Source organism: Muntiacus reevesi, chromosome 11, assembly GCF_963930625.1.
Source record: "Muntiacus reevesi chromosome 11, mMunRee1.1, whole genome shotgun sequence".
Taxonomy (NCBI): Eukaryota; Metazoa; Chordata; class Mammalia; order Artiodactyla; family Cervidae; genus Muntiacus; species Muntiacus reevesi.
The window spans coordinates 28,621,488-28,693,576 of NC_089259.1; the positions used below are offsets into that span (position 1 = coordinate 28,621,488).

The 72,089-nt window shown below is 39.6% G+C and overlaps 1 protein-coding gene across 6 annotated transcripts; it reads left to right on the forward strand.

The window, feature by feature from the left end:
- The first annotated feature begins 4,669 nt into the window (after positions 1 to 4,669).
- KATNAL1 (katanin catalytic subunit A1 like 1) lies at positions 4,670 to 60,156 on the forward strand. 6 transcript variants are annotated; one of them, XM_065901903.1, is made up of 11 exons: positions 4,670 to 4,990; positions 20,690 to 20,862; positions 22,750 to 22,910; positions 37,022 to 37,190; positions 43,456 to 43,583; positions 43,973 to 44,078; positions 48,098 to 48,256; positions 48,981 to 49,107; positions 51,144 to 51,278; positions 56,961 to 57,087; positions 58,270 to 60,156. In XM_065901903.1, the coding sequence occupies exons 2-11, from the start codon at positions 20,701 to 20,703 to the stop codon at positions 58,466 to 58,468; spliced, it is 1,473 nt and encodes a 490-aa protein (XP_065757975.1). In that variant the 5' UTR covers positions 4,670 to 4,990; positions 20,690 to 20,700; the 3' UTR covers positions 58,469 to 60,156. The 6 variants fall into 6 exon arrangements, with proteins under 6 accessions (XP_065757975.1, XP_065757979.1, XP_065757977.1 ...); XM_065901907.1 differs by lacking the exon at positions 4,670 to 4,990 and adding an exon at positions 5,285 to 5,317; XM_065901905.1 differs by lacking the exon at positions 4,670 to 4,990 and adding an exon at positions 5,292 to 5,376.
- The last annotated feature ends 11,933 nt before the right edge of the window (positions 60,157 to 72,089 follow it).

Sequence of the window (72,089 nt, forward strand, 5' to 3'; positions counted from 1 at the left end):
TGGTGCGTGGATAAGGCAGAAACTGAGGAGGTACAAGGTGCCTCACTTCCTTCTCTGGGTTATTATCTCCTCCCATTACCTTCAAGAAACATCAGAGAGACAAAATTACCACACTGAAAATCTTTTTAATCCTTTCCCTCCACTTAGTCAAATTCCAGTTCACTTTAGAGGACTCTGGTACCACTTCCTGGCTTTTCTCATCATTAACTTTTCGCCTCCTCCCACTTGCCAATGAGAAATAGGAAGGTTAGTAAGTGAAAAGGCTGAGTTTCCACATTCTAAGGGAGGTGACACTCCAGATGAAGCTTGGGGTTCGGACCAAGCTCTGAGAGAACACTGCAGGCTCGTGGGCAGTGAGACTCAGGGCCAGGTGAGGCCAGGGGCCCCACAGAGACCACTGCTGTTGGGGAGCTGGGTCCTTGCTCTTCACAGACCTGAAACACAGAGCGCCTCTACCTGTCAGGAGTGGCCCCTTGGCACACAGGGCAGCTACATGTTTATTTAAGAACGCTACTCCTCTAAGGCAGTGTTCTTGACCCTTTCTCACTGACATTCACAGTGGGAAATACGTGTTACTTTACCATCTGTGTTGTTCAGGGTCCACCAGTCAGGAAAAAAAGAAACTAAGTATTTTAACAGAGAGAATTTAACATAGGGAACTGGTTGAACAGAAGTTGGAGGGCCTAAAAAACTAAAAAGGAACACTGGAGTAACTCATACATCATAATTGCCTTGGGGACTGGAGATCAGAACAGTGAAGGGCCAGCAACTTTAAGGAGAGGTGCTGAGGAGTTGGACCATCAGAGAGGAGGTTTCACTAAGGAGAAAAGCTAAAGACCCAGCAGTCAAAAACATTCTGTCCTTTTAACGCAAAAGATATTATAAAGGTATTTTGGGGAATATCCAGAAATGCACATCAGAGGAGCTTGAAATTTAATAAGGCGAAAAGACAAAAGCCAATGAGTAATCAATACTTGATCAGCCACTAGGCAGCCTGGTTAGATGTCAAGTGGATGGCATAGGGGAGTAATACTGGGTAGTATAGGATTGTGAGCGGGAATGATCTGGGAAGGTTTCTTGTCAAGGCCTGAGTTATTTTTGATGGAACAGGCAGAGTTTAGGGAAGGAAGGGAGCATCCCAGGTGAAGAGAACACCAGGAGCAACAGGATGAGTCCCTGCATGTCTGGTGTGGTGCTGAAACCTGGGAGTCAGAACCAGCGAGGGAAACCTGCGTGCTGGCCAGGGCCAAGATGAAACCTTGCACGTGGAGAGGGTCTGTGAACTGAACGTTGGAAACTGTGCCCACATTTAAGAAGGAGGTAGAAGACATAGTTAGGAACTCAGTGACAATGCTTTGCAGAGAACCAAGGTCAAGGAGCATGGAGGAGGGAGTTCTGCAAAGTCAAAGGCTGCTGAGCCCAAGGAACTGAGGACTGAGGGAAAACTCTGGTTCGTGTTAGAAGCATGTCATTTCTCTCTTTTTTTTGGGGGGGGGGGGGCGGGGCTGCCGCACAGCTTGTGAGATCTTAGTTCCCAGACCATGGACTGAACCCCAGGCCCCACAGTGAAATCGCCAAGCCCTAACCACTGGACCGCCAGGGAATTCTCATGAAGTCTCTTTGATGAGGGTAATGGCTCTTGACCATATTGTCTATCTCAGTGGATCAATCATTTGAATTTGCTTGGTGTGTTTAACTATCACTTGAACTGGTAGAAAGTACTGAGTGAAAACACCCAGTCCCCATGGTTTCCCAGCTGTCCAGAGCAAGTTAGGTTTTTTTGAGGCTGTGCTTCAGTGGCTCGTGGTCTTCTCGTGTGTAACTGCCCTCCTTCAGCTTCCTGCAAAGCAGCTGTTCCCTTTTGCTGCTGTCATCCACTCTCCTCAAGGGGCCTGTCCTTCTGAACAGAGGCTCTGGGATCCTGACTCAAGAAAACAAGGAGGGGTTACACATGGGACCTTGTGTTTGGAGGCCTGTTCATGGTTGTGGGCTGCACTGAGACCCCAGCCAGCTGCCTTGCAATTGCGAGTAACTGCGAAGGAGGGAAACCAGATGAGGGATCGATGGATTAGGTGAACCTGTCACCCCAACTAAACATGTGTTCAGCTGGGAGCCGAGCAGTATCAGCTTCCCCAGGAGAAAAGGAGAATCTATTTATAGCCTTATTGTATATGCACAGTTGTGACCAAATTGCTAGAGGTGACAGGTCTGGGTGTTGCTTCTGTGCTCGTTACACAATCAGGTTTTGTTCTGGATTTTCTCGTTTGAATGCTGTCATTTCTTCTGCACAATAGAAGCTGTGATCTTATAGACTTTGGTTTCTTTTTTCCCTCCTAGACATCAGATTCAGCTACTGGCAACCCCTTTCTCACTTATACTAAATAGTTTTCATAAAACTAGTTTTGTACTAAATAGTTTTACAGGCTACCACTCTGTCGGTAGCCTAAACACGTCATGTGCATAAGCTGCTTAATACTTACTGAGTAACTATACTGTGGGCTGAATCAAATAGAATATGCAGATATATTCTGGGGTGAAAACTATTATTTTAATAGCTGGCCCTACAGTTTCTCTTGGCAATGTACTTTCTTGATATAGGAACATACTTTGATAAACAGTTTAGGAATAGAAGGTGGCCGTTAAGTATAGACTTGGAGACAAAGATAAGTAAGAGTACTAAGTAAGGAGAGTATATCCTTCATTTAAAACACTTCAGTTGCTCCAAACCTTCAGAAGACTCTGCTATACAAACAACCAAAGAGTCTGCTTTCCACATCATGAGGCAGCAGGAGAGAAAGGCATTGCAGGAGGTGGGATGTGAGGGAGTCTAACTGTTCAGAGAAAACTAAAGTTTGGAACCAGAATTGACCCTGAAACTGTAAACCCCCAGGGAACATGTGACCTTGGAGAGAACCCTGGCCTTCTGCAGGAGTTGGAAAAGGGACTTGAGTCAATTTCCACAAAACCCCTGTGGACAAGGTGACCCCAACTGAAAACTGGATGACATACATGGCAGCTTGCTATTTTTAATCATGATTTCTGGAGAGACATATATTACTAGAAAACAACAGGGCCAGTAATACCTACTTCCTCCTCCATTTACTTCAATCTGTAGGCCTCATTTTCCTCATCTACATTTCTGGAAACTGGAGCTAGAATATGTATATGGTCTTTATTAGCATCTACAGCTCACTGGAAGGACTGATGCTGAAGCTCCAATACTTTGGCCACCTGATAGGAAGAGCTGACCCACTGGAAAATATCCTGATGCTGGGATTGAGGGCAAGAGGAGAAGGTGACAGAGGATGAGATGGTTGGATGGGATCACCAACTTGAAGGACATAAATTCGAGGAAACTCTGGGAGATGGTGGACAGAGGAGGCTGGGGTGCTGTAGTCCATGGGGTCATAAAGAGTCAGATACGACTTAAAAAGACTTAACAACAACAGCTCTAATAACAATCGTAACATTTTTAATGTTCCTTTTTGAGGTAAATTTACTTACAGTGAAACATACAGATCTACAGGTAGCATTTCATGGGTTTTGACAAATGCATATACCCTCCTAAAGTGAAAGTTGCTCAGTCCTGTGGGATTCTTAGGGACCCCATGGACTGTAGCCCACCAGGCGCCTCTGTCCATGGGGATTCTCCAGGCCAGAATACTGGAGTGGGTGACCCTTCTTTTCTCCAGAGTATCTTCCCGACCCAGGAATCTAACCAGGGTCACCTGTATTGCAGGTGGATTCTTTACCAGCTGAGCTACCAGAGAAGCCTCCTAACCCAAACCCTAAGCAAGATACAGAATTTTTCCATCACAGAAAAATTCTCTCTTCAGGCAAACTACACCCTCTCCTCCAGGCTCCCACCCTTCTGGCTCTGATCACCACGGATCAAGAACTAATATTTAAAAATTATGTTTAAATCCCAGCATTGTAGGGTGCTTCATTAGTATCAAAGCTTTTATTTCTCACAAGTCCTGTGAAGCAGCTATTACCTCCATTTTGCATACGAAAACGTTGAGCATCAGTGTGATTCACCTGCCCCTGGTTATCAGTGTTTTAGAAGTTGTTGCTCTTAACCTCACAGCATCTCTGAGGCGGGTCACGAGCAGTCCACACCGATTGCTGTTACTGCTGCTAAGTCGCTCAGTAGTGTCCGACTCTGTGCGACCCCATAGTGGGCAGCCCACCAGGCTCCTCTGTCCCTGGGAATCTTCAGGCAAGAACACTGGAGTGGGTTGTCATTTCCTTCTCCCCTACACCGATTATTCAAGGGTTATTAGAGACCAACTGTCAATTGAAATCAACACCACCTAAGAAATTCTCAAGCCTTCTGAATAATTGTAAAGGCCGTGTGCATTACGTTTTAGTAAATGATTCGTTTTATCCCACTCAGAAAATGGCAGAAAGGAGGTGTGAAAGGTTGCAGATTTGGTTTTTACTGGTGAAGCCCCAATGAGGTGGCTTTTAGGTTCCAAACACGCCAGACGGCCAGGCCAGTGGAGGCTGCCAGGATGGGCGGCGAGGGAGGGGCTGCACCCGCGACCTTTCCAGAGCCGGCGCCGCTCCTTCCTCTGACGCCACTCGCATCTCTCTCAGGAGAGAGCGGACTCGCGTCCTGGCATGGGGGTTGGACGCTGCAGCGCAGGACTCGTCGGCGACCCCGGAGCTCAGCTCGTCAGCCGTCCCCCTCAGTGTCGCGGTCTCCCTCCGCTCTACGGCGCACCCTCGCGCCTCCCTGTTCCCGCAGCCCCGGCAGCTGCCCAGGCTCCTCCCCGAGCCGACTCCGAACCCTCGCGCTACCCCCCAGCCCCACCGCGCGGCCCACGGCTGTCATGGCAACCGGCGGCCGCCGCCGCCGCCGCCGCCGCCGCCGCCGCCTCTTCACGCACGTAGGGAACTAACGGACTCCGCGGCGGCGGCGGCCTGTGTCCCACCCCAACCCCACCTGGACCGCGGCAAAAACTGTCGGCCGACCTGCGCCACCTAGGTAATGAATTCGAGGTGGGGCGGGGGCCAGCGAGAGAGCCGGTGGTGGGGTGCTTGGGTGGACAGCCACACCCCAGCTCCCGCTGCCGGAGACGCTGGGGCCATGCGCGGCGGGGGAGACTGCGTGCTGCGCGAGGGGGTGAGAGAGAGGCCGCGAGCGGTGGTCGCGCGGGGCGTTATGGGGATTGTAGTTCAGCGGCTCCTCGGGCCTGCGGCCTTGGTGGCTCGGCCCGAACGGGCGAACTACAAAGCCCGGCGGCCCCGACAGCTGGGAAAGACTGATAAACTTTGAGCCGGCCTGGGGAGACAGGGAGAGTCTCTCTTTCTGGTGAGGGGATTCTGGGGTGGTCGCTGAATGGGGTTCTGAGAGCTAAAGGGGAAGTGGAGGTGAGACTCGGGCGTTCCGCTCTGCCATTTGTCCCGCCCCGGCTGCAGCGCTGTCTCCACCCCGGCCCGGCCACCGCCCCGCGTAGAGTCGGGGAGGAGTCGCCTCCGGGGCTGCGGGGCCTCGGGCCTTCGGCGCCTCTCACCCTCCCTAGTTGCTGCCTCTTGGTGCAGAACCGTATGTATGGCACACTTTTGATGGGCGACCGAAAAACTATATTTTAACCGATTTTTCTCCTTTCCCTGGTTTCCTCCTTTATTGCTAGGTGCTTGATCAGATTTATTCTGAAGTAGTTCAGAGGTGTTTGCATTAATTAAACCCATTGGTTAATAATTATTCAAAGGGCATTAATGTTTAAAGGTTAAGTGTGGAAGTAGATAAAAGGTACCATGCTGTTGTGTAGTAGTATCTGATATTTTTTCCGTTTTGCATTTTATTTATTGAGGGCCAAGATTACAAAGTGAGCACTCCTTCACCTCAGCCTACTAGCCTGAACACTACCTACACATATTTTTATGCCATTTTATGATTATTTCAACTTTGAATTACTACATTTTTTTTTTTTAAGTACAGGATTGTGTTTTTAATCTAAATTTTTAGCAGTGGGTAGTAATAATTATTTTCTTCTATTATTACAATGTTTTTCAAAATTTCTTAGGACTATTTTTCAGAATGAAAAGTCCCCTGTTCTTTCTTTTTTAATGCTCTGAAATACATTTTAGTCCCTAAAGTTTGCCCAGGCCCTGGAGGTAAGGAAGCTGATACAGATTTAGAAAAACCTCCCTAGTCCACCCTTATAAAATTTTTCAATAGATAGATAACTATCCTAGAAATCTGGTATTTTACAATGGTGTGTTGGAAAATTATTGGTGCAGTATGGGCTTATTTTGTGTGTGTGTGTGTGTGTTTCTAAACAAGAAGACAACTTAAGGTCACTATGAAATTAATTTTTTCTCACTGTAAGATTCATTTTCTCTTTGGTCACTGTAAACTTGATTTAAAGAAGCAGTTTTGTAGGAGGAGATAAAAAGTAACTTTAATAAGACCACTGGGGATAAAATCGAGGCCTTATACATAAGGAATTTGAAATATTTATTCATTTAGGATACATACATTCCTTCATTCATTCATTCAGGATTTGTTAAGGATCTGTTATCACATATCATATTGCACAAGGCAATATGCCAGGTGGTGGGAATGAAGAGCTGATAGAAGGTAATCTGTGTCCTGCATGGGCACACAGTCATGTCATCATAATAGTGTGGAGAGACGGGTGCAAGTTGCTGTGAGCCCAGAGTGGGAATATATTATAGTGATATTGTATCACAATAACATGTATTGAATACGTACTCTATGGGAGGCATATTTTGCATGCAGCCCCTTATTTTATCCTCACAACAATCCTATGAAGTAGCTCCTGTTATTTAGAGATGAGAAAACAGCCTCAGAGACCTTGCCCATAGCTGAATAAGGTCATAGCTGAGTATGATCTCAAGCATTGATGGCATCCTTTGTACCCTTGGGGAGGATTGTGACTCTGTCTAAGGAGATTAAGAGAAATCTCCAGAATGATGTGACATTTGACTTGTGCTAGGAAAGTTTATTAAGCTTTTATTGGAGTGAGGCTGAGGAAAGCCGTTCTAGGCAAATGGCATAACAAAAGCAAAGGAGAGATTTGAGTGTTTTGTGTTTGGGGCATCCTTGACTGTTCTGATGACTGAAACCCAGAATACTTGCAGTGTAATGGAGAGACCAGATATCAGAGTACTTGGTATCATGATAAAGAATTTAGAATTTTTCTTCAACATGGGGTCACCATTGAAGAATTTCCAGTGGAGTAGTGGCCTTACTGGACTTCGCAGGTGGCTCAGTGGTTAAGAACCCGCCTGCAATGCAGGAGACTCAAGTTCGATCCCTGGGTCAGGAAGATGCCCTGAAGGAGGAAAATGGCAATCCACTCCTGTATTCTTGCCTGGGAAATCCCATGGACAGAGGAGCCTGGAGGGCTACAGTCCATGGGGTTGCATAGAGTGTAACATAACTTAGCTACTGAGCACACATGCAGTGGCCTTAACAGGTTTGTATTTTAGAAAGATAAACATAGTTTAAAGTAGAACTTTTTTCTTAAACCTCACATGTAAATATTATAACTGAACTATATAGATTTCCTGATAGCTCAGCTGGTAAAGAATCTGCTCACAATGCAGGAAACCCTGGTTTGACTCCTGGGTGGGGAAGATCCACTGGAAAAGGGATAGGCTACCCACTCCAGTGTTCTTGGGCTTCCCTGGTGTCTCAGCTGGTAAAGAATCCACCTGCAGTGCGGGAGACCTGGGGTTGGAAGATCCTCTGGGGAAGGGAATGGCTACCCAGTCCAGTATTCTGGCCTGGAGAATTCTATGGACTGTATAGTCCATGGGGTTGCAAAGAGTTGGACATGACTGAGCAACTTTCATTCACATTAAAAATTAGTTTGAAAATATTTGCTTTCCTACTTAAAAACCATTACTGTGAAGACAAAAGAATTAACTTAAAAGTTAATATAAAAATTATAGTGACATCTGAAGCAATTTTGGGTTCTGAGAACAAGCTGGTTTTTCAGTTCAGTCCAGTCACTCAGTCATGTCTGACTCTTTGTGACCCCATGGGCTGCAGCACACCAGGCCTCCCTGTCCATCACCAACTCCCAGAGTTTACTCAAAGCTCATGTCCATTGAGTCAGTGATGCCATCCAACCATCTAATCCTCTGTTGTCCCCTTCTCCTCCTGCCTTCAATCTTTCCCAGCATCAGGGTCTTTTCAAATGAGTCAGTTCTTTTCATCAGGTGGCCAAAGTATTGGAGTTTCAGCTTCAACATCAGTCCTTCCAGTGAACACCCAGGACTGATCTCCTTTAGGATGGACTGGTTGGGGCTCCTTGCAGTCCAAGGGACTCTCAGGAGTCTTCTCCAACACCACAGTTCAAACCATCAATTCTTTGGCACTCAGCTTTCTTTATAGTCCAACTCTCACATCCATACATGACTACTGGAAAAACCATAGCCTTGACCAGATGGACCTTTGTTGGCAAAGTGATGTCTCTGCTTTTTAATATGCTGTCTAGGTTGGTCATAACTTTTCTTCCAAGGAGTAAGCGTCTTTTAATTTCATGGCTACAGTCACCATCTGCAATGATTTTGGAACCTGAAAAAATAAAGTCAGCCGCTGTTTTCCCATCTATTTCCCATGAAGTGATGGGACCAGATGCCATGATCTTAGTTTTCTGAATGTTGAGCTTTAAGCCAACTTTTTCACTCTCCTCTTTCACTTTCATCAAGAGGCTCTTTAGTTCTTCTTCACTTTCTGCCATAAGGGTGGTGTCATCTGCATATCTGAGGTAGTGAATTTTCTCCCAGCAATCCTGATTCCAGCTTGTGCTTCATCCAGCCCAGCATTTCTCATGATGTACTCTGCATATGAGTTAAATAAGCAGGGTGACAATATACAGCCTTGATGTATTCCTTTTCCTTTTTGGGACCAGTCTGTTGTACCATGTCAAGTTCTAACTGTTGCTTCCTGACCCGCACACAGATTTCTCAAGAGGCAGGTCAGGTGGTCTGGTATTCCCATCTCTTTCAGAATTTTCCACAGTTTATTGTGATCCACACAGTCAAAGGCTTTGGCATAGTCAATAAAGCAGAAATAGATGTTTTTGTGGAACTCTCTTGCTTTTATGATGATCCAGCGGATGTTGACAATTTGATCTCTGGTTCCTCTGCCTTTTCTAAATCCAGCTTGAACATCTGGAAGTTCACGGTTCACGTATTGCTGAAGCCTGGCTTGGAGAATTTTGAGCATTCCTTGCTAGTGTGTGAGATGAGTGCAATTGTGTGGTAATTTGAGCATTCTTTGGCATTGCCGTTCTTTGGGGTTGGAATGAAAACTGACCTTTTCTAGTCCCATGGCCATTTCTGAGTTTTTCAAATTTGCTGGCATATTGAGTGCAGCACTTTCACAGCATCATCTTTTATGATTTGAAATAGCTCAATTGGAATTCCATCACCTCCACTAGCTTTGTTTGTAGTGATGCTTCCTAAGGCCCACATGACTTCACATTTTAGTCTTCCCAAATGTGTGTCTTAGTCGTGGTATAAGAGAGAAATCCAGTTATGCTGGGGAAAAAGCTTTGTGTGCATGCATTTGTTTTGTGGGTTGATGGTAGACTTAAAGAAGAGAAGGGTGTGGTTGGAGATGCTGCTGAAGAGATAGGTTGGAACCAGGAATTTGTTAGGTTTAGATCTGAGTCATGAAGGAGACAAGTCATAATTATGTAGAACCAAATGAGGCAGCATTTTTTCTTCTTAGTCTGAGCATGAACTTGAACTGAGCTCTTCTTTTTGTTCTGAGACTAAAACTCTCCTTGGAGATATTACTTGGACTGTTGTATATAGGGCAACACTACTGGGTCAGTTCAATTGCAAATATTGTAAGAAGATGCTGATTCATTTTTGAATACATGATAATGCTCAAAATAAGTATTGTCAAGTATGTGGCATTGTTAAAATATCTATGCCTCCCTCAGATGTAACCTGATCATTTAAAAGTCCTAGAAACTCTTCTAATTTAAATTCAAGGAGATTTTTTAAAAAATGCTCTTACGTTTCAAAGAGTTTAAATGGTTAAACCTTTTAAAACCTCTATTCACAGAGGTTATGGTTAAAAGTAATTAAAGTTGTGGTAGAGCTTCTAGGAATTACAATGAAAACTGGGTTAGTTGAAAGCGGCTTCAAACTTATGCATTAATATTGAGTGTGGAGTGAAAATAATAGCTTACATTGGTTCAGTGTTATGTGCTTGGAATGATGCTAATGTATTTCACATTTAATTTTTGCAATAACCTTGTGATGATAAATGTTATTTTCCCTATTTTATAGATGTAGAACTATGTAGAGGCTGAGACAAGTTACATGATTTGCTTGAGGTCACAACTGAAAATTTGTGGTGCCTGGATTCATACCCAGGGTTTTCTGCCTGAAATTTTAATATTGCCTTCACACTTGAATAGTTTAGCTTGGTATACAAGTCTAGATTGGCAGCCTCCAACTAGTAGCACATGAGAGACATTATTCTGCTGCCTCCAGGTTTCCAGTATTCCTTTTGGAAAGTTAGCTGTCAATATATTATTTTTCCTTTGTTGATAATATATCATTTCTCTCTATTGGTTTTAGGTTTTGTAGTTATACTACCTTGTCCTAGATGTGGACTTGTTTTTATTTATTTTGAAACAGAGTTACTGTCTTGTGTAGATTTTGAAAAGTTTTAGCCATTATGTATTGAATATTGCTCTCTCCTTTTTTTTCTCCTAGAATTCGTAATAGACATATATTGGGCCATGTCTTTGTACTCTCTGCACTTCTTATCTTTGTTTACTTATTCGGTGTTTATATGCTGCATTCTGGGCAAGTTCTATAGCCCTGTAGTCTGGTTTCTTGATCCTCCTTTCATCTGTGCCTGATCTGCTATTTCCTCAGTGCACTGAGTTTTTCATTTCAGTGAGCATTTCATTTTAATGCTAAAAGTTGTTGTTGATTCTTTTTCAGACCTGTGTATTCATTTTTAAATGGCTTGCGCCTATGTTTTTAGGTATACTTATTTTGTAGTGACTATTAGGTTATCAAGTGCTTTTGATAATAGCAATAATTCTGCTATATGTTGTAGCATTTGCCTCACTCTTATAATGGATTGTAATTTTTTGTACCTTGAAATTTTAGATATAACCTCAGTGCAAATACTGTGAAGTCTTGGTCAAGGATGTATCCTGTACTTTTGGTTGTTTCTGTGAAGTGCCTTATGGAGAACTGGTGAATGAATAAATGCATTTTAGTATATTCACATAATGAGGTGCTACTCAGCAATAAAAGCATCAAATTACCGATACATACAGCAATATGGTTGAATCTCGGAAGCATTATTCTAAATGAAAGAAGTCAAACACCAGAATATATGCTGTATGATTCTATTTATGTGACAGTCCAGAAAAGACAAATCTGTGGTGATTAATGAATGGAAGAATGCATGCAATTGTACACATTTTTCAAAAGAAATAAAATTGTATTCTTAAAATGTGTGAATTTCATGGTGTAAAAAGTATACTTCAGTAAAGCTGATTAAAAAAAAAAAAGCACGTAGCATTCTATGGCAACGGAAGTGAGAATAGTGGCTGCCCTGGAGGGCAAGTACTAACTGTGAGGAGTCATGGCTTCAGTGAGGTAAGAAAATGTTCCATATCTTGATGTGGGTGTTACCTGGGTGTAATCCGTTTTAAAACTCACTGAAGATATGTTTACTCTGTGTGTGATATACTTCAGTAATAAAGTGCAAAAGGAGAAAAATACTTCATAGAGAGGAGCTAGAATACAAAGTTGAGAAAATCTAGAACAAAGTTGAGCAAAAGAGCAAAGAGAGAAGATAAGTAAATTAGAGGGCTAACCTATAAAGTCCAATAGCTAAGTAAAAGGTGTTCAGAAGAGAGAAAAATGAAAAGAAATCAACGAACTAATTCAGAAGTTTTCCTAAAATTGAAAGACACTAGTTTCTAGTTTGAAAGAATCACATATAGACCCATGTCAAAGCATTTCATCAACAGTTTTAGGAAACTTGTGTCAAAGAGAAGATCCTATAAGTTTGCAGAAAGGGAAAAAGACATATATAAGCAATCAGAAATTTGAATGACTTTAGTTGCCTCAACTTAATCTTGAAACTTAGAAGGTAATAGAGCAATGCTTTTACATTTTTAAAGGAAATTATTTGCAAATGAAAATTCAGTAATCAGCCAGACTGTCACTGAAGTATGAAGACAGTTTAATAAAGGTGTTTTAAGACATGCATAGTCTCAAAATTTTATTTTACTCTCCATTTATGGAAAATGTATTCTATAAAGGAGACACTTGCTCTTTGGAAGGAAAGCTCTGATAAACCTAGACAGCCTATGAAAAAGCAGAGACATCACTTTGCTGACAAAGGTTCATATAGTCAAAGCTATGGTTTTTCCAGTAGACATGTAGAGATGTGAGAATTGGGCCATAAAGAAGCCCGAGTGCTGAAGAATTGATGGTTTTGAATTGTGGTGCTGGAGAAGACTCTTGAGAGTCCTTTGGACAGTGAGGAGATAAAACCAGTCAATCCTCAAGGAAATTGACCCTGATTATTCATCGGAAGAATTGAAGCTAAAGCTCCAGTACTTTGGCCATCTGATGCAAAGAGCTGACTCATTGGAAAAGACTGTGATGCTGAGGAAGATTGAAGGCAAAGGAAGAAGGAGGGAGCAGAGGATGAGTTGGTTAGGTAGCATCATTGACTCAATGGACATGAGTTTGAGCAAACTCTACGAGATGGTGAAGGACAGGGGAGGCTGGCGTGCTGCAGTCTGAAAGTGAAGTTGCTCAGTCGTGTCCGACTCTTTGCGACCCCATTGACTGTAGCCTACCAGGCTCCTCAGTCCATGGAATTTTCCAGGCAAGAGTACTGGAATGGGTTGCCATTTCCTTCTCCAGGGGAACTTCTGGACCCAGAAATCGAACCCGGGTCTCCCGCACTGCCGGCAGACGCTTTACCATCTGAGCCACCAGGGAAGCCCTGCTGCAGTGTGTGGGATCACAAAGAGTCAGACACGACTTAATGACTGAATAACAAGAGGGTAAACCAAGAAAGGAAGAAAGACATGTGATAGACCAAAAAAAAAAAAAAAAATAACATTCAATATAGAAAAGACAAAGACTACCCTAGATAATTGAAATACCAAATTGAACGGCCTTGGGAGGTAGATAGAGTGTCCAGAGAAAAGGTTAGGCTTGCTTACAGCCTTGAAAGAAAGAAAGTATCTTCATCTGGAACAAAGGGTAGGCATGCATGGTATTCAGTATGATAGATTTGGGTTCCCTAAATTTAGGATTCTTGGGTAATGTAGTCTGCTGCATTTGCTGTTACCACATGGCCCATTACACGTTGCTTTGTAGAAACTGGGGTTTGGGGGACCAGTACAAAACACCCCCACAATCTTAATTTGCAAGTTTTGTAGTTTGAACTCTTATATTTGAGTCATTCAATTTGAGTTAAATTTTGTATATGTTGTGAGGTAAGACTTGAGATTCAGAGTTTTTTTTTTTCCCTAATATGGATATCTAGCTGTTTCAACGGAGAAGGCAATGGCAACCCACTCCGGTACTCTTGCCTGGAAAATCCCATGGACAGAGGAGCCTGGTAGGCTGCAGTCCATGGGGTCGCTAAGGGTCGGACACAACTGAGCGACTTCACTCATGCATTGGAGAAGGAAATGGCAACCCATTCCAGTGTTCTTGCCTGGAGAATCCCAGGGACGGGGGAGCCAGGGGGGCTGCTGTCTATGGGGTTGCACAGAGTCGGACATGACTGAAGTGACTTAGCAGCAGCAGCAGCTGTTTCAACACCCTTTTTGGGGAAAAAAAAAAATATATATATATATATATTTTTTGTTGTTGTTGTTGTTGATTTGCCGTGACAGCTTTGTCAAAAATTAATTGGCCATATACATTTCGATCTTTCTGTACTCTGATTTGTTCCATTGGTCTGTGTCTAGCTTTATGCCAATCCCATGCCGTCTTGATTCCTGTTAATTTTACAATAAATCTTGGAATCAGTATAAGTTGTCCTACTTTACTATAATTTTTGAAACTGTTTTGGCTGTTCTGTGTCCTATGTATTTCCATCTAAGTGTTGAATCAACTTGTCAGTTTTTATCAGAAAGGCTGCTGGGATCTTGATTGGGATTTCGTTGAGTCTGTGGATCACTTTCAAGAGAATTGACCTTGAGGGTTTAAATTCATAAATGCATGTGCACATACACACATGTATGTGTATCTATTAACTTCGGTCATCTTTAATTTCTCAGTGCCCAGATCTTACATATATTTTGTTGCTTTTATCCCTGGAGTATTTAGTATTTTTGAGTGATTTTACTGTTTTGACTTTAGTTTTCAATTTTTTTATTGTTAATAGAAATACGATTGATTTTTTAATATTAACCTTGTATCCTGCAACCTTACAAAACTCACTTACTAGTTCTAGTAATTATTGTAGATTCCCTAGGATTTTCTCCATTAACAATTAACATCGTATGTGAATAAGAGCAATTTTCCTTCTGCTTTTCTAATATGTATCCCTTTTATTTTTTTCTTGGCTAGTTGCACTGGTTAGAACCTATAGTTCTCATGTTGAATAGAAGGGTTGAGAGGAGATTCACTGGCCTTGCTTATTTTTTCTTGATTTTGGGAGAGAGTATTCAGTTTTTTCTGGAGAAGGCATTGGCAACCCACCCCAGTACTCTTGCCTGGAAAATCCCATGGGAGGAGCCTGGTAGGCTGCAGTCCATGGGGTTGCTAAGAGTCGGACTGAGCAGCTTCACTTTCACTTTCATGCATAGGAGAAGGAAATGGCAACGCACTCCAGTGTTCTTGCCTGGAGAATCCCAGAGATGGTGGAGCCTGGTGGGCTGCTGTCTATGGGGTCATACAGAGTCGGACACGGCTGAAGCAATTTAGCAGCAGCAGCATTCAGTTTTTTCACAGTTAATCTGATGATAGCTGCTCTTTGCTAGATTGAGGAATTTCTGTTCTCAGTTTGCTAAGCGTTCTTATCATGAATGGTATTGAGCTTTGTCCACTGCTTTTTCTGCATCTGTTCAGATGATCATGTTTTATTTCTAGTCTCTTAAAATTAGTTTTTTAAATAGATACCACTTTGAATTTTTTATATAAATTCCACTTGGTCATAATGCATTATCCTTTTTATATACTGGATTTGATAAGCTAAAATTTAAATATTTTTGTATCTATGTTCCTGAGGGATACTGGTAGGTAAGTTTCTTTTCTTATAATGTCTGGTTTGGTATCAGGCTAACATTGGTCTTAAAATATGAGTTGGAAGTTTTCCACCTGTTTCTTTTTCTGAGAGCTTGTTTGGAAATTGTTTTTTTTTCTTAAATACTTGGAAGAATTCACTCATCAAGTCTTTTGGATTTGGGGTGTTGGTTTTGTTTTTTGTTTTTCTTTGGTGGGAAGATTTTAAACTACAAATTGAATTTCATTGATTGACACAGGACTATTCAGATTAATTATTTCTTCAGAAATAGCTTTGGTATGTTGTGACTTTATCTTTACAGTTTGTAGTGATGGCCCCTCCTTCATTCCTGATTTTGGTAATTTGTGTTTTCTCTCTCCTTTTCTTGATTAGTATAACTAGAGGTTTAATCATTTTTAATGATCTCTTCAAAGAACCAACTTTTTACTACATTGAAATTTTTTTCTTGTTTCTATTTTATTGATTTTTGCTTTCAACTGTGTTATGTTCTTCCTTCTACTTCTTTTGGATTTAATGTGCCTTTATTTTCCTAGATTCTTAAGACAAGCTGAAAGCAGGAGTTTGCAAACTACAATCTGGGGACCAAATCTAGCCTGCAACTTGTTTTTGAACAGCTGGTGGCTCAGATGGTAAAGAATCTCCCTGCAGAGCAGGAGACCCAGGTTTGATCCCTGGGTGAGGAAGATCCACTGGAGAAGGGAATGGCAACCCACTTCAGTATTCTTGCCTGGAGAACTCCATGGACAAAGGAGCCCAGTGGGCTATGGTCCATGGGGTCACAAAGAGTCGGACCATACTGAGAGACTAACACCCACACACACATGAACTAATGATGTTTTTTCATTTTTTTTTAAACAGTTAAGTCAAACGAGGAATAATGTTTTGTGATATGTGAAAATAAATGAAATTCAGTTATCAGTGTCTGTAAATAAAATTTTATTGGAACACAACCACACTCATTTTTTTTTTTTTCATTTGTTTTCATATTGTCTGTGGATGCTTTTGTACAAAGTTGAGCAGTGCCAGTAGCGACTTGGTGGTGTTTCAGTGCTTTAAACTGCTGCTTGCTTTCACTATCATCACAGTGTCTCGTGTGCCCTCCATATCCCTGTACTCTGACATTTTACTATATTATCAGCGGATTCCCGTCATGTTAAAAACAGAAAAGATGAGAAAAATGGACTTGAAGTATTTATACTTTTAAAGCACAGTGAAGTGAGGAATATTGAATAGGATGACAAAGCATTGTGATTATCATGCAATGACTACAGGTGTGCTGGAGAAATACAGTTTATACTGATATTACCAGACGAATCACTCATCGTGGTATTCCTAATTCACAGGAAAGCAGTGGCTAGAAAACTTAAAAAGGAGTATCTTTTCAAGCAGAATTTCCTCACGAAATTAAAAAACAAAAATCGGGCTGCACCCGGAGTAAGTTTCTTGAGTGTCTCATTAGTTGGCCAAAGAAGGAATCATTTGCTGATGGTGACTTAAGTAAATCTTATTTGACTGTAGCAGCCAAAGAAATGTGTCTGGAGAGAATAAACTTGTTTAAGACTATTAGCCTTTTGGTCAGAACAGTTGCTAGAATAGTTGAGGACCTCAGTCAATTAAAAAAACAAGGCAAATGATTTTGAGTGGTTTTCCTTGGCTCTTGGTGAATTGACAGATGTTACCAAAACAGCTCAAGTGTTTATTTGCAAAGTCAATGCTGAGTTTGAAGTTACTGAAGAAATAATATTTAATGAATAGTGTTTATGGAATAGCTACAGACAGGAATATTTATTAAAAAGTTGAGAATACACTTACTCTGTACAACCTGAAGTGGAATCTGATGTATTGGAGCTAGTGGTGGTAAAAAAATAAAAATATGTGTAGAAGAGAAAAAGGCTTACGTGAACAAATTTACAAAGCTGTGAAAACATAGGGTGGTTAAAGTTGATGCTTCTTTACTTTTTTATAATCAGCAGGTATTTTGCAGAGAATATTTGAATCTATCATGTGATAAGAAACCATTAGTGTCTTAAGACGCAGGAGTGTTACTCTTGAGGGCTTAACCATTGTCAGTTCCTTGAATTTTTGTCAGAAGCAGAATATCCTGACGTCTCCCTGCCACACAGCAGTTCCGTGGCTTATAGTAGCGAAGTTCTATTGCAGTCTTGAGTTATGGGCTAATCTGAAATTTTTCTGAATGAGAGGAACTGTTCTCATCCACTGTTACTGAACACTGAATAGCTTTGGAAAGCAGCTTTGCTGCAGACTTGATAATGTTTCTTAGTAAATTCAATGGAAAGTTTCAGGATCAGACTGCTTACGTGCGAAACTAAAGTTATTTTGATGCCAGCTAATGTTTGAATCACAAGTAGTACTGAGCTATTTTATAATATATAGCTTTCTACACTGTCAAAAGTTAAAGCAAAGAAGTGAGATCTCTGTTCCCACCCAGATTTTCAGTGTATTTGAGCTCAAACTACTTTGATGCAAGTGCAAATGAAATTTCCATATTACAAAATCTATTTAACTGTGTAATGGAGATACTTCCACTTAACCTTCATTTGGAATTGATTAATATGCAGTGTAATGACTTACCAAGAGAAGAATAAAACCTTCAAATGCTTTTCAAACAGTGAATATGCTGGATTGAAATTATGTGCTTGTGATTTGATATCAGTATGTGACAATACCTCTCTTGGTAAACAGACACTTTTGAACATGAAATGTGTAAATCTTATTAAAAAGCAGTATTGACACATGAACATTTGCAGTTGATCTTGATGATAGGAAACACTTAACTCTGAATCCCAACTACATGAAATCATATCCCCTGTTCTGCAAAAAGTTGTACTCAATGATTACTACTATAATAGTTTGAATTTTGTTGATAAAAATTATGGACTTTTTGTCTCTTTTATATATAACTACTACATAATACCCTCAAATTTTCCTGTTGCCCCTCAAAGCTAAAAATATTTACTCTAGCCCTTCACAGGGAAAGTTTGCGGACCCTACTTTACATGGAAATATTTCCATTGTGCATCTTTGTGTTCTTGCATATATTAGCAGAATTAATGCTTTTGTCTAAGGACTCATTTGAAGAATTGTAATTTAAACTGTGGAAAATTCTGAAAGAGATGGGAATACCAGACCACCTGACTTGCCTCTTGAGAAACCTGCATGCAGGTCAGGAAGCAACAGTTAGAACTGGACATGGAACAACAGACTGGTTCCAAATAGCAAAAGGAGTACATCAAGACTGTATATTGTCACCCTGCTTATTTAACTTATATGCAGAGTACATCATGAGAAACGCTGGGCTGAAAGAAGCACAAGCTGGAATCAAGATTGCCAGGAGAAATATCAATAACCTCAGATATGCAGATGACACCACCCTTATGGCAGAAAGTGAAGAGGAACTAAAAAACCTCTTGATGAGAGTGAGAGGAGAGTGGAAAAAGTTGGCTTAAAGCTCAACATTCAGAAAACTAAGATCATGGCATCTGGTCCCATCACTTCATGGGAAATAGATGGGGAGACTGGAAACAGTGTCAGACTTTATTTTTTTGGGCTCCAAAATCACTGCAGATGGTGATTGCAGGCATGAAATTAAAAGACACTTACTCCTTGGAGGAAAGTTATGACCAACCTAGATAGCATATTAAAAAGCAGAGACATTACTTTGCCAACAAAGGTCCATTTAGTCAAGGCTATGGTTTTTCCAATGGTCATGTATGGATGTGAGAGTTGGACTGTGAGGAAAGCTGAGCACCAAAAAATTGATGCTTTTGAACTGTGGTGTTGGAGAAGACTCTTGAGAGTCCCTTGGACTGCAAGGAGATCCAACCAGTCCATCCTAAAGGGGATCAGTTCTGGGTGTTCATTGGCAGGACTGATGTTGAAGCTGAAACTCCAATACTTTGACCACCTCATGCAAAGAGTTAACTCACTGGAAAAGACCCTGATGCTGGGAGGGATTGGGGGCAGGAGGAGAAGGGGACGACAGAGGATGAGATGGCTGGATGGCATCACCAACTTGATGGGCATGAGTTTCAGTAAACACCAGGAGTTGGAGATGGACAGGGAGGCCTGGCATGCTGTGATTCATGGGGTCGCAGAGAGTCGGACACGACTGAGCAACTGAACTGAACTGAACTGAATTTGAAGAAAAGGCTTTCCTTGGTTGTCCTATATTCTGTGGGTAGATCTACTGAATGTTGAAATTTCTTTCTATGTAAGACTAGCATACTATTTGCTGCAGTGTGATTCTCAAGTAACATAAATGCTGCCTTCAAGGAACCTATGCTGGGAGAAGGGGCAACTAAAATGGCAGAACACATAAAAAGAAACGACTTTAATCTTTTCAAGAATGTACTGGAGTCAGCTAAAATGCCTAGAAGTAGTTGTGGTTAGTTTTGAGGAAGAGGTTCTGAGCCCCTTAAGAACAGATAAGAGGTAGAGAGGAAGAGCCAGGCTACTCCCATCAAAATTTAATCCCCTCAGGAAAGCATGGGACAAAATGATTTTTCTCTAAGTGTATTTCTTGGTTTACTGTTCCAGGAAGTAAGAGTAGGTCAATTTGGACTCCTTCCCAAGATTTCATTCTTCTGGATCTCTGGACAGTTTTCAGTGGAAAGTATCTTTGCTTAGAAGCCTTGGATGATCTTGGGAGACTGTTGAGAAGCCTGGGAAAAAGCCAGAATTATTGAGCTGGAGGGCTTTGGTGGAAACCAGAGGTTCAGATGGTATTTTTCCTAGCTTCTTGTAGAAGGGGAAGATTAATGATAGTGATTTGCACAGGCAAAAAGCTCTAGAGAATGGCAGGAGCATAGAAGATAACCAGATAGGGGTGCATCAGATAGTTAAATTCAGGTTTTTGCTTAGATTTAAGTTGTATGAAACACTTAAATGCATATAAATGATGCATGGACAACTATAGGCTGTAGTTTTAAAATGTGTTCCTTAAGTCAGAAAGTTCCTGCCCTTTTTGTTCTTGGGGCCAGATAGTTTTAGTGAAAAATAATTTTTGCAGTTTTAATTGATGTCGGTGGAAAATGTGAGCTATTTATATGTTTAGCTTTACATTGTCAAGAATAAACCGACTAAAATAAAGCAAGTTGATGTTTACTGTTAGTGTAGCTTGTGGTGATTATGAATGAGCAAGGAGAACTGATGTCCAATTTATGTAGCTGGAACATTAATTGATAGTGCAGATCTGTGTCATTTCTCTGGTTATCTCCGTGGGTGTTCTTTTGTAGGCTGTGCATTTCCAAAATTGGGAACTTTGTCCAGTATCATTATAAGATGCATTCAGATAACCTCAAAGAATGAGAGAAACATTTTGACTTTCAAAGTAGTTTTAAGCAGATCTTTTAAAGTGTAATAAGAAATGCTTTAAAGTCAGTACTGAAAACTTAATAAAAAGCCATTCTATTTTATGTTTAGATCTCTGGAGGATGAATTTGGCTGAGATTTGTGACAACGCAAAGAAAGGAAGAGAATATGCACTTCTTGGAAATTATGACTCGTCCATGGTATATTACCAGGGGGTGATACAACAGATTCAGAGACACTGCCAGTCAGTCAGAGACCCAGCAGTCAAGGGCAGGTGGCAGCAGGTAAGAGCACGTGGAGGTGTTCAGTGGTGAGGACAGCGGTCTGCTGCACTGCAAAGATTTGAGTTGGAAAATCAGTTTGAGATTTTGCGAATAGTTCTCTTTTGTCTGATGCTGAAATATATTTTAAAATGTACTCTGGATAGTTTTTCTGTCTTTCCTAGTTAACGTGTATATGTTTTTCATCATATATTGAGTTGGCCAAAAAGTTTGTTCAGTTAGTGAACACATTGTTCAATAAAAGCCTTGGTGAAAGTGAAAAAATGTCTTTTAGGTTTACCTAAAACAGAACAAACTTTTTGGTCAACTCAGTATTTTTGAGATGTATTTCAAAGCCATTTAATTCAAATTGATTCTCATTGTTTTTTCCTCTTCAGTTGACTAATTATGTGTGATTACAAGTTGTAGAAATGAGGTATTTCTATTTGCCCTTTCCCCTTTCATTTTTACTTGTAATTTTGACCCATTTCACAGAACTTTTCCTTTAAGAAAGTTTCCTCTTCTTTTGAAAGACTCTTTACAAATACAAAGGAGTCAGTAATCTAATAAAACACACTAATATATTTACTCTGTTTCTTGACTATACAATTTGATTTTATAATATTAGTTAATAAAAACTTGAATTACAATTTCCCCATTTACTCTTAAAACTTAAAATCCTTTTAAAATTAAAAGAACAAAGTCAAGCATTTCTTTGAAGTTTCATTTATGTGCTAATGCCTTTCAAGTGTTTCTTTTAAGTTTTCCACTGGTCAGAAATTGATGTTTTACTAAGTTTTCAGGGTAAATTTGGCTTATTTTCCAACTTAAGTGTTACCAAATTTTGTTGAGTGAGAACAATATATTGGTTTTAACTCAAATTGAAATTTTTGAGTTCTTCTCTCTGGTGTCCTAGCCACAGACAAGACTTGTTTACTAATCCAGCATGGAAATATTTTTGACATGTTCTTAATTGTGTTAAATAGTGAGCATTTCTATTCTGGTACTTCTATTATGTTTATTTCCATTAGGTTCTGAAATTTCATTTCTCTCAGTATAGCATATAGTTGCATATATTAGGTGAATTTAGATTTTTCTTTGGTTTTGTGACTTGTTTATATGTTTTTATATGTTATTTGAGATAAAGTTAAGGGAAAGCTTCTTATGCTCTGCTTTATAGTAAAGTGTGCTTTCTGGTTAAAAAATTAGAATTATTGAAATTAGCTTATAAATGTAATTTTCAATCTGTAATCTGTTTGCCTTTGAAAATTAATTTGGGCTTAAAATTTGAAAACATAAGAATTTCTACATAGTGCTTAGTAAAGTTTTTTAAATGTGGGAAAAATCTTGCCTCTGAGCTTATGCTATAGCCTGGACTTGAAACATCTTAAACAAGGCCAAAAGAATTCAGACTTCAATGAAGCAGAACTTAAACTGGAAATGGGTATTATGCCACTCAGGGCTTTTAGATGCCCGTGAGAGGCATTTCATATCTTGTGGTAATGGGGATAGGAAATGCTGATGAAAATTTTGGCTGACAAGTTTTGAGGGTGTTATTTACAAATATATTAAAAGAATTTAGCATAACATTATAGATTTCTGGGAATGGTTACTGGTTAATAACTTAGTTGCTTGTTTTGAATTGTCTTAATGGTCATCACATTCTTTGGTAGAAAGAATTTCTTCATGAAAAATATATAACTACTTGCCTTAAGAAAAGGTATATGACTTTTTCCAAACCAATTCCTGCCCTCCTATCTATATTACTTTAAATAGTTCTTTGGTTTTTTTACTGTGTTTTAATGACTCATTTTGCATACTTTGAATGGCATTAAGAAAACTAACATTCTATACCAGTTTGTTGGCAATTTACGTAAATAACTTGTAGCATAAAGGCTATTTTTTTTAAAGGTTCGGCAGGAATTATTGGAAGAATATGAACAAGTTAAAAGTATTGTCAGTACTTTGGAAAGTTTTAAAATCGACAGGCCCCCAGATTTCCCTGTGTCCTGTCAAGATGAACCATTTAGAGATCCTGCCGTGTGGCCGCCCCCGGTACCTGCGGAACACAGGTAAGTGGAACTTTATGTTTGTTCTCCTTAGGTACTTCTTGAATTAATTGATGTTCAGAGTGAAGAGTAAAGCTTTATTTGAACCAAGTATGAAAAACTCTTTGGGGCGGCATGCCCCATGTAAGTTTAGTAGCTGTTTATAATTTTCACACATGTGTGTCTACAGGGTTTGTAGTTGATAAAGAACAGAACTATGTCATTTGTCATATATCTTGCTTTTGAAATATTTTACTACCGTAATCATAACAGTAGAAATCCACTGCTGGTCCTAAAGTTTAGTTTAACTGATAAATTTATCAGTTAAGCAAGTTCTTTTTAGATTTCATAATGTCAACATCAAAGCTTTTTTGCTTTGAAAGACTAACAATTTCAGATGAAATGGTGGACAAATTGGATCCATCTGGTTGGGCCTACAGCCGGTTTCCAGAATCTTAGTATAGAAGGAACCTTACCTTTCCTTTAAGGTGGAAGGGTGAATCAGTAGTGTGGCAGTAAGGCTTGAGGTTTATCTCCTTGATGCTCAGCCTTATATATAAACCTCTCTCTTCTTGTTTTTTGCTACCTTCCTGTCTTTGCACAGTCTGTTCTTCCTCAAGGAATAGCCATAATCCCCATCTAAGCAATTCATATTCATTCTTCAAGTCTCAGTTAAACTGTTTTTCCTCTTTGCAGCCTTTTCTGGTTTGCCCACGCATGACAGTGTGTCCATCCCAGTTATGTTGTATTTCTTTTGTCTCTTGACAAGGGTAGGAGTTTGCAAGGGCAAGGACCATGGCTTTATTTACTCAACACAAATAACAAGTAGCAAACTCCACTGCTCACGCAGCATTTGGCACATAGTAAGCATTCAGCCTGGAGAACGCAATGGCACCCCACTCCAGTACTTTTGCCTGGAAAATCCCATGGATGGAGGAGCCTGGTAAGCTGCAGTCCATGGGGTCGCTAAGAGTCGGACACGACTGAGCGACTTCACTTTCACTTTTCACTTTCACGCATTGGAGAAGGAAATGGCAACCTACTCCACTGTTCTTGCCTGGAGAATCCCAGGGACGGGAGAGCCTGGTGGGCTGCCATCTATGGGGTCGCACAGAGTCAGACAAGATTGAAGTGACTTAGCAGCAGCAGCAGAAGCAGGCATTCAGCCAACACCGAGTAACTTCATTAATTCTACAAGTAAGGAAATTGAGGCCTGGGAGACCTTGACCTGTAAGTTAGGCTAGACCAGGAGCTGTGTTTAGTTCTTTCTGGCTTTCAGTCCCTTTTTTTGTGAAGTCATATTGTGGTACGAGTGTTGCATCACAGAAAATAAAATTTCCTTTTGATTAGTAGCTGTGATCATGTGTTTAGCTTGTTGATATCTTAAAATTTTCAAAAAGCATTTAAAGAACTGAAAAGTAGTTAATTTATTTTGTCAGGAGTTTTTCCATTGAGTTAGAGATAATTTTATGATTCCCATTATAAAAACACAAGATGATTCTTTTCTAAGTATTTTATTGTTTTTGATGTCAGTGTGAATGGGATAATTTTATTTCTTTTTCAGATGTTTTATTGTTAATATATTGAGGCACAACTGATTTTTTTATGTTGATCATGTATCCTACTGAATTCATTGATTAGTTTTCAGTAGTTTTCTGGTGAGCCTTTAAGGTTTCCTGTATTTAAAATCTTACCAGTTGCAAATAATGATGATTTTTGCTTATTCTGTTCCAATTTGGGTGCCTGTTATTTCTTTGTCTTGCCTAATTACTCTAGCTAGAACTTTCAGTGTTTGTTGAATAAGAGTGATGAGAGTAAGGTCATCCTTGTCTTGTTCCTGATCTAAGAGGAGAAACTTTCAATTTTTCACTGCTGAGTATAATTTAGTTGTTGTCGTACATGGCCTTTATCATGCTGAGGTATGTTCCTTCAATTTATTGAGGGTTTTTCTCATGAAAGGATGTTGTATTTTGTCGAATGCTTTTCTTCATCTATTGAGATGATCATATGATTTTTATCTTTTATTCTGTTGATGGGAGAGATCATGCTTATTGATTTGTATGTGTTGAACCTGGCATCCCAAGGATAAATCTTACTTGGTCATGGTGTATAATACTTTTAATGTGTTGTTGAATTTGCTTTGCTAATATTCTGTTGAGAAATTTTGCCTCTGTATTCATTGAGGATATTGATTTATAGTTTTCTTTTCTTGTCATGTCCTAATCTAGCTTTGGTTTCAGGGCAATGCTGGCTTCATAAAATGAGTTTGAAGTATTCTCCCTTCTTCAGTTTTCTGGAAGAGTTTTAGATGGATTGGCATTAATTATGTTTAAATGGTTGGAGAATTTTCCAGTGAAGCCATCCGGATCTAGGAGTAACTTTCAGTGTAGGAAGTACCTGTTCTTAATTGCTGGAGCACCATGATATACTGCAGAAAGCAGTGGCCACAGATAACAACACTAATATCTGTGGCTCAAATTGAATAAAAAGTGTGGCTGGCATTTTCCCATTGATGAACACTTCCTGAAAACTTCTCATTAGAGAAACACCAACCCAGTTATTTCTTTTTCTTTGACCTCCCTTAACTGGCTTGTAGCACAGATTTGATTTATTTTTATACTTGTCTTTTAAGCCTTATTCTTAATGAAAGTGAAAGATGAATGAACCAGAATATGTTTCTCCAAACCTCCTTCCTCCATACTAAATTTTAAAGTTTCCCTTGTGTGTTCAGTTCAGTCAGTTCAGTCACTCAGTCGTGTCCGACTCTTTGCGACCCCATGAATTGCAGCACGCCAGGCCTCCCTGTCCATCATCAACTCCCAGAGTCTACTCAGACCCATGTCCATCGAGTCAGTGATGCCATCCAGCCATCTCATCCTCTGTCGTCCCCTTCTCCTCCTGCCCCCAATCCTTCCCAGCATCAGGGTCTTTTCCAATGAGTCAACTCTTTGCATGAGGTGGCCAAAGTATTGGAGTTTCAGCTTCAACATCAGTCCTGCCAATGAACACCCAGGACTAATCCCCTTTAGGATGGACTGGTTGGATCTCCTTGCAGTCCAAGGGACTCTCGAGAGTCTTCTCCAACACCACAGTTCAAAAGCATCAATTTTTTGGCACTCCGCTTTCTTTCCAGTCCAACTCTCACATCTATACATGACCATTGGAAAAACCATAGCCTTGACTAGACAGACCTTTGTTGGCAAAGTAATGTCTCTGCTTTTAAATATGCTATCCAGGTTGGTCACAACTTTCCTTCTAAGAATTAAGTGTCTTTTAGTTTCATGGCCGCAATCACCGTCTGCAGTAATTTTGGAGCCCAAAAAAGTAAAGTCTGACACTGTTTCCACTGTTTCCCCATCTATTTCCCATGAAGTGATGGGACCAGATGCCATGATCTTAGTTTTCTGAATGTTGAGCTTTAAGTCGACTTTTTCACTCTCCTCCTTCACTTTCATCAAGAGGTTTTTTAGTTCCCCTTCACTTTCTGCCATAATGGTGGGTGTGTAGCCATTGTGTATATACATATTTTCTCTGTGGATCAGAAATCCTTAATAAAAGCAAGTCTAAGACTTGCAAGCTTCTACTAGTGAAGGAATGCTATTACCATGAGTAATATAGAATTAGGAGTTTTAAACTCTAAAATCTTTATATCAGCAAATCCACAGATCCTTTACCAAGTAATATCAGCATAGTGATATCTATGTAAGGTAGAATGAAGTAAACTTCATTGTAGCACAGAATGTGTGCATGTGCTGATAGAATTAGGGTTAAAAGTTATGGGAGATTGAATTTGTATAATTTTTTTCCTTTTACAATTTAATTTCTTCTACAGATCATATAAAACAAATGTAGTAAAATATCCACCTAGAGCTAGTGAAATTGAATATAGCCCTTAGATATTCTTGGTGTGGTGGGAAGACACTTGAGTCCATGAGATCTGAGTTTGAATTCTACTTCTGACACCTCCTTGGTTTGTGACCTTGTACAAGTTATTTAACTTCTAAACATTTAGCTTCACTCTCTGTAAAATGGGATGTTTACCTCATGAAATTAATTAAGAAATTTTAATGTTTAAGACAGTAACTGGCATGTAATAATTAAAATGAATCATCAACTCTGAAATAAAGTGCTACAGTGTTCTTTCATGTAAATAGTAAGAGCTAACAGAATTTAAAAAATGATACTGCCTCATTCATAAAATCCCTCAAGGAATTTTATGTCCTTCTTGTATATTCTACATAAATCCTTAGTTTTCTGAAACATTTTGAATAACTCTGGCAGACAGGATGTGGTTTTTTTAGATGTCGAAGCCTCATGAAGTGGGTGATCATTTTCAGGAAAAGGATGAGATAACTAGTTATCGGTCACTTTGTGCTTTGCAAGCATTCTCTTATTTAAACCTCCAGTTATCCTATGAAATAGCTACTTGTACTATGTACCCATATTACTATTGCTCATTTACTGTTATGAGCTCCATCCAGGGCTAAGGAAATTGAACCTTGTAGAGTTTATTTTCCCAAAGTCATCTGAACAAGAAGGTGGCAGAGCCAGGATTTGAACCTAGATCTCTTCAACTTTAGGAGTCTTGTTTATATCCACTCTGCCATGTTACTTTCCTACACATACTTGGTGATATTTGTGGGTATATTTTGACAAGTGTCTGTATATCCTAATACATAATATATAATTCTGTTAAGCACTTGATTAAATTCTTACTAGAGGGGGTAGGAGAATAGGAAAATAAAGAATGCTTAATGAAGTACTTAAAGATGCTTAAAGAAACTGAAAATGCTTAGTGAAATAAATAATGTAATTTAAAAAATTTCTCTCTGGTAATACCACACTGAAATTGCAGTGTGGGCCAGTTGAAAAATATAATTTACCTTGTTCTGTATAAAGTGTTTCCAGGATGCAGCTGATGTTTGCTGTTAGCTACTAATTTGGTAGCCCTGCTTGTGGGTCTGTCCTTTTCACACAGAGCTGCTTCTGTTACCACTGGTGGTCTCTGGTAGTAGTTTGCCATATCATTACAGGTTATACCTCATATGTTGTGTGTCCTCTGAGTTTAATCATGATCCTATTTTAGATCACTAGCAGCTGCTTGAGTAAATCAAAGCAGCCTTTTAAAAAATGAATTAAAAAAATAAAAAATAAAAAATGAATTAGATTTATTGCCTTTAAATATGGGGGAAACTGAGCTACAAAAGTAGGATTATAATGGGAAGTACTGGCAATATTAGAATTAAATTCCAAAGAGATGGAGCTTCCAGATTATTCTTAGTGTCCCAAGTTAAAAGCTATCTTGTGTTAATTATATTGTTTTATAATATTTGCCATGTAAGTTTTTCAAGCATACTTTCTTTAATGAGGCCATTTGGAAATGATCTTTCCCAGTGAGACCTAAGGCCATGACATTAAGATTTTCTGTATAGGAGCAGTATGTGACATAGATTATATTCAATGAAGTATTTTTTATTCAACTTCAAAAATAATTGTGTTAGGTCTTATAAAGTGATATCTTTTGGGAGAGATGGTGGTAGCAATAGGATACCCCAGTCTGAAAAGCATCATTTTGGTTTCTTCCATTCAGGTTTAAAAAGATAACTCTTAACAGGCCCTCTAATGCGGTTTCACCTGGAACCAAGGGAAATGGCATAATGTGTTTCTGCATACAGATAGGTGGGAAGACTGATTTTTACAACTTTGTGCTGTTCTGTAGACTTTCAGCCAAGAGGAAATTCTTGTTGACTTGGTATTACAGTCATTGCTTTATGTTTTCTGTGGATACCCTAATAGATGAAGTAACTGCTTGCATGTTAAAATCCCAGTTTGCACTGGAAAAAACTCAGTCACAGCCAAGGTTGGGTACTGATACAGAGTACCCTGCTTTCTCATCCTTACGGTGTCTCACCAAGGCTCTGGGAAACTTTCCCAGGGTTGGGAGATGGGAGAGCAAGTTTCTGTATCAGTGCCACTGCTAATGGAGTGGTCCTCCAAGTTAATTTCACTTCTACCGGCCTCAGTTTTCACCTCTTTAAAATGTATATCATGATGAGATTGTTTTGTAAAATCGTTTTGAAATCTTAGGAAGAAAAAAACACTACTATTGATCTATCCAACATCTGTGTTAGGGGCTTCCCTGGTGGCTCAGATAGCAAAGAATCTGCCTGCAGTGTAGGCCAGGTTCAAATCTCTGAAGTGGAGCTAAATGAGAAATAATCCAGACATTGGGGAAAGCCTCACCTAGGATGCTGGCACCTGTCATATGCCAGGTGCTCTGTTGGGGGCCAGTCCCGCTGTAGGGATATGGCGGGGTGCAGTCTTCCTGAGCTTGCAGTCTTGTAAAGTGGTGTGAGAGCCGTTAGTGAGCTAGGATTGCCTGGATATGGTGATCAATGAGCTTTAGAGGATGAGAAAAATTAGGTAATTAAACATCTAGACGAAACTGTTGAATAGGAATTGAAAGTGAGAGCAGAGTTTAAGAGTGGTTGGGATTAGTAGTTAGTTACTTGGGAATCATCAGCAAGTAAGGCATTTTAAGAAAGAAATTTTAGGGTCATTCTTCATATGGTGGAATAGGTTATTGCCTAATATGATGGGCAGGTTGAGATTATACTCACTTCTAAACATTCTGGAGTCTTAGTCTCTTCCAGAACTCTGTTTCTGGAGTATGGAGTATACAGACTATGGTAGAATGTAGCTAGCGGTGCTGATTAACTACAATAACTAACATTTATTGAGTGTTTAACTGTGAACAAGATACCGTGCTGATAAACTCTCTACATAGTTTATTTCTTTTTTTTTTTTTTTTTTAGTTTATTTCTTAATCTTCAACAGCCACCATCTAAAATAGGTACTATTAATATCATCACTATATTTTTTTAGAAGAAATTGAAATTTGAAAATTCTAAGCAACTTTATCAAATGCTGCATATAGGTTACATAAGATAAGGGTTGAGAATTGGATTGGATTTAGCAGTGTGGAGCTCATTGGTGACCCTGATGAGTGATTTTGGTGGAATGGCTGGTGGGTTCAGAGAATGGGAAGAGAAGAATGGGAATCAATGAGTACTTGAAGTTCTTTCAATAAGTGTTGTTGAGCACAGAAATTGAGTAGTACCTGGGGAGACGTGGAATCAGAACTTGTTGTTTAGAGATGTTTGTGTGCTGATGGGAGTGCTGCAACAGGAAGGGGCAGAGTGATGGTGCAGGGGAGAAAGGGGGCCATGCTGGAGCAGTGTCCCCGCACAGGCAAGAGGAGACGGGGTCCCTTGTGCGGGTGGAGGGGGTGCAGGACAGCTGGTCAGAGTAGCTGTAGGGAAGACAGTCAGTTACAAAGAGAAGCAGCAAGATTGTCGGAGAGTGAGGGCAGGGGTGCAGGTGTTTTCCAGGGTCTAAATTCTCAGCTGAAGGGTCCCAAGAGTGGGACTTCCATTCCAATTGGCTACTTTATTTCTTTTTTGTAAGTTTTCTAGGGAGCATTTGTCTTACTCTGTAGGACTCAGTAGTCACTCATTTGAAATTTTTATTTTGGTATTTGAGGTGTTTATTATAATAAGTGCCTAAAAACATGGTATTTCTATCTTTTTTTTATGTTACAGAAAAGACAACTGAAAGATAGAAATTTTAACTCATTAGAGATAAACTAAAGAGTGGGAACAAGATAGTGGTAAGTCAGACTGAAATCATAACGTGTTCATTTTGTTTCTTCTTTCTTGAAAGAAGTCTTCGCCCTGCTGCACTCTAATTTCCTCTGTCTTCTTCCCTCTTTATTCCTTTGGCAACTGCTGTGATGTATACACTCCCTCTGTTGCCTTTCACTGCTTCTTGTTCCCTAAGAAGTAGGGATCCTGGATCTCTGTTCATTGCAGTATTGGTACTGAATTCTTAAAAGACAGCTTCCTAATGTAAAATGGAATGCCAAGTTCTCAAGCGTTACGGTGTTTAAATTTGTTAGCAGTTGATTGTGTTCACCACCTCTCTTCTCTGGAGTGCTCCTCTTCTGTTGGCTTCTGGAACGCTGCTGTCTTCGCTTTTCCTTCTTGAAAGGAAAAGCCCCTGTCCCCGGGATCTGGCATTTTCCCCTTCTCTTCCGTCCTCCTCTCGTCGTTCCCTGGTGCTGGCCTGTGCTCTTGATCTGCTCACTTCAGCCCCAGCCTGTTCACCCTGCTTTGCAGATGAGATGTTAGTGATGGCGGGATTTTTGCCTGCTGGCTTGCATGAGCAGTCACACTGGTGTTTGTACTGATAGATACCTTCTGTTTTCTCTCTCATTGTTTATATGATTTTATTTTTTGTCTTGGTGTTAAGTAGTCTCACTACAGATTATCTAACTGTGGATTTATTTTTATTTAACACTACTTAAGACTGATGCTTCTTTTTCTTTTTATGCTTTTAGCCATTTTATAGTTCATAACTAATAGTTCTGTTGTTAGAAGTTATTTGGTGCCTTACCTTTTTTGTTATTTCTGATGGCTCTTGTTTGTGGTCAAGTTGAGAGTGTCCCTTCGAGATCTGAGCCCTTCTGACGAGTGGCTTGTTTAGGGGAATGTTGCTTCTTGGAGGGTCTGTGTTGGCCCCAGCCAGCTGCCTTAGGGATGTCACCTGCCTGGACCACTTTTAGGTAGATTTCTTGGCTTAAGTGAGTATAAAACTAAATCCCAAATCTCATGTGCGCAGACCCCTGGTTACTATTTCTAGGGGAGACTTGTGCTTATTGCACACAGAGAGAACATAAGCTGGGCTAGACAGACGTACTTATTTCCCCCGTGTGCATCTTTAAATGTGCCCTTTGAGAGTCCTGGCTTCACGTGCTAGTCTCTGGTCATCTTCGGCAGTGCAGGCCTCAGGCCTGTCTCAGGCCTCACTATGTGCTCGTTAAAGTCTCAAGCCCTGAGGTGGCAGAGACCTGGAACCTTCAAGAACCACAATGCCATCAGCTATATTTTATTTATCTTTTGGCTGTTTCGTATTTCTCTTTATCTTCTGGTAAGATCACCTATGTATAAAGAGGATATTTGTTACATTTTATTCAGAATACCTATCTTGTTTTTTTAATGTTACAGGAAAAAACAACTAAAAGAAAATTCAATTCATTAGAAATAAACTATATCTATATACTTAAGTTCTTGAGGGCCTTACCCTCCAGTTTATTGTTTTTGAGGACTCTTGTTTATAGTTTAATTGGGAACTCTTCTTTAGCAAGGCTTTAGTTGTAGGATTTATATGTGGATAGAAAAGGGAAGTCCAATACAATACATAACATGTATATATTTTTAGCTAAACTATAAGCTTCTTGAGTGCAGTGATTATTCATATTTTTTTGTAGTCCCATGTTTTGCAAATCAGTAGAATAATTTCAGAACTTGACTATAGACAAAGAACTATGAGACATTTAAAATTCAACTGATAGTATTTTAATATAATCTGTAAAAGTTGTGTAGATTTCTGTGGCCTGTCTCTATACACTGTTTCTATATCCTGAAACAGTGCTGTTGTCATCTAGTTTTAGGGTCTTTAGAGTTAGGCAGAAGAAAGGTATTTTAAGTTTTTTAAGTTCAAAGTTCTTTAGAGTTAAATAGAAAAGGCAAGGGCCAATCTTTAGACCCAAAGAAGAGCAAGGTAAAATTAATAAATTATCACCCTGCCTGGGAGTGGTGGCATCCTACCATTAGACTAAATAATCAGTGATGTTATCATCCCCTTTCCCACACTATCTTAGAAGTGATAGGATGACTGGCTTAGTAGCTCTTTGAATGAGGCTTAGTGCGTCCCATCCGAGTCTCTGACAAGAATTTAGTCACTGTCCTTGCTGAAATTCCTAGTTGTGGGTGACATCAAAATGCTAAGAGGGCAGCCCCAATGATAGTTAAATGGGATTGTATAATATTTGGTGTGAGAAATGTGTCTGCAGCCCCAGATCTCATACATTTTAAGTTTCTGGCTAAATGTCATCTTGGTTAACTCGGGCGATAATTATATTCTGTATTGGGTAAACATCTTTCAATTCCAGTGCCATTAGAATGAAGAACAAAAATGTCTTAAAAGAATCAAAATTGTTATAGTAGTATTTTTTTTGTTAGGAGATATGTGCATGTTTATTATTTTTATGTACCTGTAATTTAAGAAGATATGGCTATTGAGAGTGATAAGCATGCAATTCCAATCAGGTGTATTGTGGAATAATTTAAATCTGTGATTTTTACATAAAAATTTGTGTTAAGTACTTTGGCGGAACGTTTAGGAGAGTTTGAGGCTTACTTCATTTGTAAGTTTAAGTTACTAAGTTTATGAAAGTATGTATATATAAGCTGTGCTTTGTTAAGAAACATAATTGAAGAACTAAGAAGATTGTGAAATATATTACATTTATAATTGTAGGTTAAAATTTTTAGTGACATTTAATTAGCCAGGTTTTAAATGGCATCAAGATTATTCAGAAGCCTCTTAAAAGTGACTTCTAAAATCTGCTCCTTTTATGCATAGAAAAAGATTTGTAAACAAATCCACAAACTTTAAGGACTTACTGAATTTTTTACATTTTTAACTTTAGTAAGGTGAATATTTAAAAAAATCAAAGCAGACCTCTGAAGAGATTTTCCTCACAAAAAACAGCCTTGAGGACACAGAACTACTCATATCAGCCTGGCTTGCAGTTCTCCTTGGGTTCTGAATGGGATTGATTTGCTTGTTAGATAATGAGGGAAAACTTAACCCGATATACAAAAACCTTTTATGTAGTGTAGTGTCTTGAATTCATCAAAAGTTCAGATATTTGTTTTTATCTCCAAACAGTATCTTGCTTTTCTTGGAATCCTACTGTCTGTTCTTTTAGCTTACTTTTTCCGCCCAGCATTATGGTCCTGAGATTGATCTATTGTTATTGCACATGGCTATGATTTATGTTCACGAGTATATAGTATTCCATTATGTGTATAATGATTCATGCATCTGTTCTGATTCTGGACCTTTGGGTTATTTCATGGTGTTTACCGATCAGCAGTGCCACCACTCCCAGATAGGAACATTTACATACAACATTGATGATTAGTTTTGCATAGAAAGAAGGCATTGACTTTTGAAGGAAATCAGGGTTGTTTGCACATGATAGAATAAGGCGCCCTTCCTCCCATTCCTACAAGGAGATATCCTCCTATGGGAGAGCTGAGCTCTGCGTGGACATGCTGCTTGTTTCTCCGCAGATTGCCAGTGCTTCTCTGATTTGAAATGCTGTAAGCTAGGAGGGTGTCAGCCTGGGTTTGACTCTTGGGGCAGAGGTTGATGACACTGTGGCAGGTGGGGGTTGAGTCGCGCAGTCGTGTCTGTCTGACTGTGACCCCACGGACTGTAGCCTACCAGGTTGCTCTGTCCTTTGGATTCTCCAGGCAAGAATACTGGAGTGGGTTGCCATTTCCTTCTCCAGGGGATCTTTCCAACCCAGGGTTCAAACCCGTGTCTCCTGCATTGGCAAGTGGATTCATTACCATTGAGCCACCAGGGAAGCTCTGATTATGCAGTGCAGCCCTAGTAATAAAGTCTTTTTTAAAAAAGAGACCAGTAAAACCAGCCTTGAACCTTACTGTTTACAGCCTGGAAGCTGTCACTGAGTCCTTAATTGAAGCGTGACACTGTGCAGTGATGCGCTGATGGAGGAGTAGGTACAGACAGAATCAGGGGTGTCCTTCGGGAAGCTGACAGAGTCTGTTTCAAGTGTAGTTTCAAACTGCAGTGAGTCGGAACCGAAGACCTGCGGAGCACAGGCAGGCTCTCTGTGCCACTCTGGACTGGCCACCAGTGGCGTGTCGGGCTTCTTTGAGCAGCTTCACGCAGGCCGGGGATGAGCCTGTCACAATATTGAGCGGCAGGACAAGGTCGGCAGCAGCACTCTTGGAGTGCCGCCTGTGTATGAGCTTTGAAATAATTCCTCTCGCAGCACAGCTTTACTGACCTGGATGTGTGTGCAAAATGCACTACAGCAGGACTCCTCCAAGACTGCTAAGTAGCCAGCCTAGGTGGGAAGGCACAAGCTGAGGAGGCAGAAGAGCTGTTTGAGGATTCACTGCAGTTCTCCCCTCCTCACGGAGGCCCAGCCGGGCCAGCCCAGCAGCCGTGCGGCAGCCTGTTGCGCAGCTGTGAAGGATGGGCTTGCTGTTTGCCAGCGAAAGCCTCAGGCTGGCTGTGCCTCGGAAGAGCAGGACCACAAACAATGACGGACTACTTAAATAGCAGGCACAGCTGCTGGCAGAAGGCAAACACATGTCAAGTGTGTTCTGCATAAGGAGGTTGTTGGTTGCATTTGATTGTCTTTGGCCATGAATCTGATTCAGAAGAGACATTTATATATATGCAGATATGCATTTACTTTTACATATATATATATTTACCATTATATATATTTACTGTTTTGTTTATATATATGTAGAATAATAAGGTTCTGCTCGCCTACTTGATACCTCTTCATCAAAAAGGGAGTTCAGTCAAAAAACAATGGTTGCAATGAAATACTAGGAACAGAGCAGTGTAACATTTTTCTTTTTTTTTATTCTTTGCCAGCCTCATCACTTTTTTTTTAATCTTATTGTCAGTCAGAATACTTAAAAGGCTAATAATGTTCTAGAACCAAAAACATAGTAATGCCTTTAAATTTGAAAATGTCGTATAACCATTTCACTCTACATGTTTTTTTAATTCCTTTCCTGTGGATTTTTTTCCCCACAAGATTGCTCTTTCATCTTTGTCTCCTCCGAGGGCCTAGCACAGTAGAGGCTATCTGCCTCCTAACGGGTGTCTGGGTGTTCAGTACATAATTGTTTAATTGGACTGAATTCCAAGGACTCCTATGTCAGTGTGTGGTACCCTAGTAGGTAGACACACATTTTCCACCAGGCTGTCTCATCCGTAACAGTTTCACGCGGTGGTCTGATTCCAGTGGTCTGAAGATGCCACGGTATGTTACCCATTTTTCACCTTGAGTTTGCAGCCTTCCTGGCTTTTCATCCGTTATCCTGGGTTTATTGAGTTGTACACATGTGAGCCTTCCCTAATATCAGAGAGAGAAACTTCCATGATGAGTTAGATGAATTAAAAGCAAGAAGCTGGAAGAGAGATAATGATAGATTTGGCATGTGGGTGGAGAAAGGGATATACATATGGGATGTGAGGGGCTACAAATACAGGTGGAACTGTAGAGAGAGTAAAAAGGTAGAAAGCAGAGGCAGAGACAGCTCCGGAAATCAGACACAAAGTGACAGTGTCTCAGCCAGCACCCAAAGAGGGGCAAGTAAGTGCTGTGCTGAGGAGCCCTCTGACTTTACTGTTTGAAGACGACTCATTTCACATTACATGAGACAAAGTGTGCTACTTTGTCAACATAGTTATATTTATATGTTTATCAGAATTCTTTTTTAAAATTGCCTTGTAATTGACATACTACGTTAGTTTCAAGTGTACAGCCTCACGATTCAGTATCTGTATGTATTGTGAAGTGGTCACCACCGTAAATAGAATTAACGTCTTTTGCCGCATGTAGTTATCAGAATTCTTGATTCACGTTTGGGGGCCTGTATGATTTGAATGATTCTTGATTTTTGACACCGTCAAAGCATGAATTTTAGATACACCTAAATTAAGATTTCATTAAGCCTTGCTATTTGTAATTTGATGAATAAAATGCTGGTTTTTCCAATACAGAAGCAGAGAAAATAATTTTGGTTGTAAAGGATAAACTAGTAAGCTATGCAGATAGACATATTTTCAATTCTTGTCTTTTCAGTTTTTAATACTTTTTTTAAAGTTACTTATTTGGTTTAGGACAGTAATGAGTAAGGAACTGATATTCTATTACAGTATTATTAGATGGGAGTAGTCTGTATTGCCCTCTATTGGTGATTAATTGTTACTTTGACAAAGTAATTGCTGTTATATGTATCATTTATATGTATTTGATATTTGTATCAACCAGAATTTTTTACAGAAAAGTACTTTCAAAAACTGACCTAATAGTTGTGACCATGAATTGGCAAAAGGGGAAAAATTGACTTTGTGGGCTAATTGATTTAATAGTTTTATTAACTGAGGTAGTATTGAAGTACTTTTGCCTTTGATTAATTTTAATTTTATTTATTTTTTTTGGTTAGAGCTCCACCTCAGATTAGGCGTCCCAATCGAGAAGTAAGACCTCTGAGGAAAGAGATGCCAGGAGGCGGCGCCCGAGGACCCGTAGGCCGAGCACATCCCATATCTAAGAGCGAGAAGCCCTCCACCAGCAGGGACAAGGACTGCAGAGCCAGAGGGAGAGATGACAAGGCAAGCCTCCCTCTTCCTGACTCATTCACTTTAAGCCCATGACCTTGGTGCATATTGTAATTTTTGTAGGCTTTTCAGAGGACTCTGGTTTTGACATGGAAGAGATTTAAAAAAGAACTCTGAATTAAAAACTGACGCAGTCTTTGCATTTTGAAGGCCATTTTGCAGTGCCAGTAAACTCAGAGATGTATTAAATAAGCACACACACAAATCTGTGTGTACAAATCATAAGTAAAATGGAGCTTTTGTAGAAATATTCAAAATAAAGTTTTAAAACTTAAAAAATATTTTAGCTAGTATTCTGAAGTAAAATGAACAATAAATGAAACTTAACTAGGGGAAAGATTTATAAGGAAATAGATGTATATATAGTCTTCACAGAATAAGACAGTGGATACAGTATTACTGATACAGATTTTTAAAATTTAGATTTATCTGTAAATTTTTTGAGTAGAACAATATATTTTTTTCTTTCATGAGAAAATTTCCTTTAGTATATACGTTTATCTGGGAAATTGATTGGTGAATAAACATAATTCTGGGTAGAGATTCTGTGCTGTGCTTCAGTTCAGTTCAGTCGCTCAGTCATGTCCAACTCTGTGACCTCATGGACTGCAGCACGCCAGGCTTCCCTGTCCATCACCAACTCCTGGGGCTTGCTCAAACTCATGTCCATCAAGTTGGTGATGTCATCCAACCATCTCATCCTCTGTCATCCCGTTCACCTACTGCCTTCAGTCTTTCTCAGCATCAGGGTCTTTTCCAGTGAGTCAGTTCTTCACATCAGGTGGTCAAAATATTGGAGCTTCAGCTTCAGCATCAGTCCTTCCAATGAATATTCAGGACTGATTTCCTTTAGGATTGACTGGTTTGATATCCTTGCAGTCTAAGGGACTTTCAAGAGTCTTCTCTAACACAGTTCAAAAACATCAATTCTTTGACGCTCAGCTTTCTTTATGATTCAACTATTACATCCATACATGACTATTGGAAAAACTGTAGCTTTGACTAGACCGACCTTTGTTGGTAAAGTAATGTCTCTGCTTTTTAATATGCTGCCTAGGTTTGTCATAGCTTTCTTCCAAGGAGCAAACGTCTTTTAATTTCATGGCTGCAGTTACTATCTGCAGTGATTTTGGAGCCCAAGAAAATAAAGTCCATCACTGTTTCCATTGTTTCCCCATCTATTTGCCATGAAGTGATGGGACCAAATGCCATGATCTTAGTTTTTTAAATATTAAGTTTTAAGCCAGCTTTGCACTCCCCTCTTTCACTTTTATCAAGAGGCTCTTTAATTCCTCTTTGCTTTCTGGTATAAGGGTGGTGTCAACTGCATATCTGAGGTTATTGATATTTCTCCCAGCAATCTTGATTCCAGCTTCTGCTTCATCCAGCCTGGCATTTTGCATGATTTACTCTGCATATAAGTTAAATAAGCAGGATGACAATATATAGCCTTGACATATTTCTTTCCCAATTTGGAACCAGCCCGTTGTTCTATGTCCAGTTCTAACTGTTGCTTCTTGACCTGCATACAGATTTCTCATGAGGCAGATAATGTGGTCTCATATTCCCGTCTCTTTAAGAATTTTCCACAGTTTGTCATGGTCCACATAGACAAAAGCTTTAGCATAGTCAATAAAGCAGAAGTAGATGTTTTTCTGGAACTCGCTTGCTTTTTCTGTGATCCAGCAAATGTTGGCAATTTGATTTCTGGTTCCTCTGCCTTTTCTAAATCCAGCTTGAACATCTGGAAGTTCTAGGTTCATGTACTGTTGAACCCTAGCTTGGAGAATTTTCATTACTTTGCTAGTGTGTGATGAGTACAATTGTGTGGTAGTTTGAACAGTCTTTAGCATTGCCTTTCTTTGGGATTGGAATGAAAACTGACCTTTTCCAGTCCTGTGGCCACTGCTGAGTTTTCCAAATTTGTTGGCATGTTGAGTGCAGCACTTTCACAGCATCATCTTTTAGGATTTGAAATAGCTTAACTGGAATTCCATCACCTCCACTAGCTTTGTTGGTAGTGATGCTTCCTAAGGCCCCCTTGACTTCGCACTCCAGGATGTCTGACTCTAGGTGAGTGATCACACCATCATGGTTATCTGGTAATTGATTGAAGTAATTGATTGAATTACTTACTAGCAAATGGCCATTTTTTGGATATTTTCTTCCTCTTGCTTAAGTCTAGGAATGTCTGATATGGAGAGATATAAACTGGGTTGAAGTATTCTTTTGAGAAATGTGGATTGGTAATTACACAAATGAACAATGACCTAAAAAATCTCTTTATTGAAGAAAAGTATATAGATTATAAGGGTAGTATTTGATGAATGATGATCATATAACTAGTAGTGTACTGGTAAATGTCTAATAACTAGTTTTTTTGAAAAAAAAAGTCATGTATGCAAGTATGCATACATATTCACACAAGTTTATTATAAATCTGATAATAAAGGATGTACAACATATAATTTACAAATAATAAAATAGGTAAGACTGTTTATTGTAAAGTTTTATAGGGCCCATGGACCCTCATGAGATGCCTTTGCTGCTTTTTGCTTACTTAACTCTTGCATCTGTAGGTACCTTTGGTTGCAGTTGACAGATGTTTAGGAATGTAGTTCTGACAGGATTTGGTTGATACTTTGTTTTTATTAGTGAGTCAGTTGAAAATGAAACAACAGAAACATATGTCAGAACCTCACTCCCCCATCAATCACTTGAACAACTTTGATGAATCATATCATGGTTTTCAAATACTGAAAACTTATTTCCTTAATTTTTTGTGCTATTTACATCGTAAAAACTATAGAAATGACACACTCTTTAGTTTAATGTTTCCCCCATTAGTTTAAGTCTAGACAGTTAACAAAACAAGAAATCAAGTTCCCATTTTGTAATATTTGCTGGTTTCTATGGTATAAACACTTCCAGTATGACTGGTTCCAGGCTACCAACACGAGATCACTGAACTTAGAGTTGATATGAGCAGCAGCCTACCATTCTGCAGCGCAGACGCAGTACAAGTACATCAGTGATAGTTCAATAGTTGGCAGTGAGGAGTTTTGAGTAATTACTTCTTCTGTTTTTAGTATAATTTATTCTAAGTTTGTATAATTTTTACTAATGGCTGTTTTTCACAGTTGGCTTGAAAAATTCCTGAAAATTTGATAACTGGCTCTTACAAACCAGTAAGAGTCAACTTGGACTGATTGCATGCAACCTCTGTAACTACCATGTAATCCGTGTGACTATCACTCAGGGGTCAAAAATAGAACATTGAGCTCCTCAGAAGCCATACTCATGATCCCTTCTGATCTCTGCCACTTACTGCTTTCCCAAAGAGAACCACTCTTCTGGTTGCAGTTAATCTAGTGGGTTAACTGAAACCACAGCTTTTCACTCATATTTGATATTTCCTATTTTAATTGATCTGTTTGTTAAGAAGGATAGTTGTCACCCATTTTGTTGATCTTCCAGTATCACCAAATAGATTATTTATTTTTAGTTTCCTAGTTTTGCTTTTTAGTCACCTCACCATTTTGAGTTGAAAAAGATCTAGTCTTCTTTGGAGTACTTACTTTGTATTCAGGTCTCATCTGTACTATTGAGAAACTTTGGGTGGGAGGGCAAGTGGTTTGACTGACTTTCTACCCACGTATCTTCTGTGAATTGAGAGCCTTGACTTTGCTGCTACAGGCTCTTATTTCCCTGCTTTTCCTTCTTTCTCCACCCCACCCTTTTTCCCACATAACAACTACAAGGGTCATTTTAACATGTAAATCAGATTCTGTCATTGCCCTTCTTAGCAAGTTTCAAAAATTTCCCCATTTGCTTAGAATAAAATCTAAACCTCTCCCCATGGGCTAGAGGGCCCAGTGTGCTGACTTCTGACCGTCTTCCCAACCTATTCTTATTTTTTTAAAATGCTTTATTATTATTATTTTATTTTTGGCCACACTGCACAGCATTCAGGATCTTAGTTCCCCAACCAGAGATCAAACCTGTGCCCCCTTCAGTGGAATGTAGGAGTCTTAACTAGTGGACTGCCGGGTGGGGGGGGTCCCCCTCCAGCCTCTCCTTTTTGCATGGTACCTTTTAACTATACTGACCACTCGGTTTTTTCACAGCACTTCACAGTTTGTGTGTGTTTGGGGTTTACTTGTTAACTTCCTGCCAGTAGTCCAGCAGATAATCTTATTTTCATGCACTGATCTTACGCTGAAGGCACAATAGAATGTCTTGGACATAGATAGTCATATATTTATTTTTCTTAAAATCCTATGATTCCTGTTGCTTCCGGACAACTGTATACCTTTTACTTTCCCTTGATAGTGTTTATCAAATCCTCCCCACCACTTGGATATTCGTATTAAAATGACTCTCTGCCTATATTTTTTAATATTTTTTTTTTTGGTAAGTCACCAGTAACAATGTCATATCAAAGCTTGTTAAATCCCAGATATATCAGTTTCTGTTGCATTCTCTGGTTGATTTATTTTTAGAAGAGTTTTAAAAACGATAACAGAGTGTTCGCAGTGATCTGTTTGAGTATGACTATCCTTGGCCCATCTTTATTATAAAATATGATTCTAGGCTGAGCTTATTTTAAATTTGTTGACGTTAGCTTTGTTGCGTAGGCACACCAGAAATTTACTCCTTTTAAGTGTCAGTATTGGGATCTGTCATCTGAAGTACAAGAATCTTCCTGAAAATTCAGTTTCATACCATGCTAACCAGAGACAGTAAATTATTCATTTTGGAGTCAAATTACCAGAGTACTGTTTGGTCATTTACCCAGTGGCTTAAAGAACTGGAGCGTCAGCCCACAGGGAGCCATTTAGTTCTCTCTGCACTTAGGGTCTAGTTTATGGTTTATCTCAGATGGAGTGTGGTAGGCGAGGTTCATCCTGTTCTCTCTCTTCATATTGAAGCTTAGGAAATTGATCAGTGTTTGGACCATTTTTCCTTCATTTTTGCCTTAACAGTAACTGTGGGGCTGAAGCTCTGGGGAGGTGCTTGGCTCTGCTAAAGTAGTTCTAGTGGTTGAACTGTTTCTGGCAGCTGAGCAGGTCTCATTTAAAGCTCTTCAGAGCTGAGTAAATGTTGGCACAACCCCATAGAAACCATAGCATGTAATTCTTTTTTTTTCTTTTTCCAAGCTAGTGTGCTATTAAATAAAGAATTTGGGGTAAAGTATATTGCTTTAATGACCCTAATGATACTATTTTAAAAGATTCTTCTATCTTTGTCATTATAGTGACTTTATGACGTGGTCCAAGGACCTTACTAGGAAGAAACCCTGAACCCTAAGTGTGTACTTACACTGAGTGGGAAAAAGCTTTGTAAGCTGCAGTTCAACGTCACAAGTCTTTCCTCATCTGCAGCCTCTTAGATGCTTAGGAGGATGTAATAGTTCTACCCTATGTAACCTACTCTTTTTTTTTTAGATGAAATATATTTGATGTATAGTGTGTTTCAGGGGTACGGAGCAGTGACTCAGGTTTGGATATTTATATAAGTATTTTTTCAGAGTCTTTTTCCTTACAGGCTATTATAAAATACTGAGTATTGCCCCTGTGCAAGTAGGTTCTGGTTGGTTACCTATTTTGTGTATAGTAGTGTGTATATGTCAGCCTCATCTTCCTAACTGACCCCTTCCTGCCTCTGTAGCTTGCTTTTAAGCTTTAAAATGACCCAGACAGCCATGAGGTGGTCTGATGTTGTGAAAAAGCATGAGTTTGGGGAGTCAGGAAGATATGAGTTAAAATCTATACTCAGACATTTAATAATTGTGAACTTAATATTAACTTTCTGAGTCCCAGTTCTTTATCTGTAAAAACAGGGTAATAATACAACCTTACCTTTAGGGTTGTTGTACTAAACGAGATAATATATTTGAGACTTCTTGCTGTGCAGTAGGTTTTCAGTAAGTCGGTTTTTTCTTCCTCTGTATTTACGCTTGAAATATTTTCTAGTAGTGGCAGAAATCCCTAGCAATCCCAAATTTAGAGATATCAAGAGATATCGTTTAGTCTTAATGTGCACTTCTCCCCTCAAGAATGTAGTGTCTCCTAAGGTTGGCCAGTTCATCTATTGCTGATGAATTAAATAGGGGAGGATGGCCTTGGGGGTAATTAGAAAACACTATTTAAAAAAAAAATAAGCCATTTAAAATAGTTCCACTGCAGTATTTTGAAAGCTTAATGATGTTAATTAAAACTGTCTTGTTATTGATTTTTTTTTCTACACCTGTCCCCAGGGAAGGAAAAATATGCAAGATGGTACAAGTGATGGTGAAATTCCAAAGTTTGATGGTGCCGCATATGATAAGGACCTGGTAGAAGCCCTTGAGAGAGACATCGTCTCCAGGAACCCAAGCGTTCACTGGTGAGTCTGTTAGGTTCTTGAATCACAGCTGCGGAGTAGGCTGTAGGTTGGCTTGGTGTGTCTTGTCTTGCTCTCCATTCACCTCCTGATTATGACTTCACCCGTAATATGAGTGTGCAGACTTGGCAGAACAGTTGTTCTTTCAGAATACAGCCAAGACATTTTCATGTTAATTTGATGTTGATGTAACCAACAAAGGTTGCTAATTGAATAATGTCCTGATTTATAACTCTAGTATGTTTTCACTGATCATTTTATACAGTAGAAATTAGAATACTGTTCTTCCTATAAGAATAATTTCCTAAGTGAAAAACAATTCAAAGAGCTGCTATTGACTGTAAATCAAAGGTGACCCCGAATAAGCCTGTAACGTGACTGTTCTTCCAAAGGGATGACATAGCAGATCTGGAAGAAGCTAAGAAGCTACTGAGGGAAGCTGTCGTCCTTCCCATGTGGATGCCTGACTTTTTCAAAGGGATTAGAAGGCCGTGGAAGGTGAGAATTTATTAAAATAATATAGGCATAAAACTGCAGCTTGCATGATAAAGAAAGCCAGCATTGAGTTTCCTTATGCATTTATTAGCATGGTCTGTAAAGGTTGGGGGAGGCTGGCGTGTACCTCGGGTACCTGGACAAGGACTTGTGGTTGAGATGCTGCCTCTGCCTGGTAGGAGAAGGGTCGGGAGTGTTGATGCTGTCATCTTTAGAGTCACTTCCCTCAAGGGCACTGAGCTGGAGACAAGTTTTAAGAATTTTCCAGGTGTCTGTTTCTGTAAATGGTAAGTTAGCAAACAAATTAAATAGTAATAGTACATAGTCATAGAATAAGTGATCAAATAAATATCTTTTTAAAAGCTGACCTGTTTCTTGGTAATTAATTATTTTGATCACTTCATCTAGGCCAGGTATAAATTCTCAGAGGTAATGAGAATGTTTAGATCTTTCTAGCTTGCCCTGTGCTTTATAGTCTAAAGCCTGGCCAGGACTCGCACCTCCTAAGTTCAGTGCTTTCATTCTAGTGTGTTAAAAAAGCCATTCCAATAGCTGCTGCCTTAACTGTTTTTGGTCTTAGCCATAGTCAGAGTCTTGCTTTGCTCTGACTGGCAGAATGAAATAAAAGCGTGATCTTACTTTGCCCCTTCTAGATTAGCTGGAAGGTCTTTTATGTTCTCAATACCTCCTCCTTGTTTGTGCCCAAAAGGAGAAAGGAGAAGAAATTGTGTGTTTATACCATGGCATTTTGATTGCCTCTCACAACTTAAAAGCTTCTATAGACTGTTTGTTATCAGTTCAGTTCAGTCGCTCAGTCATGTCTGACTCTCTGCGACCCCGTGGATTGCAGCACTCCAGGCCTCCCTCTCCATCGCCAACTCCCGGAATTTACTCAAACTCATGTGCATTGAGTCGGTGATGCCATCCAACCATCTCATCCTCGGTCATCCCCTTATCCTCCTGCCTTCAGTCTTTCCCAGCATCAGCATCTTTTCAGATGAGTCAGTTCTTCGCATCAGGTAGCCAGAGTATTGGAGTTTCAGCTTCAGCATCAGTCCTGCCAGTGAATATTCAGGACTGATCTTTAGGATGGACTGGTTGGATCTCCTTGCAGCCCAATGGACTCTCAAGAGTCTTCTCCAACACCACAGTTCAAAAGCATCAATTCTTCGGTGCTCAGGTTTCTTTATAGTCCAACTCTCACATCCATACATGACTACTGGAAAACCCAGAGCTTTGACTAGACGGACCTTTGTCGGCAAAGTAATGTCTTTCCTTTTATGTGCTATCTAGGTTGGTCATAACTTTCCTTCCAAGGAATAAGCATCTTTTAACTTCATGGCTGCAATCACCATCTACAGTGATTTTGGAGCCCCCAAAATGTAAAGTCAGCCACTGTTTCCACTGTTTCCCCATCTATTTGCCATGAAGTGATGGGACCGGATGCCATGATCTTAGTTTTCTGAATGTTGAGCTTTAAGCCAACTTTTTCACTCTCCTCTTTCACTTTCATCAAGAGGCTCTTTAGTTCTTTTTCACTTTCTGCCGTAGGGTGGTGTCATCTGTATATCCAAGATTATTGGTATTTCTCCTGTCAATCTTGATTCCAGCTTGTGCTTGTAATATCTATTTGTTATAGATATCTATCTATTTGTTTTAGATATAGATATCTATTTGTTATAGAGATTACTAATTTAGGAAACAGTACCATAAATTTCCCCCTTTATTATAACTTTAAAAACAATGTTTAAAAGAAATAATAAGGCCTTCATAAAAATAGGTGTTTAAAGGGGTTTTAAAACACCTGGAATGGTAGGTGTATCCTCCCTAGCATGACAAGTCCTGTGTCCTAGAACCAGCCTGGGGAGGAATAGTTTCAGGGAGAAGGGAATGAACGGGTATTGGCAGCATCAAAGGTCAGAGGGAAGAGAGAAGCTGTGAGTTAAAAAGTGACCATTGGGTTAGTCAGTCTGGTATTTTTTGTGAAGGAGTGGAGGCAGAAGTCAGACTGTAGCTCATGAAGAAACAGTCAGCATAAAACATTTCTTTAAGAAAAGAGACACGTGCACCCCAATGTTCATCGCAGCACTGTTTATAATAGCCAGGACATGGAAGCAACCTAGATGCCCATCAGCAGATGAATGGATAAGGAAGCTGTGGTACATAGACACCATGGAATATTACTCAGCTGTTAAAAAGAATTCATTTGAATCAGTTCTAATGAGATGGATGAAACTGGAGCCCATTATACAGAGTGAAGTAAGCCAGAAAGATAAAGAACATTACAGTATACTAACACATATATATGGAATTTAGAAAGATGGTAACGATAACCCTATATGCAAAACAGAAAAAGAGACACAGAAGTACAGAACAGTCTTTTGAACTCTGTGGGAGAAGGTGAGGGTGGGATGTTTCGAAAGAACAGCATGTATATTATCTATGGTGAAACAGATCACCAGCCCAGGTGGGATGCATGAGTCAAGTGCTCGGGCCTGGTGGGCTGGGAGGACCCAGAGGAATCGGGTGGAGAGGGAGGTGGGAGGGGGGATTGGGATGGGGAATACGTGTAACTCTATGGCTGATTCATATCAATGTATGACAAAACCCACTGAAAAATAAAAAAAATTTAAAAAAAAAGACGCTTGGCCAGGAAGGGAAAGGGAGAGGTAGATAGTCATTAGAGGATTTGTAGGGTCAAGTGAAGGATATCATTTTTCAAATAAACAGAAGAGGAGATACAGGAAAGAGAGGAGACAGTTGATGGAGTAACATCATGAGGAGGTGACATGTTTAAATGCTGTCCTGTATTTGTGAGCTATGTTTGTGCACAGATGCTGACACTGGAAATCATCTCCTGGTTGTGGCCATGTTAATGACATTATGAGAACTGAGGGCATTGAGAGGACAGTGGAAAGAGAAACAGGGCCTTTTCTGTAGCTGTGCCTATACCATTAGTTGTCTTTACAGTTTTTGAAATATCAGTGTCACATGTAGTTAAGGTTTCTTGCAAAGCAAAAAAAATTTTTATAAAACTAGTGTTTTAAATCCTACTAATCCCTCATTGTCCTGGGTATCAAAATTCCATAGCTAGAAGCAGGTTTGGACAGTTTCTGAATTTAGAGTTTATGAAACTTTGCTACGCACATAGTTTTCAAAGTTTAACTCCTCCAAAGCTTATTAACAAATAGCTCCGAATTCATCTTAAGATCACCAACTATTAGGCCAAAAAAATGTAGTGTTAAGTATATATCTGAACTCTCATTGGAAGTGTTAGAAGAAAATGGTCAGTATTTAAAAATCTTCTAGTTTTCAGGACTGGAAGATTAGTGTTCTTGGATAATTTGTACTCCTCGATTTATTTTTATAGAATACTTCCGTTTATTTGCTTTCAAAGGTGAGAAATAACTAAAATTTAGATTTTTGTCTATGTTATATTTGGCTTTTTCATTACTAACAGTGTTTTATGTAAACTGTTAACTGTCCAGCACAGTTAAAATGCTAGCTAATTTGATTGTTTGAATCACCAGTAGATTTTAGCTACCTTATAAGCTGAAAAATGGATCTTTATTTCTGATTGAAAGTATATATTGTGTGTTGTGGAGGATAGGTTTTGTGCCTAAGGAGGGCAAAGGATATATAATTCTGCTCCATGTGGTAGAAAATGTCATGTATTTTCATTGCTTCAAGAGAGCAGTAAGTCTTAAGCTATGCCCAAGACCATCGATGTTTGTCTTCTGCCAGGTCCTCTCCAGATGTCCCAGGTGATTCCTTGTTGTCTAGGCCCATTGTTAGTCCAGCTCTCAGTACCTCTGATACCTTTGAGACATTCTGTGAAGTGATTCGTCGTTTTAGTTTTTTCTCTCTATAAAATGAAATGTGTCACATGCACCATGATTTAACCGTGACAGTTGAACTTCTCTTTTGATGGAAGAGTTTCATGTACATTATTAGCTGATGATATTTTATAAGAAAGCATTTTAATCTGATAAATCACTTAATACATCTTTTTGAAATTTCAGGGAGTGCTGATGGTTGGGCCCCCAGGCACTGGTAAGACCATGCTGGCTAAAGCCGTGGCCACTGAGTGCGGCACAACCTTCTTCAACGTCTCCTCTTCCACACTGACATCTAAATATAGAGGGGAATCTGAGAAGTTGGTTCGTCTGTTGTTTGAAATGGTGAGTGATGATATGTTTGGATTTCAGAGTCCTGTTTGTATAGGCACATGGTATCTCTGTAACCTAGATCCATTCACCTAGATATCTTTTTAAAAATGGTCAAGTGTGGTTGTAGTTTCAGAGTTCTTGACACTAGCAAGACATGGGGTGGTGAGTTTTGTGAAATGGCTCTTGTGTCTTCAGCTTGCATTCCTCTCTAAGATTGAAGCCCTGTGGCATCTCATCCAGGGAGGGTAGAAAAGACTTGGGAAATGTGTGTAGTTTGGAGGCTATTTCTGACTCTCTAATGAGCTGATTGAGCAGAAGTTTATTTTAATATATATTTTGAAAACCAATTAGGAATTGATCTATTATTAAAGTTTGTTCCTTTTTCATAAACATTTGCAATAATTACTTAGGAATGTATATTTGAGGATACATTGATGATTTATCTTTAGGAGCGTTTTGTATTATGGAAGTTTTCAAACACAGAATTAGAAAGATAGGACTGTGAATCCTCGTGTATCTGTCACCTGACTTCATCAACTGTATAACTTATCTTTTATTTTTAGGATTTTCCTTTTTCTTATATGATTAACATATCAGTAACCAAAGAATGGCATTAAAGCAGTGAGAAATTTCTGCTCTTTTTTACTGTTGTTTTAGATGGAGGAAAATGGCATTTTAGAAATTCAGTTTATTTTATGAGATCATTAAATGATTTCTTTCAAATATTTTCACAAAGGCTAGGTTTTATGCCCCGACCACGATCTTCATCGATGAGATAGATTCTATCTGCAGTCGAAGAGGAACCTCTGATGAACATGAGGCAAGTCGCAGAGTCAAGTCTGAGCTGCTCATTCAGATGGATGGTAATTGATACTTAATTACTGCCTCAAAACTATTCTAGTTCCTTTTTGAATTTTGTGTAAATTGATTTTTTGGAAATTCTTAGTGAATGGACCAGAAGGCCGCTGGAGTTTATTTGTAGTCATTTGTTCATCCACTTAATTGTTCATTTCTTCATGCACTCAAAAGGCGTCTGCTACATACTTGTACTGTTTCAGGTTCTGAGGTTACAAAGAAAAGGAATGTCGTGGCCTTCAAGGGGCTTACTGTTTAGAGATGTGGTCCAGGGTCCCAGGGGTCTTTAAAACTCCTAAAAGGTGCACAGATGCTGAACTATTTTCATAGTAATATCAAGATGTTATTTACTTTTTTCACTCTCATTCTCTTGTAAGTAGAGCAGTGGAGACTTTCAGAGGGTATAAGACATGTGAAATATCACAGTAGGTAAAAAGCTGAAGCAGATATAAGAATCTACCTCTTCTCTGTTGAGTCGACATTAGAGAGATTTGCACAAATGCAAAAAAAAAAAAAAAAAGCCAGCCTTCTTACTAATTTTTTTTGGTTTAAAAAAACAGTAATTTTTCATAAAATATGTTAATTATGTTAACAAATAATGTATTTTTTATTGTTAAAATGAATTAATATTTTTTAAGTCTCAGTATTAGTTTTTAATAATAAGTATTGAATATTGATATACTCCACACACACAAAAAGTCTTTGGAGCTCAGTAATCTTTAAAGGTGTAAAAAGGATTCTGGGACCAAAAAGTTTGAGAACCACTGTTCTAGTTGAGAAGCAGGCGCTTCATAGACAAGTACACTATATCGCTAGTTCTGTAGTAGAACTAAACTCTGAGTGTAGTGAAGACACAGTATAGGAGGGGTACCACCCCGACAAAGGAAGTCATAGAAGGGAATAGCCAAGGGGCTTTGAAGTATTGGTAGAAGTTATTCAGATTAAGAAGGAAAGGCTTTGGGGAGCCATTGGAGGAAGAGAGTAATGGACCCAGAGCTACTCTTTAGAGATATGTGACTCTGATTGCCAGGCAGTGTAAGAGGTATAAAATAATTCAGTACTAGGAGACCCTTCCCTCAGTGAATTTACCATTTTTATGTCTGTAGAAGTATAAAAGAAAGGAATGTCTGTGTTGTATTTTTTTGCAAGCAGGGATGCGGAGGAAAACACACAAAGCATTTAAAAACATCACCAAATACAAAATTATTTGTATTAGCTGAATTTTATTGCTGGGTATTTGTGACCATTAGTTGGACAGCTTAACACTTTATAACGATTGAAATAGGAGTTTAGTAATTTATTAAGAAAATACCATTGAATTAAATTGTTTTAAATCTACTACTTTGTTATATCAGACTCAAAATTCATATCCATAAAGTTTGTGAGTTTTTGATAATTTTTTTTGTTTATTGTTTATTTTCCAGAGTTTCCATTCTGTAAACCTAGTTTTTTGTTCTAAAATTTTAATTCTGAGAAGGTAGACCCTGTGTACATATATTTGGTTTTGTGTAAAAAGAAATGGCTATTTTCAGTAGCAATTGATTATTACATTCATTCTTAAACTTCTTGTTTATTTTTTTCAGTCACTTAAAATTATAAGGACAAAATTATTGCAGTATAATGTCTCTCAAAATTATGATTGCATGCTAGTATTAAATAAATGTGAACCCTATTCTGTTCTCCTTTCTTGAGAAAAACAAATTAGAGTAATAACTAAAAAATTCATGATTAAAAAAAAAGTAGTAAAACAGCATAATCTCCCTTGCTTCCTCTTTGCAGAGGAAAAACACACAAAAAAGATTACAGAAAAAAATTAGATTTTCTTATCAGATTAGACTTCTGCGATAGACCATGGGAAGTCTTCTGCCTCTTTTCTTTACCTGTGGATCTGTCTGGTTTCTGACACCACACAGGTGAGAAGGACCACATCATGTTTGTCCCTGAGCCTCCCACCAAGCCTATAGCTGATGCTTAGAAGTATTGGTTGAATCAAAGAATAAGGGACTGTAAGAAAAATGCTCTTCTTTACCCTTGTTGTCCATAGGAGTCGGAGGAGCTTTGGAGAATGATGATCCTTCCAAAATGGTCATGGTATTGGCTGCCACTAATTTCCCATGGGACATTGATGAAGCATTGAGGAGGAGATTAGAAAAAAGGATATATATACCTCTGCCAACAGGTATGATGCCTTCCTTTTACTCCACTTTGATCTTTCATTTACTTCTTGTTACCTTTCTCTGTTTCTCTAAGTCTTCATTCCATTGGCATTTCACTTATAGAAGTTTATAAATAACCAATTTGCTATTTATGGAGACAGAGGCTACAGTGAAGTTTCTTACATTCAGGGCAGCGGTGTTTTTTCCCCCATGGAACATGCTGTATTTTATTTAACACTAATACAGCCCTGTTAGGTAGGGAATGTTGATCCCACTTCACAGGTGACCGTGTTCCCGAGGCCCCAGGCCCAGGAGTAGTAACAGCTGATACTTGTGTGCTTACACTGTGCTCTCTCCCGGCTTAGCTGCTTGATATACTTACCCAGTACTCCTGTGAGACAGAAAATGTATAATTAGAAAGACAATTATGACAGAATTTTATAAACTGCTGAGGAAAGCTTAGCTTGGGGGGAAAGATACAAGTGGATGGTACAAAGGCAGAGATTCAGCTTTCTTTGAAATATTGGAGAACATAGACCTGGCTGACTATTGAGATTTTTTTTCTGAACTTATTTTCCTGTATGAAAAGGTTATGTCCATCATGGGTAATGACTTTTAGGTGCTTCTCTTTGCTCATTACTAGTCTGAACATGTGTAGCTCATGACCATAGAACTGAAGAAATTGCTTTCTCCTAAAGGGCTCCCAAACAAATACTCATAATTAGAACTCCACTGTTTCTAACTTTTTTCATCTGTGTTAATTAATGTCACAAGCGTTATTTAGCTCTTTGCTGTTTGCAGGACATTTGCTATTAGCTATTGTGTCAGTGTAAAGATATGTGCCCTTGTCCTTAGAGCGTTCTGTATGGTTGGAAGGGAGCCATACACCTACCCAGTTTAACTGCGGTGAGACCAGGGAGCGCGTGACGCTGGGGTTGCCCGTAGTCTTTTGGGGTGGAAATGAAGAATAGTAAATTCTGACCGAGGTGCCGAGGGGAGGCTTCATGGAGGGAGTTGCATTTTTCACTGAATTTCCATAGAGAAGGATGAAAACAGAGGCATGGCTGCTTGAAAATGAGTAGACAGCTATTGTGGGATAATCTGGTGGGGTAGAAGGGTGTGGAATAATCTGATGGGTAAAGGGTATGGAAGAGACAGAACTATAAAGAAAATGTGGGAAGACAATGGGCCTGAAAGAATGGTTTTGAAATCTAGAGTGAAAGGAATGGAAAGAAAAGTAGATTTAGAAAGTTAAAAAAATTGAAGGACATTTTATGAACAAAATCTATGCCATGAAAAGACGTTTTTAGTTGGAAAAGGCAAGAAGTACAGGAATGAAAATAGATAAAACAAGAAAAGCCACCCAAAAAGACATATTGTAAGTTATGTAATTTACATAAAGAAATATGCAGATTTCTTTAAGTTTGAGAGGCAATTAGAACTTGATGGCAAGGAAAGGCAGTGGATGGGTTACTCTTCCCGTTGCAAACAGTCTTGTTTTGCTCAGAGTCTGTGGATCAGGAATTTGGATAGAGCACTGCAGAGATGCTGTGTGTGTGTCCCCTCATGTCTGGGGTCACAGCTGGAAGGTCAGCAGAGGAGATGACTCCACGCTGGAGCCTGACTCATCTGGAGTGTCTCCACCTGGGGCAGACACCTGGGGCCTCAGGTGGAGCATCTCTGTGTGTTACTTGGGGTTATTCCATGTGGCCTGAGCTTGTTCAGGCACGGCGGCCTCAGCTGATCACGTTTCATACATGGTAGCTCAGGGCCCCAGGTGTGATTGTTCCACTGGAAAAGGTAGACGGTGCACTGTTTTTTTTGACCTGGCCGTGGAGGTCAAGTAGTGTCACCTCTTTGTACCCTAGGTAGAAGCATTTACAAGCCCACCCATTTTCAAGTGGAGGGGAATGAGACCACCAGTGGGTTGTAGAAGTGCATGTGGATGAGAGGCTGTCACACCATCTTGGTGACTACCATCTTCCGTGGTCAACAGAAGGAGGAAGTCAGGCAACAGGCTCGGGTGGAGCTTGGCCGCGCACTGAATACTTGATGCATCTGAATGACGGCAGCAACCTCTTGTCAGCCTGACGACCGCCTTTCTCCGGCACCTTCATTTAGTTATGCTTGGCTTTTAGGCTCACCTCCCTAAACCACCAGGGCGTCACAGAGTCTCTTAGATTCCAAATGATTCTTAGTTCCTATCACATCAGGGTTAGAGTACTTTTTTTAAGCTCTCTTTTCAATACCTTATCTTTCCTCTTTGTGTCTGTTTGCATTTCTTAGTATTCTGTTGTACTTTTCTCCTTACATTTTTTTTCACGCATGCTTCTTCCTACTTCCATGTCATGGTTTACAGTGCTCTCACTTCCCAGGGTGTTTTCTCTCTTCCTTTCTATTTAAATTTTATTGGTTTTTCTGAGTCAATGAGAACACCAGTTCTTTGAGGTCTTCTCTGCCCTGGCCCCTCTCCCTGTGTGGGCATCACTGGCCGTTTCCTCTTGTTGTATCTCCCAGTTGGCCCTTTATAGAAGGACTCTGCTTTCTCTGTCACCCTCTCGTCCTGTTTGCTGACTGACTGGGGGTGGTGGGGGTGGTGGGACAATGACCACTTAACTGCCTGCTGCCTGTGGGCTGTGCCTTTCAGGTGTTAGCTCACGGCATCAGGCTTGTGAGGTCGATTCTCTTCTCACCTTTGCTCGTGAGAGCCTGAAGCCCTGAGGGTTAGGTGTCCTCCCAGGGCAGCAGAGCTGGATGTGTGCCTGGCCCCGGAGCACATGCTGGTTATCCGCCGTGCTGGACAGCCTCGGGTACTCGAGAAGAATTGTTACTACAAGTGTGTGATCCATCTAACAGTGTTTATTTAAATTTCAAATGTGTATTAACTTGGTCCTGTAGCGTTGACAGTTCTTTATACTGTTGTTACCACATTAACCCCTCATTAAATACTTTCACAATGTTACTAAGTATCATTAATTCGGTTTTATAGAGATGATAAATCCTACTTAGAATCTTCTAACAAATCACTGATAGAACCAGTGTCAGAAGTTAGTTTCCCCATGTCATGGTCGCTGGAGGGGAAGAGCGTGCTGCCTACTGAGCTTCAGTCCTACCAGGCCCTCATGTAGGAGAGGCTTATGCCCCAGAGTTCCTTGAAGTTGACTGTTGGGAGTTTTATTTCTGTGGAAGATCACGTTAGGTTAAACTCAGTGTTTTAAGTTCTTAGGACAGGCCACAGTAAAACATTCTGATTTACAAACACAGTGATATTCTAGTACTGGGACTAAAAGAGCAAAGTGATGTTCATTCACGAACATCCACCTGCTGTGTGTGGAGCACTACCAACTGCATTGGAGCCTAGAGTTTCAACTTAAGAATTTAGCGGGGACACAGTTCAGCCCATAATGTCCATTATGTGGTCATACCACAATTACCCATCCTGTTATTTGATGGATGTTAATGCTTATTTCCAGTTTTAGGCTGCTGTGCTGCTCTGAACATTCTTCTATATGCTGTAATGGTGCCAGTGCCTAAGTTTCCTTAGGCCAGGATGGAGCATTCCGTCCTAGGAGCGAATTGCTGGGTTGTTTAGCATGGCTGAAACATCAGTAGATAAATCCAGTCTGTCTTCCAAAGTGGTTGCTCTCGTGTACACTCCTCCCAGCAACGTATGAGAGTTCCCGTAGTTGACATTTCTCCATTGCCTAGTCTTGTCAGACTTGTAAATGTGTACCAGTGGTTTCCTTTGTCTTTCCTTTGCTATTAAGGAATTTGAACATCTTTTCCTTTTATCGATTGGCCATTTGGGTTTTGTGATATATGTGTTCAAGTTTTTTGCCCATTTTTCTATTAGGTGGTCTGACTTTTTCTTAGTGATTTGTAGGAATTCTTTAATTATTTTAGATATAAGTTTTTTGTTTAGTCTGTTGTATTTCTCAAACTGTAGATTGTATGTTTTCACTGAGTTTATAAGCCGTGTCTTTTGATGAACAGGAGTTCCTGATTTTAATGTGGTCAGTTTATTAGTCTTTTTGTTTGTAATCAATTTCTTTTATGTCTCATGAATACCTCCTCTGAGGTCATTAGGATAGATTCCTGCTTTATCTTCTGAAGTGCTTATGAATTTGCATCTTATATTTAGATCAGTAATACATCTGGCACTGATTTTTATGTATGGTGAGGTATGACCCAATTTCAATTTTTTCCTTCTGTGAATAGTCACTTAAAAGACACCTTTTCTCCCACTGCCTGAATCAGGTGTCCACACTGAATGCCCTGCTCTGCTTCTGGGCTTCCCATTCTCTATCCTGGATCTGTCTGTCTGCCTCTGCAAGAGTATTACAGAGATTTGAATCTTATTGCTCTGTAGTAGAGAAGTTCCTCCCACCTTGCCGTTTTTCTTCCGGAGTGTCTTGGTTATTCTTGGTTCTTTCCATTAACATTTTCATATCTGTCTGCCTGTCAGGTTCAAATGTACCTGATGGAGTGTTTTATTGGAATGCCTTAACTCTGTAAGATCATCTGAGGGAGAATTGTCAGTGTTGTGAAGGACGGCACAAACAGAACAATACTGGGGAACTGTTTTAGACTGAAGAAGACTAAGGAGACAGTAACTCAATGCCATCTGTAATTTAGGTCTTTGAGAAAGGAATGAAAGCCCGGCACAAATGTGGACATTTCGGTCTGGGTTGTGTATTAGATAATCCTCACGTACCAGTGTTAAATTTCCTGCTTAGTGAGATGATTGTATGGATACCTTTGTTCCTAGGAGACACTGCTGAGTAATTTAAGGTACAGTCTTGTGATGCGTATAGCTCCTCACAGTTGATAAGGTAGGGGAGTAGAGGAGAAGGCAAGGGGGTGATAACTGGGTAACAATTGGGGGATCTAAAGAAAAGGTAGATGGCGTTCACTGATTCTGTTTTTACTTGAAAATTTAAATTTTCAAAATAAAAATTGAGAGAATTAAATTTCATTTTGCCTATTAGAAAATAATAGAGAGCCACATCTGAACTAATTTTGCATCATCTTAGTGTGCTGTATTAAGCAGATTTGCCACAAAAACTGGTGGTAAAACAGCAAGATTGGTTACATTAAAAAGTCTGTAGTTTGTTTCGGCTTACTTCATATGCATTTTCAGTCACATTGGAACAACGAATGTCTGTGCGCTGGCTCTCCAAGTAAAAAAAATATATATTAATAAGCGTTTTGTGCCAATTGCTGATTTCTAGGGAAAGAAAACTAGATTTAAAAAAAAAATACCGATTAGAGTTCTAGAAAGTTTTTCCTGTGTCGTACTAAAAGATGAGCAGAGTAACTCAGGAGTTATACTCCATGCACTCTAGTTTCATAAAACTAGGCTAAATACATTTTTGTTTTTACAAAAGCATTTCTGGTGCTAGAATACTAATGTTTTTATTTTTCATAAAGGATCTCAGACCCTTTGTTCTCATGGCAAGTGTCTTCACAATCTTTTAGGAAAACTCCGAGTTTTGTTTCAGTTATTAGTCATTGCAGCTAAGGCACATAGGAAGTTACATGCTTCCACGAGTCATGGGGTATATCAGTAGTTATCTGTAGACTCAGAGTTATTTACTATTCTTTGCATTAAACTCTGTTTCATTTCCTGAATGTTAATAGATGATTTCTTAACAAAATGGTTTGTAAAGTAAAATATCTACAATAGCAGAAAAATCTTTTAACAGCAAAAGGAAGAACTGAGCTTCTGAAAATCAATCTTCGTGAAGTTGAGTTGGATCCAGATATTCAACTGGAAGATATAGCAGAGAAGATTGAGGGCTACTCTGGTGCTGATATAACTAACGTTTGCAGGTATTTTTTTTTTAATGGTCTGTGACCTTTTTGTATTTGTTGTTTTCTGTGAAACTTCACTGGTTATTGTTAGATGGATAGTTATATAACAATATGTTCACCTTGTATAACCTTTTATTTTTAAGAAATTGTATTGCCTAACTTGGTAATAATGACTTCGACAACCTGAGATTAATTTAGCCCTAAATTGGAGCCTTGCTACATCAACATAAAATAATATCATTTAGTTTGGGTTGGCATCATTTTACTGCACACATATGAAGAAAAGTGATCAATTTTACATATATATATATATGTGTGTGTGTGTGTGTATATATATATGTAAATTTCCCTTTCAGTTTGGTAACATAACTTTTAGACAGTTTACATCACTCAAGAGGATTTTTTTTAGTACTTAACTTTCCTGACAACACTTAAATTGACATCAGTAAAAACCGTGATATCTATGTTACTCCTTTTTTCTACGATTACTTTTCTATGCATCTAAGTTTAGTGGCACTCAGTAAGCTCATAATAGCTTCTACTATTACTATAGTAAAATGTATAAAAATGTGAAGTTTTGATTGGCTTGGCTGCCTGTTCGCTATCTTGTGAGCACTCATTGTCTGCTTAACCTGCATAATTATTTATAAGTGATCAAGAATAGAGTTGAAAATAGGATCTGGAGAAGTCAGATTTTACTTCTTCACTTGCCCACAAATATTCCCTGTGGGGAATTCCATATCTACTGCGTGTACATGTATTCATGCTCCAAGGAGAAAGGTTCTTGACTTTTCTTCCTCTGCTTAGATTGTAGACAAACTGGCATAAGATTTAAGTTATTCTAACATTAGCCTTATATTTATTTCCAAATCTGCAATTCCATATTTCATAATTCCCCTTCAGTTTCCTAGACTTCTGGGCTGTCTGTGAAGAGCAAGTGAGGGAAAATAAAATTCAGCACCATCTGAGCCCAACCTAGACTTTTAGGATTCACCAGCAGTCCCTTTTATGTTTAAGTCCTTAGCATCCTGTCTTCACCTTTCCTGAACCCTCAGAATGTCTGAAGTGGAAAATTCTGAGTGGCATCGTAAAAACATGTAAAAATGATCTTTTGAATGTGTTCCCTTAACTTTATCATAATCGAATGTGTCTGAAACATTCACAGCAGTAAATTCTCACTGATCCTGGTTATGTTTTTAGGGATGCATCCTTAATGGCCATGAGACGGCGAATCAATGGTCTCAGTCCAGAAGAGATCCGTGCACTCTCTAAAGAGGAGCTTCAGATGCCCGTGACCAGAGGAGACTTTGAGTTGGCTCTTAAGAAAATCGCAAAGTCTGTCTCTGCAGCAGACTTAGAGAAATATGAAAAGTGGATGGTAGAATTTGGATCTGCTTGAATTTCTGTCAGCTCTTTCATTTCTGGTATTTTTGTCTATAAAATGTGAAGAAATTCCAGCAATTTTTTTTTAAAACAGGTTTGGAACTTTTCATTGGAGAGTAATTTAAAACCGCAAAGAGTATACATGTAGTAGAGAAATATGAAAAGCCTACATAGAGAGCCTGACATTCACGTATCCATGCGTTACGATTGCACACCCACACCAGAGTATGGAGGGCTGAAAAAAGTGACCCATGTGCTGTTGTAGAAACTTGTTTATAGAACATCTAGAAGGAACTCTGTTTCTGACTTTGCATTTTTTTTCCTCTTCTTAGCTCTGAACATGAAGGACCTTTTCTGTTGACTTTTAGCATCAAAACTGGGTTTGTATCAGATCTGTTCCTTGTTTTGAAGAGTGATAGTTTTGGATTAAATAATGAATCTGCTAGTTAAACCTTCAGCATTCAGCCACTACTGTTAGAGGCTGTTAACACCGTTTACCTTTCCTTCCCTCACCATTTCCTCTGCTAGCTATTTAATCACTTATTGAGCTTTGTGGGGGTGTATAGCTTCATGCTTTGTGGTTTTTGAATCATCTTGCCAGGTGGCTCCTCTGATCTGGAGTATTTTTGCTGGCAGTACTTCATATTGGAAGGGCAGGAAAAGTATCATGTTTGCATAAGAACTTCCTCTTCGTTCTAGACTTCTGAGTTTGTTTTCACTCTTCTTTCAATAAGTTCAACAGATCAACCCTTGCTCTAACATTGTTTTTTGCTGAATTTGCCTTTCATATTCTAAATAAATGCTTTGGTATTCTAAACAAGTCCACTCTCTTGTGGCTAATGCAAAACAAAGCAAACTCTTTATGGTTTTCTGGACAGCTTGTTTATTAACAAAACAGCATCGTGCGTAATGAATGATGTTCAGTTGAACATTTAGAAACCATTCCTTGTCTAGGTTGAGTGCTTGTACGCACACTAAGGTTAGGTTAGAAATCGGCCTTGCTCATTCACTTCAGCAGGAATTAGACAAGAAGGAGGCCAGAAAAAGAGAGGTCGTGTATCTAGTTATGAGTAGCCGAATGTTAGTTTTTAAAAATTGCATTATTTTGACTGGGCAACCTGTGCTTTGATAGTCAAGCTTTAAAAAAATTTGTATTGGATGGTATCCTGAATTTTCAATTTTAGACAGTAGCTACTAGTTTAACTAAAAATAATACAGCTTTTTTGACAGTTGAAGATAACTTTTAGCAACTTGCTTAGGAGCTTTTCCGCTACTAAGAATTATATAATTTTTCGGTAAGTCTGACTCTGAACTGCAGTATTCATCTGATGCTTTAAATCACTCTCCCCCTTTCCTCTGAGGCATAGATTTTAAGAGTTAAAATCATGAGATATCATGATTCTATTTTAATTGAATTAGTTCACCTTAATTCCTTTTATTCATGAACTTTTAAAATAAAGAAATAATCCCACTAACATCATCTTGCAGATGATTGCCAGGCAGTAGCTTATTTTTTTCCTTAAGTTCTAGGAGTCGTCATTAAAACCTTAGTGTTTTGATTGCCAAAAATTTTGTATATGTTAGTTGATTCGTTAGACCATATTTCTAGATTTTATGTTATTTGTCTTGGCTCATGTTTCAATTTTTCCTGACTTCTTCATGCATAATAACATGGTAATTGTGATTTTTTAAAAAAAACTGTCAGTTGATTAGTTCCTGGGAGCTTGTCTTTGCTGTGTTCTGTCAGTCGTGTGCTCTGTTTTACTTCCCTGGTTTCTCTGTCAGAGGATGGTGAATGCTTTGTAGGTGTTAACCCCCTTAAAGGATCCTGGCTCTAGCTAATGAAAATGAAAGGCACAGTAACCTGTGTGTGCTTTGAAAAGATAATATATAAAAGTTTTTCTCTCTTTAAATTTGCTTTAAAATTAGAACTGGAATCCATTTTGTTGAACAATACAACTATTATAGACCTGGATGTTTTCAAGAACCATTTTTGCCATTTCCCAAGCTACATGTTTATTGTGAACATGTACACATGTAATTATGGAGAACCTGTAAACTGTTACATGTTTATAGCAAACATTTTGCTTGCATAATTCCTTTGTTTTTAAAAGGAAATTAATATTCATGAAATGTGCCAGACAAATGGCTGAAACCTTCTAGAAATCCAAGTAGAAAGTAGACGTTGGTGTCCCAGATTTTGTCTTCTAGTCAGCAGCATCGTGAGCGTTCCAGAATGACCAGATACATGTTGGACTTGGACCTCTGCCTCCAAAAATGCCAGGACAGCTTGGAAGAAGTAGCATGCTATGTTCTAGCTGCCAGTGGCGGCTTTGTTTGAGCTCTGGAGATTGCACTTTTTATGATGTGATACTTGACTGTCAAAAAAGTAGGCTGAAATCACTAATTATTCCAAAAAAATGAGCAAGTGTCTGGTGAATCTACTGTAAACAAACATATAGCTGCTACACCAGGAAAAATACACTGCCCAGATTTTCAATGTAATTGTCACTCTTCCACTTTGCTACATGTAGGCTGATTCTTTGAAACATGACATTATTGATACTGTAGGTTTTGAACAGCTTGAGTTTGTTTGAATTCCTTCCTGGGAGGTTTCTGTATACGCTGCTGAATCCATGATGAGAATCACAGATCAGCTGACACAGTTCTGTTTTTACTGTCCTGACCCCGAAGGACTTTGAGGTCCGGTGAAGGACGAGGCAGGCATTGCTTGTCCTGTGGGCTTTGGCTCCTTCCGGGTTGTCTTGATCATTGAGTCTTGGCATAATAGATTCCCACACTTCCTTTTCTCTTTGCGAACGATAAGTCACTTTAGGGTATTTCCTGTGTGATAGGCATAGAATGCTAAGGGTAATTGCCGGCCTTTTCCAAGAAAGGGACACTTTAACCACATAAGGGAGCAATGGTAATCATTCTTTTAACATTCGTTTTGTATCTTCTGTTCCATAACTGTTTTGATTGTATAGATTTGTTTATATACTATATATACACTTACTTTGTGATGTACATAATATTTATGTGAATTTAAAAATCTGTCACAATAGAAGAGGGTAGGAATTACAGTTGGAAGGCATATTGGAGGAATTCAGATATTTAAACCCCAAATGTTTTAGTCTCATTGCTGCTAACTTTTTTTCAGAAAAAGCTAAAAACCACATTATAATTACTGTGTTTACTTATTTATACTTTTAAATTAGGCTTTTTATGCTTATTTATTTAATTTTTTAGGACATTTGCTTTTAATGTTGTTTTCTCTTGTGGAAACGATATGAATATTTAAAAAATAAAGCCCCTAAGTAACACTTATGTTTTTAAACATTCACAAATTGACAATAATTCTTTGCATTTTTATTAGTTTTTTTGGGCCCTGGACAACTCTTTAGGGATATTTCTTAATTTCCAGTTGACTTGTTAATAAAAACGGGAAAAATATGAAGGTAATGTCATCAGATTTAGTTTTTTTATTTTACCTTTCTCATTTCTTGATTGATTTTATTTTATATGTATAAAAATAACCTAGATTCTGCTTTGTCACCAGCAGTGTGTACGTTTCTGTACATTTATGGAAATTTGGCACAACAAATAGGGAATTAATATGGAGGTTTTCCTCCTGTGAAAGGACTCTGGTTTTATGTTCAAAATTATAAAACACACTTTTGTTCTGCAAGCTCTGAAATGACTAAATATTGCCCTTTGGAAAACCTGAGTCTTTGCACATGTTATTTCTGGAGTCTACCTCAGTTCAACAAGCTTAGTTTTACGTGGGAATGAACTGAACCATGTTGAAATTCAGTTCATCATCTAGGCAGATTTGTCTCTTGAATCGCTTCCTTCTCTCTCCTCTCTCACTCACTATTTTTTTTTTAATACTGAAAGTTTAATTGAAGATGCTGGTTGTTCTTCCTCTGGCAAAGCCACACCCTCCAGGTGAAGCCTCTGCGAACGTCTACGTTAGTCTTCCCACCTCTGTTGCGGCAGCTTCACCACCGGTGCTTCCATTCAAGGAGACGTTTCAGACACAGTGCACCTTCTCAGTAGCTTCATAAACACACACTCGTGTGGCAAGGACCTAACCCTTCCTGTACAAGGACCTGAGTGCTTCGTGACAACACAGAGAGGGGGGCGTGTGACACGTCCATTCACACGGCAGCAACTGCTGCCTTCAGTTAATGCTGTGTGGACACAGCGTCCAGGAAGAGCGCTCTGTGCTGTGACCGTTGGTGTTCTGTTAAGATTTTTGTTTCAGTGTCTGTGTCCCAGTGTTTGAACCTAACTTAAAAAGATGTTTCCAAATTGTGTTTATTGGATGTGCTTCTCCTCACATTTTGTGTGGCCAGGCCGCCAGTTTCACGAGCTGAGCTGTGTCTGCGCGTAGAGTGTAATTTGGTAATAAATTTCTAGAGCGTGGCTTGTCGGTGTTGTGGTTCATGTTTGATCTACAGTCTCCGGTCCACTTATTGCTACCAGTGGGAGTAACAGATCCCTCGCTACAAGGGATGACTTTTTCCAGAGTTTTAGTTCTTATAAAATCACATGTTGTAAACCCGTTATTTTGTGTTTGCCATGCATTATGCTAATAACTTCAAGCTTGATACAGGTAAGATAAGAATGGCTTTTCAGTTAATTCTGTTTTAACAAATACATTTGTCTTCCTTGTGTAGGACCATTTTGCAAAGTGGGTGTTCCATAAGGTGAATTTTCTTGGTGACTGTGTCTTATTTTATGAATCCCCCAAAACTATTTTTTAAAAAATTCATAGGCTTTATTTTTTGAGCAGCTTTATGTTTACAGAAAAATTAAGCTTGTGTGTCAGTAGAGTTCTCATACACTTCTTCCGTCCTCACCCCACCCTGCCATTTCCCCTTTTATCAGTATCTTCACTTCAGTGTGATTGACTTGTTTTAGTTGGGTCAGTATTGATTATTACTAAAGTTTACAGGTTACATTTCAGTTCACCGGGTTTGACAAAAGCATCATGTCATAAACCCACCATTACAGTGTCACACGGATAGCGTCACTGACCTAAAATCTTCACCTTTGCCCCTCCTCTTCACCCCTGCACCCAGTGATCTTTCTACTGTGTCCTCAGCTTGTCTTTTTCCAGGATGCCATATAGCTGCAGTCGCACGGCACGTGCCCATTTTAGACAGGCTTCTTTCACTTAGCTGTTTGCATTTAAGATTCCTCGTCTTTTTGTGACTGATGGTTCATTTCTCTTCATCAGGGAGTAATATTCCATTACGTGGATGTGCCAGTCTGGTCATCCATCACCCACTGAAAGAACATCCTGGTTGCTCCCACCCAGGCTTTAAGATTCATGAACAAAACTGCTGTCAACATTCCTGCTCAGGGATTTGTGTGGATGTAAGTTTTTGACTCATTTGAGTACATACTTGAGAGGACAGTTGCTGGAGTGTGTGGTTGAGTTATGTTCAGTTTTGTAAGAAACCGCCAGGCTGCCTTTCCAAGTGACTGCACCATTTGCATCCCCACCAGTGTCCTCGCCGGCATTGGGTGTTGTTGGGGTTCTCACTGTGCCATGCTAACAGGGGTCTCCTGGGTTCTCAGTGCTGTTTGAATATTGAATTCTCTAGTGACGTGAGGTCAAACATCTTTTCATATGCTTATCTATTTTTAATTGACTTTTATTAAAAGCTTTCTAAAAGGTGTCACACTTGTTCTCTGACTTTGTAAAACAGAATTTGAACATCTCCTTCTCTTTGTGATTCAGAGTTTTCCTTGTGATGCGCCCCCCTCAGCAGCCAGTGGAGGGGCGAGCAAGCTTTTCTGCCTGTCACTCAGTGGTCTTTGAGTTGTGGCGTTTGCTTTCATAGCATTTTTACTCTCCTGTTATCAGGCTGTCAACCTTTATTTCTCTTCCAATTTCCGACCTGCAGTCTTTCAATGAACCTAATGGAAAGAAACACGTTGTTAGACGTGTTAGAATTATGGGTAAATTAGGAGTACAGCCATTTGGGGATGAAGAGTGATAGGGAGGTGTGTTGGTTGAGCATTCAGTGTTTGTGTTGTTTCTCTAGGCTATCTGTGCCCTTTTGGCTTTATCTCTGGTTCCCAGAGTGTTCCAGGTAGACCCAAGTGTGAAGCAGTTATTTATGCATCATTATTTTGTCATGTTGTATGATATTTATAGCTGGAAGGCACCTAGCAACAACTTGATTCCACGGCTCCCCTTTCTTCCTCGCTGTGACTGTTGAGGATTTGATCTCTTAGAGGGTATAAAGGAAAAGAATGAGGTACAAAATTAATTAAGGACAAAAAGAGGACACACGCATGGCTAGGGCCTTCTTCCCTTCAGTCTCTTCTACATTCTCCAGTGCCCGCGGCCAGTGCTGCCTCCCACGGCCCAGCGCTGTGCTGACCGCTACGCTGCAGAGGACATGCGTGCTGGGGGGTTTGCCTGGGCCGGGACTTCATTTGCAAACGGTGAGGGAAGCCTTGCCTGGCCAGGGGCAGCTGCTGCTTGCAAACAGATGGGGAGAGAGGCAGGGTGGGCTCGAGTCTCCTCTGGCAGATCCCATCCACCCAGGTTCAGACTTCAGAGACTGGCACCCCGAGCTCTCCTCCCTGCCCGCCTGGGTGTCCCCCGTGGTCAGCTACTCCCCGCCCAGCAGAGGCCGGAATTCACCAGCGACTCCTCCCCCTTCGATTCCCAGCCAGTGCTGCTCCGCCGGCCAGGTGAGAGCGGGAGTTGAGAACACGTGTGTTCAGTGCCCACTTCCCATCCTCTTTGTGATCTGAAAAGCCATGGCTAGCTCTTCCCTGATTTCTGATTTTCTGTGATCTTCTTAGGACCTTTCCTGTGAGTTGTTGAGAGGCTCAGCAGCCGCCTTGGGCATTGAAACCTGAAATGGGGAGCAAATGACCTGGTCCAGGCCCTTTGTGTTACAGGTGAAGGAATGGCGCCCACGGAGAGTTTAAGATGTGTGTTCAGGATCACATTCTGAATTGGGAAACAGGACAGCTGTCTATTTCTCCCCTTGATAAATGCTGCAGGTAAGGTGTAAAGAAAGCATGCCAGACAGCAAGCACATTTATGAAGGGGCTTCAAATCTCTGCAGCGTGGCGCAGATAGAGGTGGTTCATCCAAATAGATGGTAGTTAAGGATAAGAAATACCAAACGAATTGACATCATACAGCACTGGCACTGACATTTATAATGTTTGCTGCACACTAGAACTTTACCTTTATTGCTTTATTAAGTCCACACATTTGTTTTAAGATGTATTTACTATTATCCCTTTTTTTTTTTTTTTTTGGCAGAGGGCTTCCCTGATAGCTCAGTTGGTAAAGAATCCACCTTCAATGCAGGAGACTCCAGTTCAAATCCTGAGTCGAAAAGATCTGCTGGAGAAGGGATAGGCTACCCACTCCAGTACTCTTGGGCTTCCCTTGTGGCTCAGCTGGTAAAGAATCCACCTGCAATGCAGGAGACCTGGGTTCAATCCCTGGGTTGGGAAGATCCCCTGGAGAAGGGAAAGGCTTCCCAGTCCAGTATTCTGGCCTGGAGAATTCCATGGACTGTATAGTCCACAGGATCGCAGAGAGTTGGACACAGCTGAATGACTTTCACATTCACATTTTTTTTTTTTTTGCAGAAGCAGCAGCTGAGGCTTATAGGGTAACTGGCTCTAGTCATTTGGCTCCTAAGAAGCAGAAAAAGGATTGGAATCTAAGTCAGTTTAGTTCCAAAGCCTAGGCCTTTGCCATATTCCAAACAGTGTTAAATGCAAAAGTTCTCAATTCTTGAAATAAATGTTAGCATTCACCCATTTTCTGAGGTTATTGTTCACTGTTTTATTGTCCCTTTCCTGTAGTGCCTTTTTTTTTTTTAACCAAGAGACTTTTAGGCAGACTACAGTGATATATTCTTTCACAGTATTTATGTTTCTAATGATAGGAAAAAATAGTGGCTTATGTTGTGGGATTAACATGAATTTGGGGGACTTCCTGGTGATCCCGTGGTTAAGAATCTGCCATGTAATGCAAGAGACTCAGGTTTGATATCTGGTCACGGAACTAAGATCTACATTTTGTTGTTCAGTTGCTGAGTCATGCCTGACTCTTTGTGACCACATGCACCACAACATGCCAGGCTTCTCTGTCCTCCAGTCTCTCTCAGTGTCCATTGAGTCAGGGATGCCAGTGAACCATCTCATCCTCTGTTGTCCTCTTCTCCTCCTGCCCTCAATCTTTCCCAGCATCAGGGTCTTTTCCAATGAGTTGGCTCTTCACATCAGGTGGTCAAAGTATTGGAGCTTCAGCTTCCAATGAATATTCAGGGTTGGTATCCTTTAGGATGGACTGGTTTGATATCCTTGCAGTCTAAGGGACTTGAATCTTCTCCAGCACAATTGGAAAGCATCAGCTCTTCAGCGCTCAGCCTTCTTTGTGGTCCAATTCTCACATCTTTACATGACTACTGGAAAAACCATAGCTTTAACTACATAGACCTTTGTCAGCAAAGTAATGTCTCTGCTTTTTAATATGCTCTCTAGGTTTGTCATAGCTTTTCTTCCAAGGAGCAAGCATCTTTTAATTTCATGCTTGTAGTCACAGTATGCAGTGAATTTTGGAGCCCAGGAAAATAAAATCTGTCACTGCTTCCACTTTTTCTCCTTCTATTTGTCATGAAGTAATGGGACCGGATGCCATGATCTTAGGTTTTTAATGGTGAGTTTCAAGCCAGTTTTTTCACTCTCCTCTTTCACTTTCAGCAAGAGGCTTCTTAGTTCCCCTTCACTTTCTGCCAGAAGTGTGGTGTCATCTGGATATCTGAGGTTGTTGCTGTTTCTCCCACCAATCTTGATTCCAGCTTGTGCTTCACCCAGCCCAGCATTTCACATGATGTACTCTGTATAAAAGTTAAATAAGCAGAGTGACAATACACCACCTTGATGTACTCCCTTTCCAATTTTGAACCGGTTCATTGTTCATGCCTGATTCTTAGCTGTTTATTGACCTGCATACAAGTTTCTCAGGAGGCAGGTAAAGTGGCCACATACTCCCATCTCTTTAAGAATTTTCCACAGTTCATTGTGATCCACATGGTCAAAGGTCCCACAGGCCCAGAAGCAACTAAGCCTGAACACAAACTGCTGAGCCAGCAGCAACCAGAGAGTCCTTGTGCCTCAGCCAACACCCCGTGCAGCCAAATAAATAAAAGCCATGACTTTGGGAATATTGTTGCCCTTTGCTGTATCTAAGGGTAAAAGTACACCTGCTTCTCTTTCAGGGCAGGCTTTATGAAATGAATTGGTCATTCTAAATGTTTCTCTATGACTTGCCCTGGCTTCGGTGTCCACATTTGAAAAACTACCCCAGAACTGAGTTTATAAGTTTAGCTCTGAATGTTCAAAATGCTTTCGATTAGCACATCTTAAATAACTTCTTTCAACAAATAACTAATCATGGTCTGACTACTGTATTCCATAACATAAATCCTAAACAATAGTGTTAGTAATTGTTGTAATTAAAGATGGATGAGTCAGACTTCATTTGGGATTTATAAAAATACCTCTAGCTATTTTTCAAACATTTTGAAATACATTTTATAACATTTCTAAAACATACTTCAACAAGAATATTTCCTCTTATTTTAAAGCCCTTGTGTATTTTAAAGGGAATATAATTCACATTTCTGATTCATTGGTGCGTAACTCATCACTGTTATTTTTAAAGAACAATTTAGAGGACTTCCCTGGCGGTTCAGTGATTTAAGAATCTGCCTCCCAATGTAGGGCACGGGAGTTCGATCCCTGGTCAGGAAACTAAGATTCCCACATGCTGCAGTTAAGACCCAATGCAGCCAAAAATAATTTTTAAAAATTTAGTTTCAAAGTCCTTAGGAAACACTTCTCATAAATTCTGTGAGCCTTTAAAAGCCTTTTCCGTAATCAAACTTTTTTCTCCAAGATGAACGTGTGTGCAGTGTTTTAGTTTGGTTTATAATGCAGAGCCTATATTTCAGAATCTAAGTTCACTGTGAATTTTGTGTAATAAGTTGTTCTGCCTTTATTGTAAGAACTCGCTTCATTTATGTCTCTTCAAAGCACGTTTCTATGAAGAACTGGTGATCGAAGTGCTCTCTTGAAAACCCAGCGCGCTGACATTCCGAGCTGTTTCCCGGAGTCACAGCACAGGGAACAGGTGTGGGTTGATCAAACAGAGCAAGCCCAATTAGCTATTGATTGGGGATCTGTCACGTCTGCTGAATATGTATACACATTTGTACATATTCAGATACACGTATACACATTCATAAGAATGTTCACATCCTCATAGGTTGTCTTTTTTGTTTTGTTTTGACCTCTAAATTCTAACAAAACAGTATTCTACTCTGGGTTAAATTGATAATTTATTGTGCGATGACTGTAATTGTTCTCATCTGTCTTCAGGAATGTTTTCTACCCGAGATTTAGTTCAACAGGTTTCTGTTGCCTAGCAGTGGGTCTCTCAGAACAGCTTTTTGTATAGTTTTAATTGAATGGGTTGACTGTGTGAAATTGTCTTAGAAAAAGTAAGGTTATTGCTGGGAAGGTAAAAGGAAGTACGCTGACAACTAATTGGACAAAATGTCATCCCGAACAGCGGCTCTAAGAGATTTGTAGAGACACAGCAACTTAAGAATGGAGTTTGCTCAAGGCAGCTAGAAACTGCATCCATAAATATTCACAGTAAAAGAAAAACACCATTTTCCTAGGTTCTCATTAGAGAATGGTATGAAATACATATTTGCAAATCATAAGAAGCGACCTCTTTAGTTAATATTCTTAATGAAACCTCATTTCACCCTGAATTTTTCAGTGTGGGATTATTAAACAATGAGAACATCTTTTCAGTACTTTTCAAAATATGCCTATTTCTTACATAGTTGGTTAGTTTGTACTATAAGTTAATTTTTAATATTTTCGGACAGTCTTTTATGATTAGATAAATTCCTTTTAAAATTTAATACCTGTGCTATCAAGGGTGAAACAGATCACCAACCCAGGTTGGATGCATGAGACAAGTGCTCAGGGCTGGTGCACTGGGAAGACCCAATGGGATGGGATGGAGAGGGAGGCAGGAGGGGGGATCTGGATGGGGAACACATGTAAATCCATGACTGATTCATGTCAATGTATGGCAAAAACCACTACAATATTGTAAAGTAATTAGCCTCCAACTAATAAAAATAAATGGAAAAAAAATATTGCAGGCTATACTAAAAAAAAAATAGAAAGCTATCTTAAAAAATAAAAATAAAATTTAATACCTGAATTTTTCTTTCTTCATACCAAAATGAAAAACCTCTTGAAAGGGAGACTTTTACCTTTTGCTTTTATATGATAATTATTTTACTTTTCAAAGGAATTATGCCTACAGTATTAAGATTTTTTTAAATTAAAAAATTTAAGAAAAAATTTTTTTGGCCACACCATTTGGCATGTGGGATCCTAGTTCTCTGACCAGGGATGGAACCAGTGCCTCCTGCTTTGGAAGTACTGAGTCTTAACTACAGGACTGCCGGGAAAGTCCTTAAGGTGGTTTTTAAAGAGCAGTATTTATAGAAATTCAGTCAGTCCCTGCCCTCACTTTTGCCTCTGAAAAGCCCTTGGCAAAGTTAGTCGTGGCTCTTGACCTCATGGCCTTTGACTTACGGGACAGGATCATGCTGGTCACGTTGTATGACCTGGGGACAAACTCCTGCGTGCTTGCAAACTCCTGTGATGGTGGCTCTCTCACAGGAGTTTGCTTGTTAGATGCTTGTGAGTTTTACACTGTATTATATTTACTAATTGATAATTTACAGAATATTTGTAAATATTTAATTTCTAAAAATATGCAAAAAATTAAAAAATTTAAGGACTATAAATATGAAAACATGGAAAATAATTTTACTGATACAAAATACCTTCCAAAAATTATGAATAATATCTGTATTGAGAGCCATGAGATTAAATATGCTTCATTTAAAAAAGCCAAACCTTGGTCTAGGCTAACTAGGTACAGTGATTCTGTCAATTTTCATGCTTGCTTTTAATGACTTTTGTAATGAAAAAGTTACCCCACAAATGTGTGTAGATCCAGGTGGAAGAAATGTAAATCATTGGCTGCAGTTATAAATCATGAGCTTCATTTTTTAATTATGGGCCATTGAATATGCAGAAGTATTCATTTAACTTTGGCTGTTAAATTTGCATCTTTCCTGGTATCAGTCAGTTCTTGTAAATTAATTGGAAGGTTGCATTTTATATGAATAGTTTAAAAACCCACTGAACCTCTTCACTGGGAAGATTTTTAAATAGGGAAAATCATGTCAAGTTAAATTGCACATATTAGAGTTTCTAATAAGAGACTGGCTGTTTTTGGCAACAAAATCACAGAACAATGGAAACAAATACTGGGGTCAGGGCCTGGGAGTCTTGCTTCCACCTGGCTCCTTGACCCTCATAGGCCCATAAATTCTTATCAGTCAGTCCCACTGATGGTTTTCCTGATTCTGCTCAGCCTAGAGGTGATCACTTCAAGGGCTTAGGACAAGTTTAATTCCCATCCTGAGTTTTCATGTCTCCCCAGATTTGGAATAATTCCTGACTTTAGGATATATAGGAATATATAACTATCCTCCTCTTTGTTTTCACTGATCAGTAATCCCTGTGCTGCGTCCACCAGAGGCCCTCCTCCTGCGGACAGTGAGCCCTGGGGCCGTGCCCTCGCTGGCTCCTGCCCTGGGAATGCAGGGGCCTCTCCCAGTGTGAGGCTCCCAAGGAGAACACTGCTGGCCGACCCATCCTTGTTAATATGTTTAGCAGGTCAGCTAAACCTGAGTGGGCTTCCGGGGGCACCACCAGCAGGACAGACGCGGCTGTTCCTGGTAGGGAAGCGTGAAGGGGTGAGAGTCAGACTGGAGGGAAGAAAATGGGAGGAGGAGGCAGAGTTCGCAAAGGCAAGGGGTCCCACTCATGTGTTCTGTGCCTGGGTGAGGGATGTCTGGACTTATTTGGGCCCTGTGGACTCTGGTCAGGGGGTGCTGCCCTTTGGCTAGAGATCTGTTACTATGGAAATAAGGGCCTGTCTCGCAAGAGCACTGTGGGGCTGGGAGAACTTCAGCTGGGGAGTAGGACTAGGATTCCAGTCCCTGCTTCCCAGCCCCAGGGGGGCAAGTGGCTTATCCTCTCTGTGCCCCTGTTTTCTCACCTTCAAGTGGGGATGGTGACGATGGACCTTCCTTATAGGACTGCTGGGAAGATGAAAAAATGAGAGACTTGAAATATAAAGTGCTTATCAGTCTCTGACCCCACCATAAAGTGAATGTAACTCAGTCATGTCCGACTCTTTGTGACCCCATGAACTGGGGCCTGCCAGGCTCCTCTGTCCATGGAATTCTCCAGGCCAGAATACTGGAGTGGGTAGCCATTCCCTTCTCCAGGGTATCTTCCAGTCCCAGGAATCGAACCAGGGTCTCCTGCATTGCAGGCAGATTCTTTACCATCTGAGCTACGAGGGAAAGCCCATGGCCCCATCATAAACCCTCAATAAATGTAAGTTGCACAGTGTGCTAGAGTTGGCTCATCACAGGCTTTTTCGGAGCCAACTGTTGACTATTAAAAGC

Bases quoted from the DNA above. Each gene is read 5' to 3' on its own strand.
- KATNAL1 (XM_065901903.1), top strand. From the start codon at position 20,701: ATGAATTTGGCTGAGATTTGTGACAACGCAAAGAAAGGAAGAGAATAT. The intron at 44,079-48,097 runs GTGAGAATTTAT...TTGAAATTTCAG, and splicing joins GGATTAGAAGGCCGTGGAAG to GGAGTGCTGATGGTTGGGCC. The intron at 51,279-56,960 runs GTATGATGCCTT...ATCTTTTAACAG, and splicing joins ATATATACCTCTGCCAACAG to CAAAAGGAAGAACTGAGCTT.